Source organism: Bufo bufo, chromosome 2 (assembly GCF_905171765.1).
Source record: "Bufo bufo chromosome 2, aBufBuf1.1, whole genome shotgun sequence".
Classification (NCBI taxonomy): domain Eukaryota; kingdom Metazoa; phylum Chordata; class Amphibia; order Anura; family Bufonidae; genus Bufo; species Bufo bufo.
This window is the reverse complement of record NC_053390.1, coordinates 466,298,661-466,370,749: the sequence shown is the minus strand read 5'-3', so window position 1 is coordinate 466,370,749 and position 72,089 is coordinate 466,298,661. Positions and strand designations below refer to the sequence as shown.

At 43.5% G+C, this 72,089-nt stretch overlaps 1 protein-coding gene and 1 long non-coding RNA gene across 2 annotated transcripts; one reads left to right on the top strand and one right to left on the bottom strand.

The window, feature by feature from the left end:
- Positions 1–19,054: 19,054 nt before the first annotated feature.
- Positions 19,055–69,305, top strand: LOC120989518 (AP-1 complex subunit mu-1). The gene is made up of 12 exons (XM_040417667.1): positions 19,055–19,241; positions 44,254–44,410; positions 45,786–45,853; positions 48,466–48,596; positions 50,484–50,631; positions 53,175–53,301; positions 57,323–57,465; positions 57,556–57,627; positions 60,926–61,084; positions 61,293–61,418; positions 61,714–61,789; positions 68,489–69,305. The coding sequence occupies exons 1-12, from the start codon at positions 19,200–19,202 to the stop codon at positions 68,509–68,511; spliced, it is 1,272 nt and encodes a 423-aa protein (XP_040273601.1). The 5' UTR covers positions 19,055–19,199; the 3' UTR covers positions 68,512–69,305.
- LOC120989519 lies at positions 42,725–59,372 on the bottom strand. The gene is made up of 3 exons (XR_005776270.1): positions 58,809–59,372; positions 54,942–54,944; positions 42,725–42,735 (listed from the first exon to the last, which is right to left on the bottom strand). It is a non-coding gene; the product is annotated as an uncharacterized LOC120989519 (long non-coding RNA).
- Positions 69,306–72,089: the final 2,784 nt, after the last annotated feature.

Here is a 72,089-nt window from a genome sequence, read left to right as displayed (position 1 = left end):
CCTTTAGGTGTTGCACAAGAGTTATTGGCAAATGGGGAGGAAATTTGAGAATTTCATTTTTTTGTCTAAATTTTCATTTTAACCCATTTTTTCCACTAACAAATCAAGGGTTAACAGCCAAACAAGACTGTATCTTTATTGCCCTGACTCTGCCGTTTACAGAAACACCCAATATGTGGCCGTAAACTACTGTACGGCCACACAGCGGGGCGTAGAGAGAAAGGTGCGCCGTATGGTTTTTGGAGGGCTGATTTTTATGGACTGGTTTATTTACACCATGTCCCATTTGAAGCCCCCTGATGCACCCCTAGAGGAGAAACTCCCTAAAAGTGACCCCATCTAAGAAACTACACCCCTCAAGCTATTCAAAACTGATTTCACATACATCGTTAACCCTTTAGGTGTTGCACAGGAGTTATTGGCAAATGGCGATGAAATTTGAGAATTTCATTTTTTTGCCTAATTTTCCATTTTAACCCATTTTTTCCACTAACAAAGCAAGGGTTAACAGCCAAACAAGACTGTATCTTTATTGCCCTGACTCTGCTGTTTACAGAAACACCCCATATGTGGCCGTAAACTACTGTACGGGCACACAGCGGGGCGTAGAGTGAAAGGTGCGCCGTTTGGTTTTTGGAGGGCTGATTTTGCTGGACTGTTTTTTTGGCACCATGTCCCATTTGAAGCCCCCCTGATGCACCCCTGGAGTAGAAACTCCATAAAAGTGACCCCATCTAAGAAACTACACCCCTCAAGGTATTCAAAACTGATTTTACAAACTTTGTTAACCCTTTAGGTGTTGCACAAGATTTAATGGAAAATAGAGATACAATTTCAAAATTTCACTTTTTTGGCAGATTTTCCATTTTAATATTTTTTTTCCAGTTACAAAGCAAGGGTTAACAGCCAAACAAAACTCATTATTTATGGCCCTGATTCTGTAGTTTACAGAAACACCCCATATGTGGTCGTAAACTGCTGTACGGGCACACGGCAGGGCGCAGAAGGAAAGGAACGCCATACGGTTTTTGGAAGGCAGATTTTGCTGGACAGTTTTTTTTTACACCATGTCCCATTTGAAGCCCCCCTGATGCACCCCTAGAGTAGAAACTCCAAAAAAGTGACCCCATTTTAGAAACTACGGGATAGGGTGGCAGTTTTGTTGGTACTAGTTTAGGGTACATATGATTTTTGGTTGCTCTATATTACACTTTTTGTGCGGCAAGGTAACAAGAAATAGATTTTTTGGCACGTTTTTATTTTTTGTTATTGACAACATTCATCTGACAGGTTAGATCATGTGGTAATTTTATAGAGCAGGTTGTCACGGACGCGGCGATACCTAATATGTATACTATTTTTTTTATTTATGTAAGTTTTACACAATGATTTCATTTTTAAAACAAAAAAAATGTTTTAGTGTCTCCATAGTCTAAGAGCCATAGTTTTTTCAGTTTTTGGGCGATTATCTTAAGTAGGGTCTCATTTTTTGCGGGATGAAATGACGGTTTGATTGGCATCTATTTTGGGGTGCATATGACTTTTTGATTGCTTGCTATTACACTTTTTGTGACGTAAGATGACAAAAAATGGCTTTTTTTACACCGTTTTTATTTTAATTTTTTTACGGTGTTCATCTGAGGGGTTAGATCATGTGATATTTTTATAGAGCCGGTCGATACGGACGCGGCGATACCTAATATGTATACTTTTTTTTTTATTTATGTAAGTTTTACACAATGATTTCATTTTTGAAACAAAAAAAATCATGTTTTAGTGTTTCCATAGTCTAAGAGCCATAGTTTTTTCAGTTTTTGGGCGATTATCTTGGGTAGGGTATGATTTTTGCGGGATGAGATGACGGTTTGATTGGTACTATTTTGGCGTACATGCGACTTTTTTGATCACTTTTATTACCTTTTTTGGGAAGTAAGGTGGGCAAAATTTCAATTTCATCCTAGTTTTTTATTTTTTATTTTTATGGCGTTCACCGTTCGGGTAAAGTAACATAACCGTTTTATAGATCAGGTCGTTACGGACGCGGCGATACCAAACATGTGTAGGGAATTCTATTTTTTTCATTTTTAATCAGTGATAAATGTGTTTTTTGATTTTTACTTTTTTTTCACTTTTTTTAACTTTTTTTAACTTTTTTTTTGACCCAGACCCACTTGGTTCTTGAAGATCCAGTGGGTCTGATGTCTGTATAATACAGTACAGTACAATATATATTGTTCTGTACTGTATTTTACTTACACTGAACAGATCTATGCCTTTCAGCACAGATCTGTTCAGCACCATGGACAGCAGGACGCCTGAGAGGCGTCCTGTTGCCATGGGAACCTTCCCCGTCTGCTCAGAACTGCGCAGACGGGGAAGGGTAAGCACAGGGCTGAGGGGGGCTCTCTGGGGGCTCTCTCCCTCTCCCATCGGGGGGCTGCAAAGGCACAGCAGCCCCCCGATGGGAGAGGGAGGGAGCTCCCTGCGCTGTTAACCTTTTCCATACAGCGGTCCGTACGGACCGCTGTATGGAAAGGGTTAACGGCTGACATCGCATCGCAGATGTCAGCCGTTTATACCAGGGTGCCAGCAATGTGCTGGCACCCTGGTATCCCCACTAGAAACCAACGATTATACAAGGGGAGGCGGGCGGGGGATCGCGATCCCGCCTGCCGCACCGCCCGCCTCCCGCACCGCCCACACTGCCCGCAACCCTCCCCCTGCACCTCCCACCGGGCTAAAATCACTCGGGGGGTGCAGGGGGAGGGATACAGATCTATTTTAGGAATACTAAAGTTTCTGATCCCCGCGGTCAGGGACCGCAGGGATCAGAAACTGCAGAAATCGCAGCAAACCGCAGGTCTGAATTGACCTGCGGTTTGCCGCGATCGCCGACATGGGGGGGTCACGGGACCCCCCCGCGCATTTAGCCTAGGTGCCTGCTCGATGATTTGAGCAGGCACCGGGTTCCGATCACTGCCGGCCGGGCGGCAGTGATCGGAACAACACATGACGTACCGGTACGTCATGTGTCCTTAAGTACCAGGACATCATGACGTACCGGTACGTCATGTGTCCTTAAGAGGTTAAAGGATGTAAGCGTTTAGGTTGAATTTTCCTAAATCTGACTCAGAGAAGCTGATGTTATTTCAAACATCATTACTCTTAAAGACAGTTAGGGTACACAAACCAGGAGAAAGCTTTCTAAGGACCATTATACTCTTATCTGCCCCATAAATTCAGGGATTAGGGAAACTTCTAATACCGCCAGTCAGTCTGAGCAAAGTGTCAGAAAAAGACCCTCCTAATTGATTTAAGGTGGAAAAGATCAAAGTTTAAGTGGTGTAATAAAGCAATATATATGTGTTAATTCTTAAAATATTTAAAATTGTTATATGATACAACAGTGCCATCAAGTGGTAGATGGGCAGAAGTTTCTAAGGAATGCCAATTAAATGACATCATCCCCATGTTTAACATATGTCACACCCACCTTATCTAATTGGAAATCCCTAATCCAAGAGGGGATGGGCATAGATAAGGCTTAGAATATCTGATCCAGTTTTGGAGATGAGATCACTTCACAAAGATTCATTCATCAGCATCATTTCACACGTTAGGAACGTACCACAGGACGGGACAGATCTAAATCTTGGAAAGCTGGGTCCATTCTAAAAGCTCTTTATCCCAAAGCAAGGGGTAATGTATAATCTATTTCATTTGCAGTAATTATAAATCGCTCCAATTGGCATATAGTTGAGACCCCATTATTAGTGGGTCAATAGTGTTAAAACAATAATTTTATGGGAAATTTTAATGAACGTGCACATCATTAGAATTCCTGTAATATTGCTATCAGAGTGGGATCTCTGATCGGATTTTATTATCCGTAGTTAGGCCAACGGGCGTATTTATAAGGTGTCTCTTACTGCCATAAGCTTTGATTGAGCATAAGGGATTTTCCACAGATTCATTTCTATTGTTTTTGTTGTTACATTATAATATTTTGATAACCAGTACACTAATCGGTAATAATTTGATAAAAGAAAAGAGTAGTATTGTATTGTACTTGGTGTACTAAATTATGGCGTAAATGGTGGAGCACCATCTTGTGGTCAATTTTGATATTATCCTTGTATTCATTTGTATGCTATTTTTACTGCATGTATTTATAATAAATTATATTTTATATAATTAATTGCACCCTGTTTCATCAGCTGCACAAATTAACTTTAGATCTCATCAATGAAAGAACTGGCGTTTATATGTCCGCCAATTAAATTTTTTATTTTTCATATTTCATTAAAAAAATGAAATCATAATTTTTATGATTTCATATCTTATATGAAATAAATATTCGACAGAATGATTACTTTGTTTGCAGTAAAGGTCCAGATGGGTGTTACTAATGGGGGGAGGGGGGAATGTCCTACAAAGTCTGACACTGACAGCCCTGATTGCGCCTTCAGTGCATTCATAACATCTAGTAGAAATAATAAAGTAATGGCACAACATGCTCCAAAATTATTACATGGGAAATGCAAGTAGTTACTATAATAGGCATGTCCAGATAGGTTACAGGTCCTTTTTAAAGTGGTTGTCCGGGCTTTGCTATAGACAGCAGCGGTAAACAGGAAGGGAGACGGCACGTGCCATCTCCTCATACAGCTGATCGGCGGGGGTGCCGGGTGTTGGACACCCACCGATCTGATATTGACCAATCATGAGGCTAGGTCATCAATAGGGATGAGCGAATTTCATATTTTGAAATTCGTTTTCGGTTTGTGTTGTGATATTTACTGAATTGTGTTATGGATTCCGTTACCAGGGACCATAACACAATTCCATGACGGAATGCATAATGGAATGCCTTTAGAGGCATTCCAAGAAAATTTAGACTAGAACCTTCATAATCACAGGTGCATATCCATGAAGCAAACTTAATTACAAAAAACAAAATGGCTGCACACCGTTATATATACAAACAATAGAGCTAAGAAATGGGGGTCATTCTAGATAAGAGTGGTACAATACCTACTGTAAATGAATAATGGAAGCTCTTAGCGCACATACGCACATATGTGCGCTAAGAGCTTCTATTATTCATTTATAGTCGGTATTGTACCACTTTTATCTAGAATGACCCCTATTTCTTAGCTCTATTGTTTGTATATATAACGGTGTGCAGCCATTTTCTTTTTTGTATTTAGAGGCATTCCGTCATAATAGAAGTCTATGGCCTGCATAACAGATCCGTCCGGTTTCCGTTATGCAGGAGAGGACTCTACCATAATGGAAACCGGACGGATCCGTTATGAGGCTATAGACTTCTATTATGACAGAATCAATAACGGAATGCCTCTAAAGGCATTCCGTTATGGTCCGTGGTAACGGAATCCATAACGCAATTCAGTAAATACCACAACACGAACAAACAAAACAAATACCACAACACGAACAACAAAATATGAAATTCGCTCATCAATAGTAAAAGCCCGGACAACCCCCTTAAAGTATGGTGAGGAGAGGAAAATTTGAGAATGCAAACTGACCGAAAGAGTTAGTGTCCCTGACACAGTAACACCAGTACCTATATGGCTTACACACTTGTACAGTATAGGCACCATGGCAGTAGAACAGGGGTGGGGAACCTTTTTGCTACTGAGGGCCATTTGGATATTTGTAATATTGTTCGAGGACCATATAAAATTCTCAGCTGAACCCTTTCCTGAACAGCACCGTAATAGTATGGCGCTGGCCGGGTCTTTAAAGATGGCACCCGCTTTAAAGGTGGCACCCGCTCCTGAGTTCAATCCATGACCATCTGAGCGCGTGAAACACCGGAAGCACGAGCTTCCAGTGATGCTCCCCCGCGTGGCGTTTGGAGGAGCCGGAGCTTGTGTGCAGCAGCCGCTGTCTTTGTGAATGACAGGAGGCTGCGGCATAGTATTTCCTATGGAGCGCTTGCCTGTAATAGGGCTCCATACGAAAATAGTGCATTTGGGGTCTATGAGAATAGTAATGTAATGATTGCTTGTTATAGTTCCCTATGGTAACTATAAAAAAGTATAAAAAAAAAAAAAATATGGTGATGAAAAAATAAAACTAATTTTTCCCCCCACTTTTTTTTATTATTTTATCAAAACGCAAGAAAAACGATATATATAAGGTATCACCGGATTCGTACTGACCGGTAGAATAAAAGTAACTGGTCAGTTTTATCGCACACCGAACGTCGTAAAATAAAAACTGTGGTGGGATTGCTTTTTTTTTTTGCAATTTCACCCCATTTGGAATTTTTCTTTCCCGCTTCCCACTACATCTTATTCAATATTAAATGGTGGCGTTGGAAAGTACAACTTGTCCTGCAAAAACAAGCCCTCATATGGCTATATGAACAGACAAATACAAAGGTTATGGCTCTCAGAAGGCAGGGAGCGCAAAATGAAAACACAAAAAAATTAGGGTTAAAAATTAGACTGCTATATTTGGTCAAACATAAACACTAGTCACAAAAAGTTAGGGATACTTGGCTTGTGGGTGAAATTTCAAGATGAACCTAAAATGCACTCTAAGGCCTCTTGCACACAACCAGTATGGCTTTTTCAGTATTTTGCGGTCCGCAAAAAATACGGATGACGTCCGTGTGCATTCTGTTTTTTGCGGAACGGAACAGCTGGCCCCTGATAGAACAGTACTATCCTTGTCCGTTATGCGGACAATAATAGGACATTTTCTATCTTTGAACGGAAACGGAAGGCATACGGAGTACCTTCTGTTTTTTTTCGCGGATCCATTGAAATAAATGATTCCGTATACGGAACACAAAAAACTGAAGGTAAACGGGAAAAAAAACGGCCTAAGGCTACTCTCACACTAGCGTTTGCGCGATCAGCAAAAAGGCTTCCATTACTGATAATGCAACCATCTGCATCCGTTATGAACGGATCAGGTTGTATTATTTTTAACCCTTTCAGGACCAAGCCATTTTCACCTTAAGGACCAGGCCATTTTTAGCAAATCTGACCAGTGTCACTTTATGTGGTAATAACTTTAAAATGCTTTTACTTATCCAAGCCATTCTGAGATTGTTTTCTCGTCACATATTGTAATTCATGACAGTGTTAACCCCTTAAGGACTCGGCCCTATTTCACCTTAAGAACTTGGCCATTTTTTGCAAATCTGACCAGTTTCACTTTAAGTGCTGATAACTTTAAAATGCTTTTACTTACCCAGGCCGTTCTGAGATTGTTTTTTCGTCACATATTGTACTTCATGACACTGCTAAAATTGGGTCGAAAAAGTTTTCCATAAAAAAATACTAAATTTACCAAAAATTTGGAAAAATTTGCAAATTTCCAAGTTTCAATTTCTCTACTTCTATAATACATAGTAATACCTCCAAAAATAGTTATTACTTTACATTCCCCATATGTCTGCTTCATGTTTGGATCATTTTGGGAATGATATTTTATTTTTTGGGGATGTTACAAGACTTAAAAGTTTAGAAGCAAATCTTGAAATTTTTCAAAGATTTTCTAAAACCCAATTTTTAGGGACCAGTTCAGGTCTGAAGTCACTTTGCGAGGCTTACATAATAGAAACCACCCAAAAATGACCCCATTCTATAAACTACACCCCTCAAGGTATTCAAAACTGATTTTACAAACTTTGTTAACCCTTAAGGTGTTCCGCAAGAATTAATGGAAAATAGAGATACAATTTCAAAATTTCACTTTTTTGGCAGATTTTCCATTTTAATAATTTTTTCCAGTTACAAAGCAAGGGTTAACAGCCAAACCAAACTCAATATTTATGGCCCTGATTCTGTAGTTTACAGAAACACCCCATATGTGGTCGTAAACTACTGTACGGGCACACGGCAGGGCGCAGAAGGAAAGGAATGCCATACGGTTTTTGGAAGGCAGATTTTGCTGGACTGTTTTTTTGACACCATGTCCCATTTAAAGAACCCCTGATGCACCCCTAGAGTAGAAACTCCATAAAAGTGACCCCATCTAAGAAACTACACCCCTCAAGGTATTCAAAACTGATTTTACAAACGATGTTAACCCTTTAGGTGTTCCACAAGAATTAATGGAAAATAGAGATACAATTTCAAAATTTCACTTTTTTGGCAGATTTTCCATTTTAATAATTTTCTTCCAGTTACAAAGCAAGGGTTAACAGCCAAACCAAACTCATATTTATGGCCCTGATTCTGTAGTTTACAGAAACACCCCATATGTGGTCGTAAACTACTGTACGGGCACACAGCAAGGTGCAGAAGGAAAGGAATGCCATACGGTTTTTGGAAGGCAGATTTTGCTGGACTGTTTTTTTGACACCATGTCCCATTTGAAGCCCCCCTGATGCAACCCTAGAGTAGAAACTCCATAAAAGTGACCCCATATAAGAAACTACACCCCTCATGGTATTCAAAACAGATTTTACGAACGTCGTTAACCCTTTAGGTGTTCCACAAGAGTTATTGTCAAATAAAGATGAAATTTCAGAATTTCAATTTTTTGGCAAATTTTCAATTTTAATCCATTTTTCCTAGTAACAAAGCAAGGGATAAGAGCCAAACAAAACTCAATATTTATGGCCCTGATTCTGTAGTTTACAGAAACACCCCATATGTGGTCGTAAACAGCTGTACGGGCACACGGCAGGGCGCAGAAGGAAAGGAATGCCATACGGTTTTTGGAAGGCAGATTTTGCTGGACTGTTTTTTTTTACACCATGTCCCATTTGAAGCCCCCCTGATGCACCCCTAGAGTAGAAACTCCAAGAAAATTGCCCCATTTTAGAAACTACGGGATAGGGTGGCAGTATTGTTGGTACTAGTTTAGGGTACATATGATTTTTGGTTGCTCTATATTACACTTTTTGTGAGGCAAGATAACAAGAAATAGCTGTTTTGGCACAGTTTTTATTTTTTGTTATTTACAACATTCATCTGACAGGTTAGATCATGTGATCTTTTTATAGACCAGGTTGTCACGGATGCGGCGATACCTAATATGTATACTTTTTTTTATTTATGTAAGTTTTACACAATGATTTCTTTTTTGAAGCAAATAAAATCATGTTTTAGTGTTTCCATTGTCTGAGAGCCATAATTTTTTCAGTTTTTGCGGGATTACCTTGGGTAGGGTATGATTTCTGCGGGATGAGATGACGGTTTTATTGGCACTATTTTGGGGTGCGTGTGACTTTTTGATCGCTTGCTATTACACTTTTTGTGATGTAAGGTGACAAAAAATGGTTTATTTAGCACAGTTTTTATTTTTTACGGTGTTCATCTGAGGGGTTAGGTCATGTGATATTTTTATAGAGCCGGTCGATACGAACGCAGCGATACCAAATATGTATACTTTTTTTTTTATTTATGCAAGTTTTACACTAACAGCTTTTTTAAAACAAAAAAAATGATGTTTTAGTGTCTCCATATTCTGAGCCATAGTTTTTTTATTTTTTGGGCGATTGTCGGTTAGATTGGTACTATTTTGGTGGGCAAACGCCTTTTTGATCGCTTGCTGTTGTACTTTTTGTGATGTAAGGTGACAAAAAAATGGTTTATTTAGCACAGTTTTTATTTTTTTTACGGTGTTCATCTGAGGGGTTAGGTCATGTGATAGGTTTATAGAGCCGGTCGATACGGATGCGGCGATACCTAATATGTATACTTTACTTTTTTTCCCCTATTTTTTACTTTATTTGGGGAAAATGATGCTTTTGTTTATTTTTACTTGAAACTGTTAATTTTTTGGGGGGAAAACTTTATTTTTTCAAATTTTTTTTCACTTTATTTTTTGACTTTTGGGGGTCTAATCCTTTACAATGCATTCCAATACTTCTGTATTGGAATGCATTGGCTGTATGAGTAATACTGTGTGTATTACTCATACAGCTTCCGGCCTGTGAGTTCCAGGGGGCTGGATGTCACAGGCTCTTCACCGGAAGGCGGCGCGATGCCTTCCTTAGGCATCGCGCTGCCTTCCATGCCATTGGGTCCCCCCCACAGCCGACCACAGCCGCCGCACCAGGTAAAAGCCGCAAACCGCAGGTCTGAATTGACCTGCGGTTTGCGGCGATCGGCGACAAGGGGGGGGGGTTACAGGACCACCCAGCGCATTTAGCCGAGGTGCCTGCTCAATGATTTGAGCAGGCACCTTGTTCCGATCACCGCCGGTGATCGGAACAACACATGACGTACCGGTACGTCATGGTTCCTTAAGGACTCGGGAACCATGCCGTACCGATACGTCATGGGTCCCTAAGGGGTTAAGGAGTAAGCGGACCAGCAATACCGTAGTGCAGAACAAAATACTGCCCGAGCAGAACCAAATACCAAAGTGCAGTCCAAAATACTGACGCCCATGTCACAGTATGAAGCTGTATCCTGAGGACGGCAATATGATTTCAGAAGGACACTTGTGGCCACTGGCTAGGTGCATAAGTGTCTGATACTTCTACATTAATTAATGCTGAGTGCATCAGATCTTTATGTATCTTGATGACAGCCAAGAGAAGGGTTTGGAAAGCCCTCTGAGCATTGGCCTACTGGGAAATTTCCCTGAGGGTCTATGGCCAGTCCCCCCATGGCACACATAACATCATTGTTAGCCATACACAGGTTGAGACTGAATGGCGACCATGCTGGAGACCTGAACTGCACGCAGTCCTGGCTGCTGCTTCTCTCGCAGTCACTAGAGCAGTGATGGTGAACCTTTTAGAGACCGAGTGCCCAAACTGCAACCAAATACCCACTTATTTATCGCAAAGTGCCAACACTGCAATTTACCCTGAATACCAATATAGTATATCTTCCATGTACTTTATCATTTAGCTATAATAGCCTAATAACCTACATTCAGTGTGCTGCCTGTGCTGTTCATAGTGCGTCCTGTGCTGATGAATGGCAGGAAAAGTCTAAAGCATATTGGTACGCCATAGACTTTTTCCAAGGCGCGGGTGCCCACAGAGAGGGCTCTGAGTGCCGCCTCTGGCACCCGTGCCATAGGTTTGCCATCACTGCACTAGAGTGACATCCCGCTCTCTGAGTGGTTGAGTGTGATGACACAAGCTATGCACTTACCGCTGGATTGGCTCAGCAGAGAGTGAATAGCTTTTGCCAGAGTCATCACACTTCAGTCACATCATTGGAAGGCTGGCCGGCTCTAGTGACTGAGCGAGAGCCAGCTTCAGTCAGTGTGTGGCTGTGGCACTTGCTCGGCTCCATAGAAATGAATGGAAGCAGTTGCTTCACAAGTGTGATGCGCTCCTGTTCACTTCTGTGAGGAGAGCGCTTGGCGGTTGCCGGACCCCAGGGTCCTCCAGCCACCATTCTTCTCTCTAAAGTCAGTTTACAGACCCTTTTAAAATATACTTTATATTATTTATACATAAAATAAATGCCCCTTAGTGGTGGCTTGATGTCATACATAAAGTACAGGCCTCTAGCCGGCTACTCTTATTGTATGATAGCATCCGCCACAGTTATGACATACAGACAATACAAACTTATACAGTGTACAATAACACTTTTTGCAGTGTCTAGGTAGATGGTACAATCACCATATAAACATTATCCCATTCGTCGTCTCAAATAAGTATTGCAGACGTCATAATCAAAAATAGTACAACAGACCTTATCAGATGAGGGCTGGGTATCGCGCTAGCTCCTATTTTGATGATAGGTGCTGCTACCTGTAATCCAACATATATAGTAAAAAGCAAGTACTAGATGTAGATAGAGATGTATGCAGAGAGACCCTTAGTCGAGGTCTTACTCTTTACTTCAACATCCAGAGACATTCAAGTACACTTACAGTTTAGCTCCCAGCTCCTGACGTGACTGCCTCCTCCCAGGGTCGATATGGCAGTGGCATACATGGGAAATTCTGTTCTTTTAAAATCGGAGCTCCTCAGGCACTTCCGGCCCGTGGAACGCACGCCGCGGCCTTACTTCCGGTCTGGTGAAACGCAAACGTCACTTCCGGTTCTGCGATTCACCAGAACACCGGCCTCTGGCGATTGTTAGAGGTAGGAAGACACGATAGCACTCCTTTAACCACCTCAGCCCCCAGTGCTTAAACACCCTGAAAGACCAGGCCACTTTTTACACTTCTGACCTACACTACTTTCACCGTTTATTGCTCGGTCATGCAACTTACCACCCAAATGAATTTTACCTCCTTTTCTTCTCACTAATAGAGCTTTCATTTGGTGGTATTTCATTGCTGCTGACATTTTTACTTTTTTTGTTATTAATCGAAATTTAACGATTTTTTTGCAAAAAAATGACATTTTTCACTTTCAGTTGTAAAATTTTGCAAAAAAAACGACATCCATATAGAAATTTTGCTCTAAATTTATAGTTCTACATGTCTTTGATAAAAAAAAAATGTTTGGGTAAAAAAAAAATGGTTTGGGTAAAAGTTATAGCGTTTACAAACTATGGTACAAAAATGTGAATTTCCGCTTTTTGAAGCAGCTCTGACTTTCTGAGCACCTGTCATGTTTCCTGAGGTTCTACAATGCCCAGACAGTACAAACACCCCACAAATGACCCCATTTCTGAAAGTACACACCCTAAGGTATTCGCTGATGGGCATAGTGAGTTCATAGAACTTTTTATTTTTTGTCACAAGTTAGCGGAAAATGATGATTTTTTTTTTTTTTTTTTTTTTCCTTACAAAGTCTCATATTCCACTAACTTGTGACAAAAAATAAAAACTTCTATGAACTCACTATGCCCATCAGCGAATACCTTGGGGTCTCTTCTTTCCAAAATGGGGTCACTTGTGGGGTAGTTATACTGCCCTGGCATTCTAGGGGCCCAAATGTGTGGTAAGGAGTTTGAAATCAAATTCAGGAAAAAATGACCTGTGAAATCCGAAAGGTGCTCTTTGGAATATGGGCCCCTTTGCCCACCTAGGCTGCAAAAAAGTGTCACACATCTGGTATCTCCGTACTCAGGAGAAGGTGGGGAATGTGTTTTGGGGTGTCATTTTATATATACCCATGCTGGGTGAGAGAAATATCTTGGCAAAAGACAACTTTTCCCATTTTTTTATACAAAGTTGTCATTTGACCAAGATATTTATCTCACCCAGCATGGGTATATGTAAAAAGACACCCCAAAACACATTCCTCAACTTCTCCTGAGTACGGGGATACCAGATGTGTGACACTTTTTTGCAGCCTAGGTGGGCAAAGGGGCCCATATTCCAAAGAGCACCTTTCGGATTTCACTCCTCATTTTTTCCTGAATTTGATTTCAAACTCCTTACCACACATTTGGGCCCCTAGAATACCAGGGCAGTATAACTACCCCACAAGTGACCCCATTTTGGAAAGAAGACACCCCAAGGTATTCCGTGAGGGGCATGGCGAGTTCCTAGAATTTTTTATTTTTTGTCACAAGTTAGTGGAAAATGATGATTTTTTTTTTTTTTTTTTTTTTTTCATACAAAGTCTCATATTCCACAAACTTGTGACAAAAAATAAAAACTTCCATGAACTCACTATGCCCATCAGCGAATACCTTGGGGTCTCTTCTTTCCAAAATGGGGTCACTTGTGTGGTAGTTATACTGCCCTGGCATTCTAGGGGCCCAAATGTGTGGTAAGTAGGTAAATGACCTGTGAAATCCGAAAGGTGCTCTTTGGAATGTGGGCCCCTTTGCCCACCTAGGCTGCAAAAAAGTGTCACACATCTGGTATCTCTGTATTCAGGAGAAGTTGAGGAATGTGTTTTGGGGTGTCTTTTTACATATACCCATGCTGGGTGAGATAAATATCTTGGTCAAATGCCAACTTTGTATAAAAAAAATGGGAAAAGTTGTCTTTTGCCAAGATATTTCTCTCACCCAGCATGGGTATATGTAAAATGACACCCCAGAACACATTCCCCAACTTCTCCCGATTACGGAGATACCAGATGTGTGACACTTTTTTGCAGCCGAGGTGGGCAAAGGGGCCCATATTCAAAAGAGCACCTTTCGGATTTCACAGGTCATTTTTTACAGAATTTGATTTCAAACTCCTTACCACACATTTGGGCCCCTAGAATGCCAGGGCAGTATAACTACCCCACAAGTGACCCCATTTTGGAAAGAAGAGACCCCAAGGTATTCGCTGATGGGCAAAGTGAGTTCATGGAAGTTTTTATTTTTTGTCACAAGTTAGTGGAATATGAGACTTTGTATGAAAAAAAAAAAAAAAAAAAAAATAAGCATTTTCCACTAACTTGTGACAAAAAATAAAAAATTCTAGGAACTCGCCATGCCCCTCACAGAATACCTTGGGGTGTCTTCTTTCCAAAATGGGGTCACTTGTGGGGTAGTTATACTGCCCTGGCATTTTCCAGGGGCCCTAATGTGTGGTAAGTAGGTAAATGACCTGTGAAATCCTAAAGGTGCTCTTTGGAATATGGGCCCCTTTGCCCACCTAGGCTGCAAAAAAGTGTCACACATGTGGTATCGCCGTATTCAGGAGAAGTTGGGGAATGTGTTTTGGGGTGTCATTTTACATATACCCATGCTGGGTGAGAGAAATATCTTGGCAAAAGACAACTTTTCCCATTTTTTTATACAAAGTTGGCATTTGACCAAGATATTTCTCTCACCCAGCATGGGTATATGTAAAATGACACCCCAAAACACATTCCCCAACTTCTCCTGAGTACGGCGATACCAGATGTGTGACACTTTTTTGCAGCCTAGATGCGCAAAGGTGCCCAAATTCCTTTTAGGAGGGCATTTTTAGACATTTGGATACCAGACTTCTTCTCACGCTTTGGGGCCCCTAGAATGCCAGGGCAGTATAAATACCCCACATGTGACCCCATTTTGGAAAGAAGACACCCCAAGGTATTCAATGAGGGGCATGGCGAGTTCATAGAAATTTTTTTTTTTTGGCACAAGTTAGCGGAAATTGATATTTTTAATTTTTTTCTCACAAAGTCTCCCGTTCCGCTAACTTGGGACAAAAATTTCAATCTTTCATGGACTCAATATGCCCCTCACGGAATACCTGGGGGTGTCTTCTTTCCGAAATGGGGTCACATGTGGGGTATTTATACTGCCCTGGCATTCTAGGGGCCCTAAAGCGTGAGAAGAAGTCTGGAATATAAATGTCTAAAAAATTTTACGCATTTGGATTCCGTGAGGGGTATGGTGAGTTCATGTGAGATTTTATTTTTTGACACAAGTTAGTGGAATATGAGACTTTGTAAGAAAAAAAAAAAAAAATTCTGCTAACTTGGGCCAAAAAAATATCTGAATGGAGCCTTACAGAGGGGTGCTAAATGACAGGGGGGTGATAAATGACAGGGGGGTGATCAATGACAGGGGGGTGATCAATGACAGGGGGGTGATCAGGGAGTCTATATGGGGTGATAACCACAGTCATTGATCACGCCCGTGTAAGGCTTCATTCAGACGTCCGGATGCGTTTTGCGGATCCGATCCATCTATCAGTGCATCCGTAAAAATCATGCGGACATCTGAATGGAGCTTTACAGGGGGGTAATCAATGACAGGGGGGTGATCAATGACAGGGGGGTGATCAGGGAGTCTATATGGGGTGATCACCACAGTCATTGATCATGCCCCTGTAAGGCTTCATTCAGACGTCCGGATGCGTTTTGCGGATCGGATCCATCTATCAGTGCATCCGTAAAAATCATGCGGACATCTGAATGGAGCTTTACAGGGGGGTAATCAATGACAGGGGGGTGATCAATGACAGGGGGGTGATCAGGGAGTCTATATGGGGTGATCACCACAGTCATTGATCATGCCCCTGTAAGGCTTCATTCAGACGTCCGGATGCGTTTTGCGGATCGGATCCATCTATCAGTGCATCCGTAAAAATCATGCGGACATCTGAATGGAGCTTTACAGGGGGGTAATCAATGACAGGGGGGTGATCACCACAGTCATTGATCATGCCCCTGTAAGGCTTCATTCAGACGACCGGATGCGTTTTGCGGATCCGATCCATGTATCAGTGCATCCGTAAAAATCATGCGGACATCTGAATGGAGCTTTACAGGGGGGTGATCAGGGAGTCTATATGGGGTGATCACCACAGTCATTGATCATGCCCCTGTAAGGCTTCATTCAGACGTCCGGATGCGTTTTGCGGATCCGATCCATCTATCAGTGCATCCGTAAAAATCATGCGGACATCTGAATGGAGCTTTACAGGGGGGTAATCAATGACAGGGGGGTAATCAATGACAGGGGGGTGATCAGGGAGTCTATATGGGGTGATCACCACAGTCATTGATCATGCCCCTGTAAGGCTTCATTCAGACGTCCGGATGCGTTTTGCGGATCCGATCCATCTATCAGTGCATCCGTAAAAATCATGCGGACATCTGAATGGAGCTTTACAGGGGGGTAATCAATGACAGGGGGGTGATCACCACAGTCATTGATCATGCCCCTGTAAGGCTTCATTCAGACGACCGGATGCGTTTTGCGGATCCGATCCATGTATCAGTGCATCCGTAAAAATCATGCGGACATCTGAATGGAGCTTTACAGGGGGGTAATCAATGACAGGGGGGTAATCAATGACAGGGGGGTGATCAGGGAGTCTATATGGGGTGATCACCACAGTCATTGATCACGCCCCTGTAAGGCTTCATTCAGACGTCCGGATGCGTTTTGCGGATCCGATCCATCTATCAGTGGATCCGTAAAAATCATGCGGACGTCTGAATGGAGCTTTACAGGGGGTTGATCAATGACAGGGGGGTAATCAATGACAGGGGGGTGATCAGGGAGTCTATATGGGGTGATCAGGGGTGATTAGGGGTGATCAGGGGCTAATAAGGGGTTAATAAGTGATGGGGGGGGGGTGTAGTGTAGTGTAGTGGTGCTTGGTGCTACTTTACTGAGCTACCTGTGTCCTCTGGTGGTCGATCCAAACAAAGGGGACCACCAGAGGACCAGGTAGCAGGTATATTAGACGCTGTTATCAAAACAGCGTCTAATATACCTGTTAGGGGTTAAAAAAAACACATCTCCAGCCTGCCAGCGAACGATCGCCGCTGGCAGGCTGGAGATCAACTCTCTTACCTTCCGTTCCTGTGAGCGCGCGCGCCTGTGTGCGCGCGTTCACAGGAAATCTCGCGTCTCGCGAGATGACGCGTATATGCGTGACTGTGCGCAGCGCTGCCACCTCCGGAACGCGATCCTGCGTTAGGCGGTCCGGAGGTGGTTAAAGCCAAGCAGTGAACAGTTTAACCCCTAATATGCCTCCTACATGGGGGGAGCGTGCGTTCCCTGGGCCTGAAGTGCCTTAGGAGCGCCGATTTTAAAAGAACAGAATTTCCCATGTATGCCACTGCCATATCGACCCTGGGAGGAGGAAGTCACGTCAGGAGCTGGGAGCTAAACTGTAAGTGTACTTGGATGTTGAAGTAAAGAGCAAGACCTCGACTAAGGGTCTCTCTGCATACATCTCTATCTACATCTAGTACTTGTTTTTTACTATATATGTTGGATTACAGGTAGCAGCACCTACCATCAAAATAGGAGCTAGCGCGATACCCAGCCCTCATCTGATAAGGTCTGTTGTACTATTTTTGATTATGACGTCTGCAATACTTATTTGAGACGACGAATGGGATAATGTTTATATGGTGATTGTACCATCTACCTAGACACTGCAAAAAGTGTTATTGTATATATCTTGGGATAAACACTTTAACAGGTGTCATCATATTATCTGTATCATTGGAACTGAGACCCCCTGAGGAGCCCTTGAATGGGCATTGCTTTGTACAACAATTATCTATGTTGTGGCAGTATTGTATATATGTTATATGTTTACACTACACTATCACTGGTAGGGTGTTATAGGGAAAGGAGGGAAGGTACGCGGACAGGGAATCCCACCATCAGGGCCGACCCCTGGGCTAAGGTTAGATAGAGTGTATATTAGGGAAAGATTTCCTACACCAACCATCTACCTTCCAATTCACATTATACACTGTATAAGTTTGTATTGTCTGTATGTCATAACTGTGGCGGATGCTATCATACAATAAGAGTAGCCGGCTAGAGGCCTGTACTTTATGTATGACATCAAGCCACCACTAAGGGGCATTTAAGTATAAATAATATAAAGTATATTTTAAAAGGGTCTGTAAACTGACTTTAGAGAGGAGAATATTGATGAGAGGACCCACAATATCTCCAAACATAAGAAAAGAACGTCCTCCGGCCACCACCTTCCCCGCTCCGTTCTCAGTGTAGGTGCGAGTCCCAGAAGTAGGGTGACCAGAGGTCCGGTTTTAGGCCGGACACTCCGGTTTTCAGACTGCCTGTCCTCCATCTGGAGCAGGGCCTGGACGAACGCAGGGATGTAGACAGCAACACTGTACTGTCTGAATGTGAGCTGCAGGGGTAAACTCGCCCTCCCTCCAACCCGTACAGCTGACCAGCGGTTCATAAATCCCCGTTGGCTGCGGAGTGGGAGGGGCATGGTCTAAACAGAGCCGTGGGCAGGGTTTTACCATCCGTCTTTTGAGGGTGGCCCGAGCGGCCACCCTACCCAAAAGTGATATAGCGATATGCCCCCATTGTCTGAGATGGGAATACCTCTTGAAGTAATGCTGAGCATCAGATACTTATGTACCTGGCAACATCAGCCATGAGGAAGGTTCAGGCAGCCCACTGGGAAATTTCCCTGGAGGGTCTATGGCCGGTCTGCCCCTGTACATGTTCAGCTAGGTTCAGTGGATTCTACAGCCCATCTACCAGTCCTTATGCTTATATTTCACTATATTCATTCTGTTTCTGTAAAGCAGACAGACTCCTGTCCTGTATATTCCATTATCCCATCTGGTTTCTGGCCAGACAGCGTAGTTCAGAGACAGGCGTTTGGCGCCGCTTGTTCGCTTCCACCATGAACGGACATTATTTATCCAGTCCAGTGGCTCCTTCCACCGCACCGCAGCCATCTTGGTAGAGGACTGGCTTTATGACGAGCTCTGTCGTTTCGGCGCCGCCATCTTGGGAGTGGAGGGGCCCGTGACAGTGATGGCCGGAAGGGATGAGAGTGCGCTTCCTCTGAGTCTCGCAGACCGCTAGAGTGAGGTATAACGGGCATGAGCTGGGACTGACGTCTGCGGAGCGGTTTCTCAGGAAAGCTGACCGCAGCGGAGGAGGATGTCGGCGAGCGCGGTCTATGTGCTGGACCTGAAGGGCAAGGTGAGAGGCGCCCCGTGGCAGACGGTGGCACAGGCTGGCCTCACCCAGCTGGCAGCTTTAAAATCGCCAGTCATGGCGGGATCTGTGTCCTGGGCAGGCGGCAGTATAAACGTCCTATACTAGGGATATAGAGCGGACACGTATTTTTGTATGGCTAGCCGCAATTTAATAAGGTCACGTGACTTCAGGCTCCAGCTGCGTCCCATCAAGCCTGGTCAGTGTATTCTGGGAAACTGCTCGACCAGCAATTACCAAGGGGCTTCACAGCGCTAATGAGGAAAGATCAGTGCAGCAATTACCAAGGGGCTTCACAGCGCTAATGAGGAAAGATCAGTGCAGCCCCAAGTTTCTGCAAACTCAGCATCGCAAAGAGTTCCCATACTCCTGGAAGTTCTGGGGTTCTGGCAGCTTAGGAGTCGCCCACAGTGATCTTCTCAGGGTGCGCACTGTGAATCCGATCTTCAGAGTATGTACAGGAATTGTACTGTAGAACCCAAGATCTGGACTGAGGTAGAGGCCATACCTCGAAGCGGAACTACAGTTAGGCCTTCTAAGTAACCGCCGTCACACGGCCATTTTTCGCACCAGTGAAAGTCTATGGGGCTATTCACATGGCCGTTTTTTTTAACGGCCAGTGAGTAGCGTCCGTCCAAAAATAGGACATGTCCTATTTTTTCACAGTCAGACGGACTACATTGAAATCAATGGGACCGTTTTTAACGGCCGATAGACGGGTGCACTCCTGTCAATATCTGCCGTTAAAAACTGGTACACTTTACCCAGGCAATTTAGGGGTTAAAAAAACCCTCACCTCATCCACTTGCTCGCGAAGCGGCAGTCTCTTCTGTCTTCATTGAGCAGGACCTGCGATCTCTGTGGTGACGTAACCACGTGGGAGTGCGCAGTGACATTATCGCGCACCTTCGGCAGGTTCCGCTCTGTGAAGAGAGAAGAGACTGCTGCAGCGCGAGCAAGTGGATAAGGTGAGTGTTTTTATTTTTTGTAAAATCAACTAAAAAAAACTGCGGTGTGCCACTATGGGGGCATTATTGGGGGAAATTATTTAAGATGGGGACATTAAAAAAATCATTTATACACCATGGGGGACATTATTTAAGATGGGGGGCCTACATTGGGAGCATTATTAAAGCTGAAAGCGGTAAAAAAAAAAAATCATACACTATGGGGGACATTATTTTAGCTGGGGGCCTACCATCCTGTGGGTGTTCTCAGAAGGGTGGGTCTAGAAATAACTGCCAATCAAATTTATCCATTATTCATGTCCGTTTTTAACGGACATAAAAAAAGGGATGCAAAACGGCCAGAAAATGGATGCACACACTGATGCAAAATGGCCATGAAAAACTAACAGTGTGTCCGTTTTTAATGGATGTTTTTTTTTCACTGTCGTGTGCATGAGGCCTAAGTGTGGTCTCCAGTGGTCACACTTGTGTTTCCGCAGATTTGTGATACATAATAGGTTAGCATGCTTCAGTAATAAAAACCTGATACATGACGGAAAGCTATGAGCATCAATGGAGAAAAGGAACAGATCATAATGGATCCTGTGGAAATGATCAGTGATGAGCGAACTTGCGTTTTCAAGGTTCTGGTTATCTAAGAATTCCGTTATGGATAACTTATGGTCCGTGGTAGCAGAATCCATATCGGAATTCTTAGATAACCCAAACCTTGTACGCTGAACACTAGAAATGATATATCACACAGCAGCCAGATGCTCATTCACAATCAGTATTGTGTCTGAGAAGGGTCCGTTGTTGCTCCATATGCCCGTGTTTTGCCCTCCATGTGCCATCTATAATCCACCTGCACTGCCAGACTGGAGATAGGATTTACTACAACACCTGAGGGGATGGGGAATGAGCAAACCTTCCATGCGATACATACGATGAGGGATTTTCTATTGATGACACCTGGCACCCTGCTGCTGTTTGAGGAGGAGGCGGTGCTCCATGCGATACATACGATGTGGGCTGTGGAGGGGTTTTCTATTGATGGCACCCTGCTGCTGTTTGAGGAGGAGGCGGTGCTCCATGCGATACATACGATGTGGGCTGTGGAGGGGTTTTCTATTGATGGCACCCTGCTGCTGTTTGAGGAGGAGGCGGTGCTCCATGCGATACATACGATGTGGGCTGTGGAGGGGTTTTCTATTGATGGCACCCTGCTGCTGTTGGAGGAGGAGGAGGTGGTGGTGGTGGTGCTCCATGCGATACATACGATGTGGGCTGTGGAGGGGTTTTCTATTGATGGCACCTGGCACCCTGCTGCTGTTTGAGGAGGAGGTGGTGCTCTAGTGTAATTACAAGTGCTTGCCCAATTCAAGTGAATGGAGTGAGTACTATTCAGGGCTCCAGACTAAAAAAAATATGAAGGAGCCATTGGCTCCTAACCTGAAAAATTTAGGAGCCAAATGAAATTTTTAGTCGCCAAATTTAAAATATATATATATATAATATAGCTGGGATGCTTAGGAGCATATAAGACATCTAAGGCCTCATGCACACGAACGTGTATATTCTTTCCATGTCCATTCCATTCGTTTTTTTTGCGGGCCGTATACAGAACCATTCATTTCAATGGGTCCGCAAAATAAACGGAAGTTACTCCGTGTGCTTTCTGTTTCTGTATGTCCGTACTTCTGTTCCACAAAAAAATAGAACATGTCCTATTATTGTCCGCATTACGGACAAGGAGAGGATTGTTCTATTAGGGGCCCGGCTGATCCGTTCCGCAAAATACAGAATGCACACGGACGTCATCCGGATTTTATGCAGAACCATTTTTTGCAGACTGCGAAATGCATACGGTCGTGTGCAAGAGGCCGAAGTCTGAGTGTCTGGAGCTGGATAACCTATCACCACGTGACCTACGACTATAAGGTCTCTCAGCCCGAGAGCGACCATTGAACCTGTAGCCCTGTTCTTTGCCCTTAGAAAGATCCATTGATTCAGGATGATTTACTTTGCTGGATGGGTGAGGGGAGCCCATCCAGGGGAGAATGTTTGGAGAAGCTCCATTAGGGATCTCAGAGGGAATGTTAGGAGTCTGCACTTTTTCAGTGGAGACTCCTCTGGTTCTGTTTCTGAGGCAGAAGGGTCCATTGATGGGATAATGTGTCTGTTCTTGGGGGATCAGGTGGTGTGTCTGGAGGAAGGACACTATGGACTGGTCCCTGAAAAGGGGGGCCTTTGTGGATGGGGCTGGATTCAAAGGCACTTGAGGTGTTGGAAACCAAGGAACCAGGCAGCGAGGGGGTAAGCGGCAAAATTTGAGACTTGTTAGTCACATCAGTTCGTTGTGAGGGAAAACTGGAGTCCAAGGTCTGCTAGGAGCTTGACAGGATTTGCGATGTAGGAGTGCCGAATTCACACGACGTCTGTGAGATCCCGGCCCGGAGTCCTGCTGAGTGCAGGAGCGCACGGCGTCATTGGTTGCTATGACGCCGTGCGCTTCCTGCTGCCGCCGTAGTACAGTAATACACTGGTAACCAGTGTATCACTGTACTGCGGCGGCAGCAGGAAGCGCACGGCGTCATAGCGACCAATGACGCCGTGCGCTCCTGCACTCAGCAGGACTCTGGGCCGGGATCTCACAGACGTCATGTGAATTCAGAAGCAGACTGCTGGAAGCGGAAGCACAAGATGCGGGAACCCAAGCCACGCCCACCCTCTATGCCGAGTAGTGTGAGCGAGCGGATCTTCATCCAGCAGACTGCTGCAGCGTGTCTCTGCTGGATGAAAGCCTTTTTTTCTTAGAGGCAGAGCAGCGGAGGGTTTAGGCGCAAATGGCGACAAGACTACAAAGTCTTGTCGCCATTTTGCAATTCCAAGTCGCATTGGCGACCATTTTGGTCGCCATCTGGACCCCTGCTATTCCATTCGCCTCAGACGACACGCAGTGTAATGAAGAGGACGTAGCACTCGCACATCTCTATACAGGTGTTTTCTGGTCTGCGCAGCCCTCACATCACGTTTCCATGGAAATCTGAGTAGAGGATTAGAAGTTTTCCTAGGATTCCCTACAATGCTAGTGACCTAAAAGTTTCCGTAGATTAAGCAGGCTACTTAAGGAGAATTACGTGTTGGCGTTCCATACAGAAACAATCTTGGAGGTAAGATTTTAAAGGGAACCTGTCACCATGAAACTCTAGTGTCATTTGCAAGCAGCCTGTTATAAAGCAGGAGAAGCTGAACGGATTGATATTATTTTATGGGAAAAGATTCAGTATAACTTATAGAGGGAAGGCTGTCAATCACTGATAGGACCGCCTCTGACTTCAAAGACCAGAATGAGATGGAATTTAAATGTAGAAAATACAAGTTTTATTGAATCTTTTCCCACAAAACTATATATCAATCTGCTCAGCTCCTTCTGCTCTATAACATGGTGCCTGTAGCTCAGAAGCCATGTTCAATGTGGAAGGTTCCCTTAAAGCGGTTGGCCACTCTGTTGGCACTTAAAGGGAACCTGTCACCTCCAACAAACATCCCAAGCCGGCAGAAGTACCTGAGTAGCCAGCAGCATGTTTGTAACGATCATTTTCTTCCTGCAGGCAGTTGAAGAAGATGCTGTAAAAATGTTCTTTAATCCCCTGTCTGGGTCCTAAAGCACCCTGCTTGTATCAGAGGTGCTTTCCTTCTATACTGGCACTCCTGTCTGTGCAGGGCTGGCAGGGGCTTAGCAGGAAGATTCAAGCAGAAATAAAGAAACTTTTGCAGGAGGAGGGGAAGCTGTGATGGCTGATCTGACTGCAGGCTCTGCCCCCTCTGTTTCCCCTGTACTGAGAGGATCCTGCTAACATGTGAGGATGTAGCAGAGCCAGGAAGGTGGTGAGGACCACAAACTGTGAGCAATCCCAGTGTCTGTCCTGTTTATGGGCCCTCTGCACTGTGTTCTTATCACAGACATGATATTACAGCCAGACCAACAGTTCAGGAGCTTTAACCCCTTGTGAGGTCCGTGATATCAGCAGCAGTCACTGGTCTCACCATCTATAATTGTGTGCCCTCTCCTTACTGCACACTGTATATGGAGATATGTGACCCCCCATCACTGCATATAGAGATCCGTGACCCCCCTGTACACTGTATACGGTGATCCGTGAGCCCCTGTACATTGTATATAGAGATGTCTGACTATACTTGTTTCCCTTTTTCCCCAGGTGAAGGGCAGTCATATTTTCATAGATGACTTCTAGGCTGTCAGCTCGGAGTAAGTTGTGTGATGATAGACAGGACGCTCCTTTCTATGTGAGCAGATCGACTTGTACAAATTTATTCATCACAGTTCTTGTGCAACAAAGATCTGTCCCCCCACTCAAAAGATCCCTCTCCTCCGGCAGTCCGTGCACCTAAACAAGGTGCTCAGCTCAGAGCTGCCGAAGATTTCTGGCTTCATTTGAGTCAGAAAACTGGCTCCCTGCCATTGTCACACCCCTTTTCGCAGTTAAAAAGTTGCAAACACATAGGGCCAGATTTATCATTAGCTCAAGTCAGAATAATGGAGTGAAAAAGTCGCAAATTTTTGAGCAATAGCTAAAACTGCGCAAAAATTAGCAACTTTTTTTCTGCTCTGTGCTATGCTTGCCAGTTTTCTGAAAGTGGGCGTGTTCTTATGTAAATGAATTTCTAGACAGATTTACTATAGTTGCAAAAAAGTCGCAAAAAAATGCGCAATTTCACTCCAGTGAGGACCATGCTTATCTTATAAGACTTTTTAATAAAACATGCGACTTTTTCGTAAAGACGTGCGACTTTTGTAAAGCTGCTTACTGACGGATAAACTGCTCCCGTCAAACCACATTTATTACAGTCTTAAAGGGCCGATCATAAATCTGACTTGGTTAAAACTGACCTTAGCCATATGTGAAAGTGGAGTGAGCTGTCAGAGTAATGATAAATCTGGCCCATAGTTCGCAAGTTTTTAACGCCACTTTTCAGAAACAAGGAAAATGATAACTCTCCCTCTCAATGATAACTCCTCCCCCCCCGAAACATATGTGTGGGACGGGTAGTAAACTCTCTTTACTGCTTGGACTGGGGCGTTCCTTCTATTACTATGTCTGTACAGCAGTTATTTACTGATGACCTGAGTTTTTGATAATGTCTGAGGGGCTCTTGTCTCTATAGTCGTGGCCAAATGTTTTGAGAATTAGATAAATATTGGAAAAGTTGCTGCTTAAGTTTTTATAATAGCAATTTGCATATACTCCAGAATGTTATGAAGAATGATCAAATGAATTGCATAGTCCTTCTTTGCCATGAAAATTAACTTAATCCCAAAAAAACCTTTCCATTGCATTTCATTGCTGTCATTAAAGGACCTGCTGAGATATTTCAGTAATCGTCTTGTTAACTCAGGTGAGAATGTTGACAAGCACAAGGCTGGAGATCATTGTCAGGCTGATTGGGTTAAAATGGCATATCCGGACGAGGTCTCCACTATTACAACCACAGATCCCTTGACAAAGGCCAGATATATGGCCGAAACGTTGGGACACGTTATACAAGCCTAATTTGCTATCCGGATGTATCAATTATGTATATATACATGAAGTTGTGAAATGATGTAAAACATCAATGAATTAATTAAATTGCATCAAAATTACTCTAGTGTGCCACGAATTTCTTCACTTTGCTACGTGACGTTTCCACGTCCTTCGTGGGCACCCACCACCCTAACAGGGTGTGCGGATCTCATCATCCCCTACATTGGGTTAAAATGGCAGACTTGACATGTTAAAAGGAGGGTGATGCTTGAAATCATTGTTCTTCCATTGTTAACCATGGTGACCTGCAAAGAAACGTGTGCAGCCATCATTGCGTTGCATAAAAATGGCTTCACAGGCAAGGCTATTGTGGCTACTAAGATTGCACCTCAATCAACAATTTATAGGATCATCAAGAACTTCAAGGAAAGAGGTTCAATTCTTGTTAAGAAGGCTTCAGGGCGTCCAAGAAAGTCCAGCAAGCGCCAGGATAGTCTCCTAAAGAGGATTCAGCTGCGGGATCGGAGTGCCACCAGTGCAGAGCTTGCTCAGGAATGGCAGCAGGCAGGTGTGAGCGCATCTGCACGCACAGTGAGGCGAAGACTTTTGGAAGATGGCCTGGTGTCAAGAAGGGCAGCAAAGAAGCCACTTCTCTCCAGAAAAAAACATCAGAGACAGATTGATCTTCTGCAGAAAGTATGGTGAATGGACTGCTGAGGACTGGGGCAAAGTCATATTCTCCGATTGTTTGGGGCATCTGGAAAAGGGCTTGTCCGGAGAAGAAAAGGTGAGCGCTACCATCAGTCCTGTGTCATGCCAACAGTAAAGCATCCTGAGACCATTCATGTGTGGGGTTGCTTCTCATCCAAGGGAGTGGGCTCACTCACAAATTTGTCCAAAAACACAGCCATGAATAAAGAATGGTACCAAAAACAGCAACTTCTTCCAACAAACCAACAACAGTTTGGTGAAGAACAATGCATTTTCCAGCACGATGGAGCACCGTGCCATAAGGCAAAAGTGATAACTAAGTGGCTCGGGGACCAAAACGTTGACATTTTGGGTCCATGGCCTGGAAACTCCGCAGATCTTAATCCCTTTGAGAACTTGTGGTCAATCCTCAAGAGGCGGGTGGACAAACAAAAACCCACTAATTCTGACAAACTCTAAGAAGTGATTATGAAAGAATGGGTTGCTATCAGTCAGGAATTGGCCCAGAAGTTGATTGAGAGCATGCCCAGTCGAATTGCAGAGGTCCTGAAAAAGAAGGGCCAACACTGCAAATACTGACTCTTTGCATAAATGTCATGTAATTGTCGATAAAAGCCTTTGAAACGTATGAAGTGCGTGTAATTATATTTCACTACATCACAGAAACAACTGAAACAAAGATCTAAAAGCAGTTTAGCAGCAAACTTTGTGAAAACAACTAATATTTGTGTCATTCTCAAAACTTTTGGCCACGACTGTATGTGAAAACACAGGTGGACGGGGATGTCATGTGACTTCTCCTTTGAAGATGCTTGCTGCGGTGCATGCTGGGATATTTACTTTCACTTTACAGCTGCTCCGAACACACATCCGGTCAGAGGAGCTCCCCCTGGGAAGTATGTCATGGTGAACAGGTTCGAAAAATTATAAATAGACAGTACATTTAGCTTTAGATATTAATACTTCATGGTTTTGGCTATTGTCTAGGGAACTTTGGATTTTTGATACTTAGGGAGGCCAACCCCTTTAAGTAATAATGAGAAACACTTGTGGTCGGATAGGCTATCAGAAAGGTGAACCTAACCTATCTAACCCCTATCTACAACAAGCAGTAGAATTATGCCATGACTGCCGTGGTAGGGCAGCCTAAAGGGGCCAAAAAGAGCAGACCTTGTTTAGAGTAAATATATACGTACCGTTACGACACCCGATTTGGAACGGAAAAGACCCTTCACGATGGAGGTGCGGAATATACCGTATATATCAGTGACTTCCATCTATATTACCTCTTTGTCATGTGTACCGCCACATCGTTCTTGGAGATGGTTAATGCTGATGCAATTGAAAGAGTGTCTGGTAACCAGGAACGATTTACTCCTATGTTGACTAACATATGACCATATTACGAGAAGGTCTGAATCCTGAGAGCTGCAGAATGAAACAAACAATGGTGAATCTGTTGGAAGTGCCTAGATTTGCATCCCAAACCGCGGCCCCCCAGCTGCCGCAAAACCACAACGCCCTGCTGTAGGCTGATACCTGTAGGCTGTCCGGGCACCGTGGGAGCTGCAGCCCCGCAACAGCCGGAGGGCTGCAGCCCGAGACCCCCGGCCCAGATGAACCCCAACCATCTGCCAAGGGCCCTGATCGGGCACCAACTGTTCCTGGTGGCAAAATACTTTACCTCTACTTATTCCCCAGGCCACACTTCCTATTAAGGGCCCAAAAGTCAGAACATGGTGTCTGCCGTCTTACTGTAGTAGTAAATTAAGTGAAATGTGTAAACCCACCAGGCCTGGGGAACCATCCACAGGAATACATGGCTATTTCGATTAACGAGCTAATGTTGCCTGTAATAAGGACAGAACGTACACAATACCTGCAGTTGTGACAGAAAATGCTTAAGGTCGTGATAAACTATGTATGCTGCGCCTGTAGTCGTGATAGGACTTGTCGTGTCAGAAGACATGACAGACTTCGTAAACTGCGCCTTATTACCGTACCTCCTACTGGAAGATGGACCGATACCCAGGACTTAGGCCGGACACCAACACCCTCAGCCCGAGTTTGTAGATTAAGTAAGCATGCCTGGGAGAAGATGATGTCCGCAAAGGCAGGCTTGGGATGACTGCTTATAAAGAAAACAATGAAAACCCAACAACCTAGAAAATAAAAAGTCAGGGAAAACAATAACGTGAGTGAGACTCTAATGGCACAAGTCACACGTGCGAGCCACCACAAGAAAATTGTAATGCGAGCCACAGATGACTGAGCCATGCGAGCGGGTCTGAAGGCAGAAAAAGACATGGAACTTACTTGTTGTGGGACCACGCAGCTGGCCTCGACTGGCGTTGTGTGTAAAATTTAAACGGAGAAGCCATACGTGAGAGACTAATGGCGGAGCCATGCGTGAGAGACTCTAATGGCAGAGACATGTGTAAAACTAAAACGGAGAAGCCATGCGAGAGAGACTAATGGCGGAGTCATATGTAACACTAAAAGGGGTAAGCCATGCGTGAGAGACTCTAATGGCGGAGTCATATGTAACACTAAAAGGGAGAAGCCATACGTGAGAGACTCTAATGGCTAAGCCATGCGTGAGAGACTAATGGCGGAGTCATAAGTGTAAACCGAAAAACGGAGAAGCCATGCGTGAGAGGCTCTAATGACGGAGTCATGTGTGTAAAACTAAAACGGAGAAGCCATACGTGAGAGACTAATGCCAGAGTCATATGTGTAAACCTAAAAACGGTGAAGCCATGCGTGAGAGACTCTAATTTTTTATTTTTTATTTATAAACCACTTATGCAGCACCAGTATGACTTGGGGACTCGCATAACCATGACCCTCTCTGACAATAAACCTAGGACGCTAACCAGCCTACAACCATATTGTACCCCTAACGAACAACATGAAGAACGGTCATCGGGCCCCCGGAGCCATGAGGCCTCCTGAAGCCAAGAGATTGACCTGGATGACCTTGCAGTGACGATAAGTAATTAAAACGTGAGCCAGACCTAATGGCAAATGCATAGACATTAGTGATCCGAACCACTTGCATGAATGAAACATTAACCAACCGCGAAATTGAAACAGATGGGAGAAAAACAAGAGCCAGAGGCATTGCAGTTCGCTAAGAAAAGACCCTTGTCGTGACAAACGAATGAACAACTGTGAAAACATAGTAGGAACTTACTCCTTTTGGCCCACTGTCCGCTAGGGAGCTACTTGGTTAACTGGGGCGGGAGATCAATCTGCGTGAATGCGGACCAGAAGTAAAAGGAGACCAGTCTGAGTGAATGCAAACCAGGATTAAAGAACACCACCCATTTTTTTTTTATTCCCCTCTTCCACCCAAGTAAACAGAAAAAGGTAGGCCTAAGGAATGTAACAAACCACCGAGGAAAGAAACGTAAGCCTGAAAAGAAAGCAGCTATGTTTATCGGAAGAGCAGTATCAGAGCGGTGTGCTGATAGCCCTAGTAAGAATACAGAGTAACCATTATGTAGCAATGAAAAGAAATGCAGCTTTAAGTGGAAGCAGAGTATAACACATGATGTAAGAACAAGTGGGTGAATGCAGCTCTGGATGTGAGTGGTGCCTAAAAACATGGTATGGGCACAGCTCCGAGTGTGAGCATGAGGAGCATGGTATAAAGCAGCCGTATGAATGCAATCTGAAAGTGAGCAGAGTATTAATGTAATGCAACAGCGAACGCAGCTCTAGTAGTGAATGGCGTATAGGACAAAATGTAAATGCAGACACACGGATGTAGCTTTGAAGGTAACAATCCTAACCACGATCATTTGACCATGGAGCCCAACCCCCTTCGCCCCAGAGCGCTACAAGTCACGGACCATGTAACCAAGTCCGATCCTACCGTGAATGCCAGCACTCGCCTGGCACCTTCTGCCATTGCCCAGGCGCAACCGAACCTCCACATGATGCTGCAGGAGTTTTTTTTTTTAATCTACCATTGATCCACATTTACCATCACTTAAATAAACCCATCACGCGTAGCTTGAGCCAACTGCAGACACGCACCCCGCATGTAAACCAGGTATCAGAAAACATACCACCATGTCCACTCTAAGCACATGCTACCCCAATAACTGTATGCAATGGCCCCACCAGGCCTCTGAATAGCCAGACAAACAATACAAACAACCATGGTTCGACCATTAGTGCCCAAACTCTGCTTCATCCCAGAGCGCTACATGTCGCGGACCGCAGCATGGGTCCCATGCAAACAACTCCGATCCTACCATGAATACCAGCGCCCTCCTGAGACATTCTGCCGTCGCCCAGCCGTAAGGAGCCTCCACACCATGCTGCTGTATCCTAGAGCTGACTCAGAGGTAGTGAAATCAGCTGAATCATCGTCAGCCTGGGCCCACAGGTGCCTATAAATAGCCTAGTAATCAGCCAGCCTGGGCCCACAGGTGCGTATAATCAGCTTAGTAATCAGCCAGCCTGGGCCCACAGGTGCATATAATCAGCTTAGTAATCAGCCAGCCTGGGCCCACAGGTGCGTGTAATTAGCTTTGTAATCAGCCTCCCCTCCCACAAATGCAGCAATATATTTGCTTAATACTTGTTGAGGGGTGAAATTTAGGTGACTGTTGTAACTATCCCTTGGAGAGTTAGTTCCCCCCTGACCCGGACACAGGCCTCTCACCCAGTTAAGCCAGTGCTCTCTGCTCTGCACTGAGGGGCAATCACCCCGAAACAGCAGATGAGGTGCTGGCTTATTTAATATCCAAGTCATGTCTTAAGGCTTATTTTAACCACCTCAGCCCCCCTAGCTTAAACACCCTGAAAGACCAGGCCACTTTTTACACTTCTGCACTACACTACTTTCACCGTTTATTGCTCGGTCATGCAACTTACCACCCAAATGAATTTTACCTCTTTTTCTTCTCACTAATAGAGCTTTCATTTGGTGGTATTTCATTGCTGCTGACATTTTTACTTTTTTTGTTATTAATCGAAATTTAACGATTTTTTTGCAAAAAAATGACATTTTTCACTTTCAAAAAACAAGATCCATATAGAAATTTTGCTCTAAATTTATTGTTCTACATGTCTTTGATAAAAAAAAAAATGTTTGGGTAAAAAAAAAAATGGTTTGGGTAAAAGTTCTAGCGTTTACAAACTATGGTACAAAAATGTGAATTTCCACTTTTTGAAGCAGCTCTGACTTTCTGAGCACCTGTCATGTTTCCTGAGGTTCTACAATGCCCAGACAGTACAAACACCCCACAAATGACCCCATTTCGGAAAGTACACACCCTAAGGTATTCGCTGATGGGCATAGTGAGTTCATAGAACTTTTTATTTTTTGTCACAAGTTAGTGGAAAATGATGATTTTTTTTTTTTTTTTTTTTTTTTCTTACAAAGTCTCATATTCCACTAACTTGTGACAAAAAATAAAAACTTCCATGAACTCACTATGTCCATCAGCGAATACCTTGGGGTCTCTTCTTTCCAAAATGGGGTCACTTGTGGGGTAGTTATACTGCCCTGGCATTCTAGGGGCCCAAATGTGTGGTAAGGAGTTTGAAATCAAATTCTGTAAAAAATGACCTGTGAAATCCGAAAGGTGCTCTTTGGAATATGGGTCCCTTTGCCCACCTAGGCTGCAAAAAAGTGTCACACATCTGGTATCTCTGTATTCAGGAGAAGTTGAGGAATGTGTTTTGGGGTGTCATTTTACATATACCCATGCTGGGTGAGAGAAATATCTTGGCAAAAGACAACTTTTCCCATTTTTTTTTTTATACAAAGTTGGCATTTGACCAAGATATTTATCTCACCCAGCATGGGTATATGTAAAAAGACACCCCAAAACACATTCCTCAACTTCTCCTGAATACAGAGATACCAGATGTGTGACACTTTTTTGCAGCCTAGGTGGGCAAAGGGGCCCATATTCCAAAGAGCACCTTTCGGATTTCACAGGTCATTTTTTACAGAATTTGATTTCAAACTCCTTACCACACATTTGGGCCCCTAGAATGCCAGGGCAGTATAACTACCCCACAAGTGACCCCATTTTGGAAAGAAGAGACCCCAAGGTATTCGCTGATGGGCATAGTGAGTTCATGGAAGTTTTTATTTTTTGTCACAAGTTAGTGGAATATGAGACTTTGTATGAAAAAAAAAATCATCATTTTCCACTAACTTGTGACAAAAAATAAAAAATTCTAGGAACTTGCCATGCCCCTCACGGAATACCTTGGGGTGTCTTCTTTCCAAAATGGGGTCACTTGTGGGGTAGTTATACTGCCCTGGCATTTTCCAGGGGCCCTAATGTGTGGTAAGTAGGTAAATGACCTGTGAAATCCGAAAGGTGCTCTTTGGAATGTGGTCCCCTTTGCCCACCTAGGCTGCAAAAAAGTGTCACACATGTGGTATCGCCGTATTCAGGAGAAGTTGGGGAATGTGTTTTGTGGTGTCATTTTACATATACCCATGCTGGGTGAGAGAAATATCTTGGCAAAAGACAACTTTTCCCATTTTTTTTATACAAAGTTGGCATTTGACCAAGATATTTATCTCACCCAGCATGGGTATATGTAAAATGACACCCCAAAACACATTCCCCAACTTCTCCTGAATACGGAGATACCACATGTGTGACACTTTTTTGCAGCCTAGGTGGGCAAAGGTGCCCAAATTCCTTTTAGGAGGGCATTTTTAGACATTTGGATACCAGACTTCTTCTCACGCTTTGGGGCCCCTAAAATGCCAGGGCAGTATAAATACCCCACATGTGACCCCATTTTGGAAAGAAGACACCCCAAGGTATTCCGTGAGGGGCATGGCAAGTTCCTAGAATTTTTTATTTTTTGTCACAAGTTAGTGGAAAATGATTTTTTTTTTTTTCATACAAAGTCTCATATTCCACTAACTTGTGACAAAAAATAAAAACTTCCATGAACTCACTATGCCCATCAGCGAATACCTTGGGGTGTCTTCTTTCCAAAATGGTGTTATTTGTGGGGTGTTTGTACTGCCCTGGCATTTGAGGGTCTCCGCAATCATTACATGTATGCCCAGCATTAGGAGTTTCTGCTATTCTCCTTATATTGAGCATACAGGTAATGAGATTTTTTTTTTCCGTTCAGCCTCTGGGCTGAAAGAAAAAAATGAACGGCACAGATTTCTTCATTCGCATCGATCAATGTGGATGAAAAAATCTCTGCCAAAAAAAGAAAATGGAGGGGAAAGGCGTCTGCCAGGACATAGGAGCTCCGCCCAACATCCATACCCACTTAGCTCGTATGCCCTGGCAAACCCGATTTCTCCATTCACATCAATCGATGTGGATGAATAAATCATTGCCGGGATTTTTTTTTTTTAGATATACAAAGTGTTTGCCAAAGTATATGAACACCGCCATCTCCTCAGCTCATATGCCTCGGCAAACGTATCTTTTACTGCAGAGGAGAAATCTCGTCTTGCAGCGCCGCATACACCGACTTGCGTGTAATCTGACAGCAGCGCAATGCTTCTGTCCGAATGCACATCAGTCCTGCAGCTAGTCGATCGATTGGTCCACCTGGAAGGTAAAAAAAACAAAACAAAAAAGAAAAAACCAGGCCGCAAAGCAATAACTTTATTAACTTTAGAACAGAACATATTAACTTTTTTTTTACTTTTTTTACTTTTTTACTTACCGGTAATTTTTTTTTTGTTTAGTTTTTTTTACCTTTATAGAACAAACCTCTCCTTCCCCATGGGACAATGTGCAAAGCGCAAATCGCCCAAAGATGTGGCAAAGTACGTTATGCACTTTATCCCAGGTGAAAGGAGAGGTTTGCAGCAGCTGTGAGTAAAAGGGCCCTAATAGCCCTGTGTGCCTGTCCTGTGAGATGCAATCCCTATGCTAGGTGTACCTGTGTGTGGTACTTCCGGAAACACTCTCCTAAGCATAGGGCAGGGTGGTCAGGGCAGTCAGGACAGAAATAGCGGGTGTCACGCCTTATTCCACTCCTGCTACAGACATGACATTTTTTTTGGGGTGGCGGTTGGGTTGAGGTACCAGCAACGACACTGGGGAAATGTCGCTCGTGTAGACAGCTAACTACACTGGTGGATGGGGCCACGGAACCTCCTGGGTAAAGGAGGTTCTCGATGATCTCTTCCTGCAATTTGAGGAAGGATCCTGTTCTCCCAGCCTTACTGTAGAGAACAAAACTATTATACAGCGCCAATTGAATTAAATATACAGACACCTTCTTATACCAGCGTCTGGTTCTGCGGGAAACTAAATAGGGAGCCAACATCTGGTCATTGAAGTCCACCCCTCCCATGAGCGCATTATAGTCGTGGACTGAGAGGGGCTTTACAATGACACGGGTTGCCCTTTCAATTTGGATTGTCGTGACTGCGTGAATGGAGGAGAGCATGTAAACGTCACGCTTGTCTCTCCATTTCACCGCGAGCAGTTCTTCGTTACACAAGGCAGCCCTCTCCCCCTTGCAAGACGGGTGGTTACAAGCCGTTGGGGGAAGCCCACGCGACTAGTTCGCGCGGTGCCACAGGCGCAAATCCGTTCTAGAAACAAATGCCTAAAGAGGGCCACACTTGTGTAAAAATTGTCCACATAAAGATGGTACCCCTTGCCGAATAAGGGTGACACCAAGTCCCAGACTGTCTTCCCACTGCTCCCCAGGTAGTCAGGGCAACCGACCGGCTCCAGGGTCTGATCTTTTCCCTCATAGATCCGAAATTTGTGGGTATAGCCTGTGGCCCTTTCACAGAGCTTATACAATTTGACCCCATACCGGGCACGCTTGCTTGGGATGTATTGTTTGAAGCCAAGGCGCCCGGTAAAATGTATTAGGGACTCGTCTACGCAGATGTTTTGCTCAGGGGTATACAAATCTGCAAATTTCTGGTTGAAATGGTCTATGAGGGGCTGAATTTTGTGGAGCCGGTCAAAAGCTGGGTGGCCTCTGGGACGGGAGGTCGTGTTGTCGCTAAAATGCAGAAAACGCAGGATGGCCTCAAATCGTGTCCTGGACATAGCAGCAGAGAACATGGGCATGTGATGAATCGGGTTCGTGGACCAATATGACCGCAATTCATGCTTTTTTGTCAGGCCCATGTTGAGGAGAAGGCCCAGAAAAATTTTAAGTTCGGAAACTTGGACTGGTTTCCACCGGAAAGGCTGGGCATAATAGCTTCCCGCGTTTGCGTTTATAAATTGTGTGGCATACCGGTTTGTCTCTGCCACGACTAAGTCCAAGAGCTCCGCAGTCAAGAACAGCTCAAAAAATCCCAGGGCCGAACCGATTTGAGCCGTCTCAACCCGAACTCCAGACTGGGCGGTGAAAGGGGGAACTACAGGTGCGGCTGAAGTTGGTGACTGCCAATCAGGGTTTGCCAGCACCTCAGGGATTCTAGGGGCTCTACGGGCCTGTCTGCGCGGTGGCTGCGACGGGGTAACTACTGCACGTGCCACCGTGCCAGCTTCAACTGCCCTTCTGGTGCTCGCTACTTCACCAGGTTGTACGGCAGTGCTGGTACTAGGTCCAGGAAGGGCTGCGCTGCTGGTGTATGTCTCACCACGTGATCCGGCAGCGACAGCCCCACTCTGCTGCTCTTGAAGCGGATCCTGCGTAACCTGTGGTCTAGCGACACGGGGCCGGGTACGCCTGGTGCTGCCAGGGACCTCAACCTCCTCGTCCGAACTTTGGGTCAGAGAGCCACTGCTTTCTACAGGTTCATATTCTGACCCGCTAGATTTGTCAGATGAGGGTTCCCATTCCTCATCCGACTGGGTTAGAATCCTGTAGGCCTCTTCAGAAGAATACCCCCTGTTTGACATTTTGGACTACTAAATTTAGGGGTATTCCCTGAGACTACCCAAGAAAAAAAGCAAACCTGTTTTACAAAGGGGAGGCTAGCGAAGTACCGGAGGCCGCTGCGGTTGATAAAAAATATCAAAACTGATTTTTTTATCGCCGCAGTGCGTGTAAAGTGAATGTGCAGTGATCAAAAAAAAAAAATTTTTTGTCACTGCGGTGGGGCGGGCGTGGGTGAACGCACGTGTGGGCGACCGATCAGGCCTGATCGGGCAAACACTGCGTTTTGGGTGGAGGGCGAGCTAAGGTGACACTAATACTATTATAGATCTGACTGTGATCAGTTTTGATCACTTACAGATACTATAAAAGTACAAATGCTGATTAGCGATACGCTAATCAACGAATAAAAGTGACTGCGGTGCGGTGGGGTGGGCGCTAACTGACGCTAACTACCTAACCAAGGGGCCTAAACTTTCCCTAAAACCTAACAGCCAATACTAGTGAAAAAAAAAAGTGACAGTTTACACTGATCACTTTTTGTCTTTCACTAGTGATTGACAGGGGCGATCAAAGGGGTGATCAAAGGGTTAATTGGGGTGCAGGGGGGTGATCTGGGGCTAAGGTGTAGTGTTGGTGCTACTCACAGTTCAGTCTGCTCCTGTGCTGGATCCAACCGACGAAAAGGACCAGCACAGGAGCAGAGAAGCCATATAACAGATCATATTTACTAATATGATCTGTTATATGGCTTGTGATTCGATTTTTTAAAAATCAGCAACCTGCCAGCGACGATCATTGGCTGGCAGGTTGCTGATGCAATTCTCCTCGAACTTTTGCCGGCCCGCGATGCGCATGCGCGGGCCGGCTGTGACCGAAATCTCGCGAGAGGACGCGCCGGCGCGTCCACTCGGAATGAAACAACCACCTCCAGGACGCGTCTGTGCGTACAGCGGTCCGGAGGTGGTTAAGAGCTGAACATTGACTTATAGGATAGCTGCCTTACATCTGGGGGCATTAGAGGCAGAGCTTGTTAAGAGCTCATTTGCATCCCATCTCTTCCTGTTACAACTACAGTTGTTGCGATACCAAATTTTTGATTTGATTTCGATACCATAAAAAAGTATTGCGATACTCGATACCACGCAAAAAAAAAAAAAAAGCCACGTGCACTCCGTATTTTAAAAAATGGCGAATCGCACATTTTATTTTTTTTCTGTTCCGGCTTATTAAATATTTTAATAGTTTGGACTTTTCGGACGTGGCGATATGTGATTGTTTGTTTATTTTTATTTTTTTATATATTTTATATGTGAAATTGGGAAAGGGGGTGATTTATACTTAAAGGGGTTCTGCACTTTGTTTTAACTGATCTATCCTCTGGATAGATCATCAGCATCTGATCGGCGGGGGTCCGACACCCGGGACCTCCGCCGATCAGCTGTTTGAGAAGGCAGCGGCACTCCAGCAGCGCCGTGGCCTTCTCACCGTTTACCGCCGGCCCAGTGACGTTACGACTAGTATCAACTAGCGTGGTCGGGGCTAAGCTCCATTCAAGTGAAAAAAGCTTAGCCCCGCCCACGCTAGTTGACACTAGTTGTGGCGTCACTGGGCCGGCGGTAAACAGTGAGAAGGCCGCGGCGCTGCTGCCTTCTCAAAAAGCTGATCGGCGGGGGTCCCGGGTGTCGGATCCCTGCCGATCAGAAGCTGATGATCTATCCAGAGGATAGATCATCAGTTAAAACAAAGTGCAGAACCCCTTTTAATATATAATATATATATTTTTTTAACACTCTTTTTATTTAATAACTATTTCCCCCCTTAGGGGTCAGAACCTGGGATCTTTTCATCCCTTGTCTTATTCACCCTGATAGATCTCTCAGGGTGAATAGGATCTCGCACATTTCCCTGCTGCCCTGTGCTTTGTGCACACAGCAGCAGGGAGCTGTCTATGGCAGCCAGGACTTCAGTAGTGTCCTGGCTGCCATGGTAACTGATCAGAGCACCAGGCTTACACTGCTGGGGCTCCGATCAGAAGCTGCCACTGCCACCAATGAAGAGGAGGTGAGGGGCTGTGGCCACTGCCACCAATGAAGAGGTGGTGAGGGGGGGGGGGGAGGGCGCACTGCAGGAGGCAATACAGGACCCTTAATACAGGAGGCAGGTACTGGCAGCAGATCAGAGGCAGTTAACCCCTCAGGTGCCGCTCCTCCCCATTGCTCCGATAGCATATGGAGCAGGAGGCAGTAATGGGGCACAGCGGGCGAACGGAGCGGCTCCCAGGAATAATAGTAAGTGCAGGGACATCTCTGGGCGCCGCTCTGTGTAGCCTGCTACTTAAAGTCCGGACCCATGAAAAGTGCTATCATTGGTTGCGCAGTGCGCCCGCCCCTCTCTCCTCATTGGTGGCAGGGCAGCAGCAGCACAGGGGGGAAGGAGAGAATGCTTTCTTCTCCCCCTCTGCTGCTGAGGGAACATGAGCGCCCTGACAGCAGCGGGCTCATGTTCTTTGATACTAGACTACGCAGCAGCGCAGCCCAGCATCGAAAAAATGGAAATCCCGGTATCAATACCGGAACAAAAGTATCGATTGGGTATCTCTGCGGGCCAGCGGGAGACCAAGGATTTTTATTGTGTCGAATTACTCGATTTAATCGAGTACTCGTTGCAGCCCTATTTTTCTTTTTTCCATAGCGGAAACAGGCTGCAGGAACCTGTGAGAAGTTACTTATTCCCAGACAACCCTTTCATTGCAGTCACTGAATATAGCAGATACACTTCATAAATGCTTCTTTTATTCCTATTTAGACTTGCAAATGATTCTCTGCATTTCCAGTACTTCCATATAGAGCTTTTCTAACTTTTTCTGAGGACAAATTCATAGATTTCTTAGTCTACTTTCACACTGGCATTTTGGCTTTCCGTTTGTGAGATCCGTTCAGGGCTCTCACAAGAGGTCCATAACGGATCAGTTTGCATTCTAATGCATTCTGAATGGAAAAGGATCCGCTCAGAATACATCAGTTCAGTCTCCATTCCGCTCTGGAGACGGACACCAAAACGCTGCTTGCAGAGTCTGATGAAACTGAGCCAAACGGATCTGTTCTGACACACAATGTAAGTCAATGGGGACGGATCCGTTTTCTCTGGCACAATGGAAAACGGATCTGTCCTCCATTGACTTTCAATGGAGTTCATGACTGATCCATCCTGGCTATGTTACAGATAATACAAACGGATCCGTTCTGAACATCCATGACTGATCCGCACCAAACACAAGTGTGAAAGTAGCCTTAGAATTAAGTATATAACTGTATTTTCCAGTTACTAAATGCACAGTGCATTGTATTGCATTTACTTAAAAGAATTTAGAAAATGTTAGGAATTTTAGAAATTGTATTCCAATAAACATAGTGTAAGTTCTATCTAAGTTGCCTTATTACTTACATGATAGTGAGAAAAAGCCCAATGTTACCATTTTACTACAGGAAAGCTATTATCATCAAAGGGAACCTGTCAACTCCCATAACCATCCCAAGCCGCTAGCAGTACCTGAGAGCAGCCAGCAGCGTGTTTCCGATGATGGTTTTCTTCCTGAAGGCAGATGCAGCAAAAGCCCAGAAAACGTTCTTTTATCCCCTGCCCGCGTGATTTTCTAGTCATGCTTCAAGTCACGGTCACCACGCCCCCTTCCCTGCCCCTTCGCTGTGACTGACAGCCAGCTGTTCGGCAAAGCCAGCTGAACTCTCGTGCACAAGCGCTGTCAGTCACAGCGTAGGGCAGGGAACAGGGCGTGGTTACCGTGACTTGAAGCAAGGAGGCCGCTGTCTCCGTGACTTCAAGCATGTGTGGAGAAGCGTGCCCGGCAGGGGATAAAACAACGTTTTCAGTACTTTTGCTGCATCTGCCTTCAGAAAGAAAACCATTGTCGGAAACCCGCTGCTGGCTACTCTCAGGTACTGCTGGCGGCTTAGGATGGTTTTTGGAGATGACAGGTTCCCTTTAAATTCTTTATGAGGGAGTTGGGGTCGAAGTGTGATAAAATGCAGGGGTCGGACTCAACTTTGGCTTACCGACTTCACTGCCTTCATCATTGACACTTTGTGTGCACAGTATAAAACGTGTATGTAGATATTCTGTAACTTTTGAATTATTGATTGAAGTCATTTATTACATTAAATCTTGATTTTGGGTATATACCTGACACAGATGCACTATTGCTTGATAAATGCTTGTGGGAGCTGAAATGTTGCATGGGTTAATTAAAGGATCATCTTTTTGCAAGGGAAAAAAGAATATTTTGAACCATATTTGGCTCAGTGAGCAAGCGTCTACCCTGTCCATTTAGCGTTTCCAAATGGTAATGGCACATACAACACAGTGGACAATATGACTTTGTGGACCTTAATGCCCAAGCCCTCATTCTAAGAGCTATAACAATATTTTTTATCTTTCTGTCACATAACTCATTATACTGTCATTGTCTTTTCACTTTGTATAAAGAAATAACATTGATAACATTGTTCTCTCTTCATCAGTATCTGATTGGTGGGGATCTAACACCCAGAACCCCTGCCAATCATCTGTTAAAAGAGGCCAGGCTCTACGTGAGCGGCGCTGCCTCCTCCCATGCCATGTGATGTCGCCATATATCAGTCGCATGGTCTATTTGCAGTTCAGCCTATTCAAGTCATTGGTTCTGATTTCAATACTTTACAGTTGAAACTTCCAAAAAGTGACCCCATTTTGGAAACTACGGGATAAGGTGACAGTTTTGTTGGTATTATTTTGGGATACATATGATTTTTTTTAATCGCTCTATATTACGTTTTTTGTGAGGCAAGGTAACCAAAAAATGGCTGCTCTGGCACAGTTTTCAATCTTTGTTTTTTTTACAATGTTCATCTGACAGGCTGGATCATGTGCTATTTTTATAGAGCAGGTTGTTACGGACGCAATGATATGCAATATGTCTACTTTCTTTGTTTCAGTTTTACATAATAAACATTTTTGAAAAAATACAATGTTTCTGTCTCCATTTTCTGAACGTCATATTTTTGATATTTTTCTGCCGGTCATCTTGTGCAGGGGCTAGTTTTTTTGCAGAAAGAGTTGACGTTTTTATTAGTACAATTTTTGGGTACATATGGTATTTTGAACATTCATTATTACACTTTATGGGGCAAGGTGACCCAAAAATTGGTTGTTTTGGCACAGTTTTTATTTATTTATTTTTACAGTGTTCACTTGAGGGGTTAGGTAATGTGATATTTTTATAGAGCTGGTTGTTACGGACGCGGCGATACCTAATATGTCTACTATTTATTTATTTAACTTTAACACAATAATAGCATTTTTGAAACAAAGAATTATATTTTAGTGTCTGCATAGTCTGAGATATATATATATATATATATATATATATATATATATATATATTATATATATATATATAGCGATTGTCCTGTGTAGGGCTCGTTTTTTCGGATAAGGTGACTGTTTGTTTTATTGGTACAATTTTGGGGGGCATATGCCTTTTTGATCACTTGGTGTTGCACTTTTTGTGATGTAAGGTGACAAAAATGGCTTTTTTTTTTTTTTTTACGGTGTTTATCCGACAGGGTGGATCATGCGATATATTTATAGAGCCGGTCGTTGTGGATGCGATGATACCTAATAGGTGTGGTTTTGATTTGTTTTGTTTTTCTATATTTTACTATTAAATCAGGGGAAAGGGGCTTTTTTTTTTTTTTTTTACTTTAAACTTTATTTATTTTTTTGATTAAAAAAAAAAACTTCTTTTTTACTCTTTCTTTTTTTTAAAACTTTATTTCTGTCCCACTATGGAACTTAACTTTTGGGGGTCTGATCCCCTCTGCACTGCATCACAATACATCTGTATTGTAATGCATTGCCTGTTAGTGTATTACTCTCTGTAATACACTAACAGGTTGCCTAGTAAACCCAGCCTGGGGCTGGATCTCCTCGGCCCCCTTAGAAGGCAGGTCCCAATGCTTTGCCCGATGGGCTTCCTCACCTGCCGCAAATACTCTCTATGCTGCAGTCAGCGCTGACCGCGGCATAGAAGGGGTTTATCCGCCGGCATTGGCTTTTACAGTAATGCTGGCGGATACAGCAGGGGCCCGGCGATCAGAGACTGCCGGACCCTTGCAAGTGATCGGGCGTGCACCGCTCCAGTGCCCGCCTGATCACCATGACGTATTAGTACATCAAAATGCAGCAAGTGATCTGCTGCCATGACTTAGTTACGTCATGTGTCGGGAAGGGGTTAAAGTGGTTGTCATGTCAGCAAATGGCATTTATCATGTAGAGAAAGTTAATACAAGGCACTTACTAATGTATTGTTGTTGTCCATATTGCTTCCTTTGCTGGCTAGAATGGTTTTTCCTTCACAGTATACACTGTTCATATCCATGGTTATGTCTACTCTTCAGTCTAGCAGCAGCGATCATGTGTGCACAATATAGGAAAAAGCACAGGGACCGCAGGAGCACATATTGTGCAGCACTTTTTTCTATAGTGTGCAATCAGGGCCACCGCTGCTGGATTGCAGGATGGTCATAACCATGGAAACGAGCAGTGTATAATTTGATGGAAAAATTTATCTAGCCAGCAAGGGAGGCAATATGGGCAATCACAGTACATTAGTAAGTGCCTCATATTAACTTTCTTTCTTTGACAAATGCTATTTGCTGAAGTGAGACAAGTCCTTTAATTTGCAAATGTATTTATTTTATGCACTTATATAGCGCTACTATATTCCGCAGCGCTTCACAGACATTAGCATCATGTTGTCCCCAATGGGGCTCACAATCGAAGATCCTTTTCAGTATGTCTTTGGAGTGTGGCAGGAAACCTACACAAACATGAGGAGAACATACAGATGTCAGCCGTTTATACCAGAGTGTCAGCAATGTGCTGACACTCTGGTATAACCACTGGCCACCAATGAATTTTCAAGAGGAGGCGGGCGGGGGATCGTGATCCTGCCCCCCGCACCACCCGCAACCCCCTCCCCCCTGCACCACCTGCCGCCATAAAATCACTCGGGTGCAGGGGGGGGGGGGGTGTGAAAAATATATATTTTGGGCATTTTAACGTTTCTGACCCCCCCCCCCCCCCCCCGGCATTTCAGCCGGCATCCTGTTCGGATTAATCCCCGCGGCGCCGCAATTGCGATTTAAACTTAGGACGTACCGGTACGCCTTGAGTCCTTAAGGATTCGGGAAATAGGGCGTACCGGTACACCCTAAGTCCTTAAGGGGTTAATAGTCCCACAAAAGGACTTTGACATCTGGTCCTCTGCTTACATAATACACTATGCTATACTCTACATTGTATTCTTCTGATCTGGGCCCTTTAGAGCATGAGCCCATCTGTCATGTGAGAGCCAAGCTCCTGCTCATCTATACTTGGAAGAGCCACGCAGCACTTAGACTAGGCTGCCGTTAAGGCTGGGTTCACACTTGAGCGTTTTACAGCGCGTTCAAACGCGCTGTAAAACGCTCATCACATGAAAACCAATGCTTCCCTATGGCCCTGGTTCTCACTTGAGCGTTTTACAGCGCTGAAAAACGCGCTGTAAAACGCCCTACGCTCAAACAAGTACTTGAGCTTCTTTGGGGCGTTTTGACGCGCGTTTGTGGCCATAGGACATTGCAGTCAATCACACAAACGCGCGTTTACTATTGCAAAAAACGCTCGTCAAAAACGCGCGTCAAAAACGCGCGTTAAACGCGCATATCAAAGACGCTCAGATCTGAACCCAGCCTAAAAGGTCACAGCCTAGCTGAAGTACCAATCATGACTGCTGTAAAAAGTGGTCACTAATGGTTTAAATTATGTTTGTCGGTTGACATTCCTATCAATGTATTTGCCTAAGAAGCAGAGTTTCACATTGGAAACTATTTACTTAGGTTATACTTTAGACATTGCCTTTTTTTATTCTTTCAGGTTCTCATTTGTCGTAATTACCGCGGAGATGTGGACATGTCTGAAGTTGAACACTTTATGCCGATTTTAATGGAAAAGGAAGAGGAAGGGGCGCTTTCACCAATTTTGGCTCATGGAGGAGTCCGCTTCATGTGGATCAAACACAATAATTTATATTGTATCCTTATTCTATGTTCAGAGTATATACTTGTGGCCAAATTAAAGGGGTTCTCTGGGAATTAAGAAAATGAAAATTCTTAAATATTATTATAAATATATTCCCAAATACCTTTCACTAGTTATAATGACTCATTTTGTCTAGGGAGCGATCATCAGGGGAAATAAAATGGCCACCGTCCTAGTAATACACACAGAACCTGTCCTGATCACACAGGAGGACAAGTTACTTCAGAGCACTGAGCTAAAGAGTTGGCTCATTCTCCTCTGATCTGCTTGTCAGGGATGATCTTGAATACAGCTGATAAGATCTTGAGCTGAATCTCTGTAGAAATGGAGTTCATGAGGAGTCATAAAGTACAGAGAGGACAGACTGTGGTAATAGAGACTGCATACAAGTGCTGTTGCTCATTAGCCACATCCCCACCTCCTCTCTGTACTTCGTTTCCACATGAGCTACATTCCGTTAAAGATTACAAATCTGTGTTCAGGATCATAGATCCTGACCAGCAGATCAGAAAGGAGGATGAGGCAGTGTTAGCGGAGTGTTCTGAAGTAACTTGTCCTGCTGTGTGATTAGGAAAGGTTTTGTGTGTACTAATGGGACGACGGCCATTTTATTTTCCCTGATAATTGCTTCCCAGATGAGCCCATTATAACTAAGGAAATGTATTTGGGAATATTTTTATAATAAAGTAATATTTAAGTATTTTCAGTAGCTTCTTAATTTCCGGAGAGCCCTATTAAAGTATTGTTTAAAAATCTAATTAATAATTTTAAACTATTTTAATTAATAATAAGGCAGTAAGTTGATGAGACTTCTGAGACAGACTAGTTGATGAGACTTCTACCTTATGACACTATTGAAAAAGTTGGAGTTGGTAGGCAGCGTAATTGAAGCAACCAGTCTTCCTCAAATGACTTGGCACTGTGCTGGCAGCAGAGGAGGATAAGCGGAGCTAGTCAGCAGTCATGTTATGCCATGCCCCATCTCAGACTGTAATTCTTTTTGCAGAGATAGCAGTGATGGCCTCTTTTTTGTGTGGTACCAGGAAACGTACCAACCAGCCAAGTGGTGGCATCATCTGCCCATGTCTCTGCATCTTTGTCAGGAAAGTGACAAAAACAGAACTGGATCAGGATTGTGGCTCCTTTTGAGCTTCATTAGTTAGTACTGGTGGTTTTTAGCAAATCCATCATGTCTACAATAGCAGTGACACTACTAAGATAGGATACTTTTTATTTTAGATTTTCTGTGTTTTGACATGTTTCTGTTATATTTCACTTTTTTCTTTTTTTTAATCTACTTGTTTTGACTGCTGTGGCATGTGTTTTGTAAACCTTTTACTTTCCAGTTAACCTTAGCAGTACTTTAGTGGTTGCAACATCCAAAAAGAATGCTTGTGTGTCCTTGGTATTCTCCTTCCTTTACAAGGTGATTCAGGTGAGGATAGTTGCTGTTTCTTCTTGTGGACATTACTTTTGCTATTTCAAGACTGTTCTGTTCTTGATGGGTGGGGAGAAATGACAAATGATTTCGGGCAGTCATGTACTGTAGATTAGATGTAATTAAGCACATGATAAACTATAGACCTGCATCTTGATTTCGGGGTATGTTTATACATGGCAGACACAGTGAATTTTCAATTGCGGAATTGTCTGTGGAAAACTTGCAGCCTATTACAGTCCCATCAAAGTTTGTGAAATATCCACATCTTAAGATCCCTTTAGATGGGACAATTCAGCATGCTTCCTTCCTGGCAATTGCTTGCTCGTCAGTAGAGGTGCCCGCTGCTTTTACATGTAGCGATCTCAACCATAGTATGGGCAGGATCCATCGCTAATGCGATCGCTCATCCTCATACAGACTCATTGTTTGCTGGCAGCAGAAATTATTTAATCGGCACGATCTCCTGCCGCCAAACGACTATTTAAGTGCCCGCTCAAACCATCCAGTTACCCAACGAACGAGTGTTTCCAACAAACGCAAGTTAGTGATTATCTGGCGGATTCTTGGCCCTTTGTAAAGGGACATTTAACATGTCATTGTTCAGTCTGTAGTGAGCCAAAACTGGGAGTGGAGCCTCCCCAGAGATGAGGGATAATGAAAAGGTTTACGCTTGTTCAAGGTTTTTGACACCTGGTTTTGGCTCACAGTTCGCATCAGTGACCAAACACTGACGCGTGAGCTAGGCCTTTGTCCTGTAGTCAAGTGAATAGCCATGTAAACTTCATCTTTATAAGCCTTTTTTTTTTTTTTTCTATGTTGCTGTTTTTTTTTTACATTTTTATTTATTTTTTACATTTTTTTTTTTAAAGCTTTTTGTTACCTATAAAGAAGCCTATCTGAAATACTTAGCGCATGCTGTGACCCATAAAAGACTGCAATAAATGCACTACTCTAGTCTGTTTCATAATTCCCTATTGCCTGACAGCTAATGTAGCAGCGGCGTTTTTCGCTGAAATGTGGCACAAAAGTCAGGAGAAATGTTGCAAAAAGCACAGCGATTTTATTAATAATTTTCCTTAAACGCTATGTGAGGCACCACCCTAGAGTAGCAGAAATGTATCTCCTGAATCCCTCAGAGAGAGATTTGCTACATGTAAGGCCTCTTGCACACGAACGGGCACAGACTGTGAGCCAGCCGCATGCGGATCATGGACCCATTCACTTGAACGGGATCCGCGATCAGTCGGTTCCGCAAAAAGATAGAACAAGTTCTATCTTTTTGCGGAGCGGAACACCAGGGAAGCACTCCGTAGTGCTTCCTTTCCGGTAAATCGCAATAAGGTCATTGCTGTGGGGGACTTCAACTACCCAGATATAGATTGGGAAACTGAAAGCTGTAGATCTCCTAAAGGTTCTTAGGCTACTTTCACACTAGCGTTCGGGGCTCCGCTTGTGAGCTCCGTTTGAAGGCTCTCACAAGCGGCCCCGAACGGATCCGTCCAGTCCTAATGCATTCTGAGTGGAGGCGGATCCGCTCAGAATGCATCAGTCTGGCACCGTTTGTCCACCGCTCAGCAGGCGGACACCTGAACGCTGCTTGCAGCGTTCGGGTGTCCGCCTGGCCGTGCGGAGGCAAACGGATCCGTCCAGACTTACAATGTAAGTCAATGGGGACGGATCCGTTTGAAGTTGACACAATATGGCTCAATTTTCAAACGGATCCGTCCCCCATTGACTTTCAATGTAAAGTCAAAACGGATCCGTTTGCATTATCATGAACATTTTTTTTTTTGTTCATGGTAATGCAGACGGATCCGTTCTGAACGGATCTAAGCGTTTGCATTATAGGAGCGGATCCGTCTGGGCAGATACCAGACGGACCCGCTCTGAACGCAAGTGTGAAAGTAGCCTTAGCTATAACCAATTACCTTTCCCAACTGGTGCAAGACATCTAGAGGGGTAACACTTTTTGACTTGCAGGGGTTATCCTGGAACTTGGTACTGATAACCTATCCACAGAAGCGCCGCTTAGTGCTGCGATCTCTTCACAGCTTTTATATATAAGACTGCTATAGGTGGATCTGGATAGATTGGAGGCTTGGGCAGATAAGTGGCAGACGAGGTTTAACACTGACAAATGTAAGGTTATGCACATGGGACGGAATAACACAAGTCACCAGTACATACTAAATGATAAAACACTGGGTAACACTGACACGGAAATGGACTTAGGAGTTTTAGCGGACAGAAAACTTACCGGAACTGTAGAAACCAGTGTCAGGCAGCTGCTGCCAGGGCCAATAAAATAATTGGTTGCATCAGAAGGGGCATAAATGCCCGTGATGAGAACATAGTCCTGCCACTTTACAAATAACTAGTCAGACCACACATGGAGTACTGTGTACAGTTTTGGGCTCCTGTTAAAAGGCAGACATAGCGGAGCTCAAGAGGGTCCAGAGGAGGGCAACTAAAGTAATAACTGGAATGGGTGGCCTACAGTATTCCGGAGAGATTGAATTGAAAAAGAAATAATAACAAGCCACAATGTTTTTGTGTACATTTGTTCTTAGAGTTTGCAGTTAATTGGTGCATTCATGTTGCTACAGGTATTTTCTGAATATTTCAAAGAATTAGAAGAAGAAAGTATCCGGGATAATTTTGTCATAATATATGAGTTACTAGATGAATTAATGGATTTTGGCTATCCGCAAACCACTGATAGCAAAATTTTGCAAGAGTGAGTATTAATAGATGGACCTTGTAAGATGCTTGGAGGTTTGTAAAGTGAATATGAATTTAACATCTAATTAAAGGGATTGTCAGAGTTAAAAAAAATAAATAAAAATTGGGCAGACCCTGTATTCTGCTAAAATAATAAAGAAATACTCCTTTTCGCACCGCTTCTTCCAGTCCTCCCCGCCACCAAGGTTATCTGGATGCAGCAGCAATGTTTCATGCCCACAGGTCACTGTGCTGCCAATCACTGGCCTCAGCAGTGGAAGGGACATCACTGCTGAGGCCAGTGATTAGCTGCAGCCGTTACCTGTGTGCACACAATGTCACCAATGCAGGCGGGAAAACAAACAGTAGTGGGGAGGACCACAGCTCATTGCTGAAAGCATCACTGTAGAAGAGGGGTCAGTATCTATCTATTCTTTTGTTGTTTTAGCACATTTACATGGGCTGCCCAAGTTCTTATTGAACTAAGACAACTCATGTACATATCTTAAATCTCGAAAAGCATATGCCTTTCATTAACTGGATTCCTGATTTTGCATAACTCAAGCTTAATGAAGTATTCCCATCCTAAACCTTTATGGAATATCCTCTGGCTACAACCCACAACTATCTGGAGAACAAGGACCCTATGACACTCGTTTACAGATTCATGTTATAAGATCACAAATTTTTTGCTCAGACCAGCAGTGATTTTAAGAAAAAAAAAAATGTGTAAACTTCTGTCTGGAGAGTGCCCAACGCCCCTTTGGCTCTGAGATTTCATTGTCTGAGCGCCACTGATGTGAATGGCAGGCCATTTAGTATGTACTACAATTTGTGGCAACCCAAGATCAGACTGCCCAGATTTAAAATTCTGTGGCATGTCAGGAGATCACTTTTCAGTGATTTTCCCTCTTAGAATCTTTACAATTCTTTTATTCCGCAGTGCGAATATCATGTATTGTCCATGAACTATTACAGTACTTAAAGGGCTTCTGTCACCCCACTAAAGTGATATTTTTTTTTTGGGGCTAGTTAAATTAGTTATATAGCAATATATTAAAATATAATAGTGTTCCTTACTTTGATCCAGCAGTTTAGTCAAAAAACAAAGTTTTATCATATGCAAATTCGGTCTCTACCAGCAAGTAGGGCGTCTACTTGCTGGTAGCTGCTGCAGAAATCCGCCCCCTCCTCTTGTTGATTGACAGGGCCAGCCGGGATCTCCTCCTCCGGCCAGCCCTGTCGGCATTTCAAAAATCGCGCGCCCGTGTTGAATCTGCGCAGGCGCTCTGAGATGAGGAGGCTCGTCTCCTCAGAGCTCCCTCAGTGCGCCTGCGCCGATGACGTCTTCTATTTCGATGATGTCATCGGCGCAGGCGCACTGAGGGAGCTCTGAGGAGACGAGCCTCCTCATCTCAGAGCGCCTGCGCAGATTCAACACGGGCGCGCGATTTTTGAAATGCCGACAGGGCTGGCCGGAGGAGAAGATCCCGGCTGGCCCTGTCAATCAACAAGAGGAGGGGGCGGATTTCTGCAGCAGCTACCAGCAAGTAGACGCCCTACTTGCTGGTAGAGACCGAATTTGCATATGATAAAACTTTGTTTTTTGACTAAACTGCTGGATCAAAGTAAGGAACACTATTATATTTTAATATATCGCTATATAACTAATTTAACTAGCCCAAAAAAAAAAAATCACTTTAGTGGGGTGACAGAAACCCTTTAAGAAGAAATGATGATGCCTATAGTGTGTAGATACGTGCAGTTTGCTTTCACCCTTGATTCTTCCAAGGAGCAATGATTCAATAAGAAACACAAACTTGATCTGACAAAGATGTTTGTATTAATGTTTGCAATGTACTTGCATCTCTTATATTTTTTGTATACTGTTACGTATTCATAGGTATATCACTCAAGAGGGACACAAGCTAGAAACTGGAGCTCCTCGTCCTCCTGCCACTGTCACCAATGCTGTGTCTTGGAGATCAGAGGGAATTAAATATAGAAAGAATGAAGTTTTTCTGGACGTGATTGAGTCTGTGAATCTACTTGTAAGCAAAGACAGTATTTAATGATATCCTGGTCATAAAATAGCAGTTGAAACACTTAAAGCGGCTCTGTCACCACGATCAACCCTATACAACAAGGAATATAGCCTGGGAGAGTTGATGAAGCTGAGTAAATCGATATCCTTCTTTTCATGGTCATTGCTAGCGTTCAGGAGAAATTAACACTTTAATTTCTATGCAAATGAGCTGTAGGAGCACCAGGAGGTGGGCTTATGCAGTTTGAGCACCGCTTCAGCGACTCACCCCTGGTGCTCCATACTGACACCTCCCCTTAGATTGACAGTGCTAGAAGTGAGTCTAGGACTGATCTTTTGCGCCTGCACACTGGTTTCCTAGCATGGTACCAGCCCGCTACGTCTTCTGTTGCTTGCCGAGCAGCGAAAATGATTAGTGCACATGCACCGTGATTTCACTTAACCCAAATTGGAGGCACAACCGGCTTCATCTGCAGTTGCCGCCACCTCTGGTTTGGTGAAGTCACTGCGCGTGCGAACTAGTCATCTTCTGTGCTCGGCAAGCAGCAGATGATGTGGTGCGCAGGTGCCATGCTAGGAAACCAGTGCGCAGGCGAGAGAGATCAGCGCTAGACTCGCGTCTAAGGGGATAAAGGCATCAGTATATAGAGCACCAGAGGTTAAACCGCATAAGCCCGCCTGCTGGTGCTCCAATAACTTATTTGCATAAAAATAAGAGTTAATTTCTCCAGAACAGATATCGATTTACTTAGCTTCATCAACCCTACCGGGCTATATGCCTGGTTGTATAGGGTTGATCCTGGGGACACAGCCGCTTTAACCTAGAAACAAATGATAAATATGACTCCATGCACATGACTATATTTTTCTGCATCTGGTCTACATTATTTGTGGCTCCAAAAAAAGTAGAACGTGTCCTATAGTTGTCTATTTTGCGGACAAAGTATAGGACATTTCTACAGAAGAAAATATATAATGGGAGCAGAAAAAGAGTAATTGATGGTATTTAATTTTCCTAAAGTGGGGGCAGGATCTCTGGAGTCATGTATCATATCTCAGCAGTTCAGAAATAGATTATGTGAAGCAGGTTGTAACTGCTGTTTCTAAAGAATCATGCAGAGTATGTTACATGATTGTCTTTAGAGTTGATCGGGTATGTTCACACGAAGGAATACTGCAGCATATAATGGGTTAATCCTCTGTTTTCAGAGATGCCTGCCCGATCAGGGTGCCGTACGTTAAAGATGAAGGGCTACTGGTGTTGTGGAAGTCCAGCAATTTGTGACCTCTAAGAGTGGACTTTCACTTTAATGTAGATGTAGGCCAGTCAGGCTGCAGCGTGAGTAGAGTTGGGAATTTTTGATATTTTCTTTATTTATACACACTGATTCACACAACGGGGGACAGCCTGGGAAATGCAGTCCATGTGTCGCCTGCATCTCCTTAACCTAACACAAACGGACTGTGTGAGGAACTTTCATCGGTCCAAACATTGTGAACTAAGTATACAGACATATACAGCGGCGCCCAGGGATCTCACTGCACTTACTATTATACCTGGGTGCTGCTCCGTTCTCCCGTTATGTCCTCCAGTATGTTTGGGGACTTGGTTATAGTAGGCGGAGACTTAGGGGACTTGGTTATAGTAGGCGGAGTCTGCCCTTGTTCTGCTGGGCGTCTCCTTCTCCTAGGCTGTAGCGCTGGCCAATCGCAGCACAGAGCTCACAGCCTGGGAGTTTTTTTCTCCCAGGCTGTGAGCTCTGCGCTGCGATTGGCCAGCGCTACAGCCTAGGAGAAGGAGACACCTAGCAGAACAAGGGCAGACTCCGCCTACTATAACCAAGTCCCCGAAGATACCGGAGGACATAACGCTAGAACGGAGCGGCGCCCAGGTATAATAAGTGCAGTGAGATCCCTGGGCGCCTCTGTATATGTCATGATACTTAGTTCACAATGTTTGGACCGATGAAAGGTCCTCTTTAAGGATACAGTCTCAATCTGATTGCTGGGCTATTGCTGCGTGCTGATATGACCACAGTACAATAAATCCGTGATCTGATAGGGACTAACTGCAGCATAAATGACTGTTACCGTCTATTTGGGTCAGAGGAGCTACGGTTGGCCCGGGAGATGCGGCTGACGCGCACACCCCATGTTTCCCGTGTGAATCAGCCCTAAAGAGAATCTGTCACCAGATTTATGGTGTCCTAACAAGGGAAGCATAAATTAGTGAACAGTCCCTGCTGGATCGCTTTCTTTAATTGACCTAGCCATTTTTCCAATACTTTGTATTGAATAGCTCTAGTGCATGTTGATAAGTCGTCACATTCGAGAGATCCCGTCTCTCCCTGCCCACCTGTAGCTGATTTCCGTTGGAAAAAACGTCAATGGCAGGGATGTGGGCACTAATCAGCAAAGTGAAGTTCTGTAGATATGCTTGTAGTTCCCTTCAGTTAAATGAATTGTCTAATAGGCTTTTGTTTGTCAAAAACATTTCTTTTTTTGGGGGTATTGCTAGTAATAAATCTGTGCTTATTTCCCCCCTCTTAGGTCAGTGCCAATGGAAATGTCCTAAGAAGTGAGATTGTTGGGTCCATTAAAATGAGAGTCTTTCTGTCTGGAATGCCAGAACTGCGCTTGGGGTTAAATGACAAAGTTCTCTTTGAAAATACAGGACGTAAGTTTTATTCCTTTTGTTAGTTTCACAGCTTTTACAAAAAAAATGGAAATGTTCTAGTCAACGTACCTAGTATTTTAAACTTGTAAACAGTCGAGTCACATTATTATGACCACCCGAGTAACCACTTTATACAGCATGGACAGCATCTACACAGGCTGTGTGTGACTAAGGTCTGGTAGGTTGTCACAGGTATCTGGAGCCATGCTGACTGCAGTGCATCCCACAGATGCTGGAGGGAGGATCCATAGAGCAAACTCAATAATTAACATAGTACATAAGGCCGAAAAAAGACATTTGTCCATCCAGTTCGGCCTGTCATCCTGCAAGTTGGTCCAGAGGAAGGCAAAAAAAACCTGTGAGGTAGAAGACAATTTTCCCCACTTTAGGGGAATAAAAAAATTCCTTCCCGAATGAATATATATATTATAGTACAGACCAAAAGTTTGGACACACCTTCTCATTCAAAGAGTTTTCTTTATTTTCATGACTATGAAAATTGTAGATTCACACTGAAGGCATCAAAACTATGAATTAACACATGTGGAATTATATACATAACAAACAAGTGTGAAACAACTGAAAATGTGTCATATTCTAGGTTCTTCAAAGTAGCCACCTTTTGCTTTGATTACTGCTTTGCACAATCAGGCAATCAGACTAACTCCCTGGATCAACGACCCCTCTCTAGTAGCTATAGCCTGTAATATTATTACGCTCTAGAAATACATCCAGGCCCCTCTTGAATTCCTTTATTGTACTCACCATCACCACATCCTCAGGCAGAGAGTTCCATAGTCTCACTGCTCTTACCGTAAAGAATCCTTTTCTATGTTTGTGTACAAACCTTCTTTCCTCCAGACGCAGAGGATGTCCCCGTGTCACAGTCACAGTCCTGGGGATAAATAGCTGATGGGATAGATCTCTGTACTGACACCTGATATATTTATACATATTAATTAGATCTCCCCTCAGTCATCTTTTTTCTAAAGTGAATAACCCTAATTTTGATCTTTCAGGGTACTGTAGTTGCCCCATTCCAGTTATTACTTTAGTTGCCCTCCTCTGGACCCTCTCCAGCTCTGCTATGTCTGCCTTGTTTACAGGAGCCCAGAACTGTACACAGTACTCCATGTGTGGTCTGACTAGTGATTTGTAAAGTGGTAGGACTATGTTCTTATCACGGGCATCTATGCCCCTTCTGATGCAACCCATTATCTTGTTGGCCTTGGCAGCAGCTGCCTGACACTGGTTTTTACTGCTTAGTTTGCTGTTTATTAAAATTCCTAGATCCTTTTCCATGTCAGTGTTACCGAGTGTTTTACCATTTAGTATGTACGGGTGACTTGCATTATTCCTTCCCATGTGCATAACTTTACATTTGTCAGTGTTGAACCTCATCTGCCACTTATCTGCCCAAGCCTCCAATCTATCCAGATCCCTCTGTAGCAGTATACTGTCCTCTTCAGTGTTAATTACTTTACACAGTTTAGTGTCATCTGCGAGAATTGATACTTTACTATGCAAGCCTTCTACAAGATCATTAATAAATATATTGAAGAGAATAGGGCCCAATACTGACCCCTGAGGTACCCCACTAGTGACAGTGACCCAATCTGAGTGTGTACCGTTAATAACACCCTCTGTTTTCTATCACTCAGCCAGTTACTTACCCACTTACAGACATTTTCTCCCAGTCGAGCATTCTCATTTCATATGCTAACCTTTTATGTGGTACAGTGTCAAATGCTTTGCAGAAGTCCAGATATACGACATCCATTGATTCTCCGCTGTCAAGTCTAGAACTTACTTCCTCATAGAAAATGATTAAATTAGTTTGGCATGACCGATCCCTCACGAAGTAGTCCCACTGATGCTCAATTGGGTTTAAGTCTGCGGAATTAGGGGGCTAGGGTAGTTCTGTCAGTTATGTCTACCCGTGTGAAGGACTAGCTTTCCCATTGAAGCTTCTTGTAATAACACCTGCTCACCGCTTCGATCAGATAAACATTGAAGGGAGCCTTTTGCGCTGGCATGGCACACGGCCTTCTCTTTAATCAAGGGGTAGGGGTGTCGGACCCCGCCGGTCTGATATTGATTACTTATCCTGAGGATAGGTCATCAATACAAAATATCCTGGAAAACTCCAGACATGTCAGGAGAGGTTACAGGTCCTCTTTAAAGGGGTTCTGCACTTTGTTTTAACTGATGATCTATCCTCTGATCTATCCTCTGATCTATCCCCGACACCCGGGACCCCCGCCGATCAGCTGTTTGAGAAGGCAGCGGCGCTCCAGTAGCGCCGCGGCCTTCTCACTGTTTACCGTCGGCCCACTGACGTCACGACTAGTATCAACTAGCGTGGGCGGGGCTAAGCTCTGTTTACTTACAACTGAAAATTTTTCCAGGTTCCCACTACATTGTGTGCAATACTAAATGGTGACATTAGAATTTAGTGACGTGAGACATTCGTGCAACTTGTCCCGCAAAAAAAAAGCCCTTATGTAGCTATGTGAACAGAAAAATAAAAGGGAAGGCAGGGAGTAAAAAAAACAGATTTTTAAAAGTACTAAAACTTAGAAATATTCTGCCACAAGAAATGACACCTATAAATAAAGGGTTTTGTAGGGGATGACTATCCGATTGATCGGGGTCTAACCATCAGAACCCTTAGCAATTCCAAGAGAACAGGGTAACATGAGCCGCATTCTCAGAATCGGGGTGGAGTCCTAGCTATTGGTCCCACTATCCTGTGGATGGCAGATAACTTTTAAACTTGTTGCAACTCCTTTTATAGTGGGATGAAAATAATAATAAATGACTCCATGGAGATGATCAAGCTGTGCTTGTGATACAAATTTGATTACAGCCATCCAAAGTGTTAGCAGTGTTTTCTCAGATGATCATCTGAATAAGCTAGTTAAGGCTCAGGCACTAGAGCAATGCCATTGCTATCTACTCCAAAAATGTGTAATTTGGGCATATGTTTGTGTGCCAGACATCAGGCGTACCTTGCTTTTTGGGACAACAGTACGGAATTGTGTAATCCTTTCAAGACTGGGTGATTTTTAGTTTTTTTTTTGCCATAACTTTTTATTTTTTCATTCACATAGCCATATGAGGACTTGTTTTTTGCGGGGCAAGATGTACTTTCTAATGGCACCATTTACGGTTGCATACAATGTGGTCGGAAGCAGGACAAGAAATTCCAAATGGGGTGGAATTCTAAAAAAAAACCACTCTGCCACAGTTTTATGGGTTTTTTTTTAAACACCATTTCCTATGCGGTAAAACTGTTACTTCTATTCTCCTGGTCATTACGATTACAACGATACACCACATATATAGTTTTTCTTGCGTTTTAGCATTGCCATATTCTGACCCCCATAACTTTTTTTTTTTTTTTTTTTTTTTAATATGTACTGAGCTGTGTTACGGCTAATATTTTTGCGGGACAATACTTTTCATTGATACTATTCTGGGGTGTGTGACTTTTTGATCACTTTTTATTATTTTTTTTTGTGGGAGGTGAAGCGACCATTTTGACTTTTGCCCATTTTTGCTACGTACATTCTGTAGGTAGCACTTCCTGTTTCTGTATCTAACCATATCCATGATGCACTTTTTTCTCTGCCACAGCTCCAGCACCGCCACTAACACCCAGCTAGCTTGTAGCTCCTCCCACCCAGATAGTTACGTATCACTTGCCCCTATTGCTGATTTGACACGGACATAGGCATAACATCACAGGAAATAAGAAAAAGCTGCATGAACATGGTCATGTGACCACAACCCCGAATGGAAAATAAGCGCAATAAAGTTAAAAGAAATAAAATAGAAAATCACAGCTACATTCAGAAATTTATTATTTTGAAGGATGGAATCCGGAAAACCCCTTTTGGACAAAAAAAAAATTGGTCGCCTGAACAATATTTGATTAGCATCCAACAAATCGTTTTGTATACCAAATATGCAGTTTGTTTGCACACATTGATGACTTACATGATGTATGTCCTTATAGGTGGTAAGAGCAAGTCTGTGGAGCTGGAAGATGTCAAGTTTCACCAGTGTGTTCGTCTATCAAGATTTGAAAATGACAGGACTATATCTTTCATTCCTCCAGATGGGGAGTTTGAGCTCATGTCTTATCGCCTGAATACTCATGCAAGTGTGCTCATATCTTAGGGAAATTGCCTGTAGTTGAACGCTCTGGTTCAGTTGCACATTCTAAGTGCTTATTTTTCACTCTCTTAGGTGAAGCCACTCATCTGGATTGAATCTGTAATAGAAAAACATTCCCACAGTCGAATTGAATATATGATCAAGGTTGGTACATTTATCTTTAGATATCTCCAGAACTCCCATAGAAATGGAGTGGCTGAGCACATGCCTGAAGGGCCTCTCCATTTATTTTGGGCGTCTTCACAGGGTACAGGGCCCTAGTTTTTTGTGATTGTTGGGGGTCCCAGCCCAGCGCTGATCTAATAGTTATCCTCTATCCTTTGGATAAAAAAAACGCAGCAAAAAGTGTTATGTACCTAAACATAAAAACTGCAAGTCGTCCCGCAAAAATGAAGGCTTCTGTCGGAAGAAAACTAAAAATAATTATGGGTCTTGGAATGTTGGAATGCAAAACATTTTAATTTTAGGCTTATGTTATTTGTTCCAAAAAATGAAAAAAAATTCTCCCAATTTGACCGCCTGAACTGGCCCGATATATTCTCCACTCACTACTTTTGGCTTGAAAGGTCCCTCTTTTTCACTACACAGGTCTTATACTCCAGTCTCACAGTATCCATTAAAATACCCCATGTCTACTCTGACCCTATTCACATTCGTAATGGTACGCTCCAGGGGTGCCCCCTCTCACCTCTATTTTTCATACTATGTATAGAATCTTTGACAGCTGCAATTAGGGACAATCCTGACATCTTAGGGATCGAGAATTTAAAGGGGTTTTCCCATCTCAGACAATGGGGGCATATCTCTAGGATATGCCCCCATTGTCTGATAGGTGCGGGTCCCACCGCTGGGACCCGTACGTACAATGAGAATGGAGCCGGGAAATGAACGGAGGGTGCACTGCGCGTGCGCAGCTGCCCTCCATTCATTTCTATGGGGCCGTCGAAAATAGCCGAGCGCTGGCACGACTATTGCCGTCTGCCCCATAGAAATGATTGGGAGCATGGGCAGCGCTTGGTGGTGGACGGACCCCAGGAAATCTGGGGTCCTCCAGCCACAGCGATCCCCGCTTCGTTCTCGTTGTAGGTGCGGGTCCCAGCACCTATCAGACAATGGGGGCATATCCTAGCGATATGCCCTCATTGTCGGAGATGGGAATACCCCTTTTTGCTGGTGATTTTCTACTTACTTTGTCTAGCCCTCATATTGCTCTGCCCAATGTATTTACTCTGCTAGACTTTTTTTTTTTTTTTTTTAAGCTGTTTATCTTGTTATACAATTAACGCTACCAAAACTGAAGCTCTTCTACTTAATATATCTTGTACTCTTCAGTCCCTCCTCCAAGTGAATTACAAATTCCATTGGTGTACTAATAAATAAAATATTTAGGGATATATCTGACTCCCTCTTATAATACAGTATATGCCCATAACTTCCCTCCTTTATTTAGAGAACTTTGTCGTTTATTAACAAATTGGGCCACCCTACTGCTTTTGTTATTTGGTCGTATAGCCTTATTTAAAATTACTCTTCTACCTAAGGAATTATATCTGTTTGAAACGTTACCTGTCCCACTAAAAGATTTCTGTGCCTCAAAGTCCTCCTTTTTCCATTTCATTTGGGGTGAGAAACGCAGGATACCTAACAGTGTCCTCATGTCACCTAAGCATAGGGGAGGTTTGCAGTTCCGGATGTGGTATTGGATTATTGGGCTACACACTTGTGAAGGCTTCCTGCTTGGTCTAATGTTTATGCATATTTCAAATGGATGGAAATAGAGAAGCTTTGACTAGCTCCAATACATCCTAATTCCCTTCTTTGGTCAAAGGACAACCCCATGTCTTACCACCCCATGTCTTTCATATGTGATATTTGATATGTTTTCTTTAAGAAATTTTCTCTATCTGCTTCATGTTCCTCCATGATCTATTTTTGTTCACCCCTCCCTTCCCAGACAGTCTTACTTCAAGTTTTTCCAAACCATGGTTTACCAATCAATTTTTTAGATTTGCAGATATATTGGATTATAGAACATTAACTATTCTTCCATTTAACTGTCTTTAGATCTACTTTTAATTTCCCAACTGCTGCACATTATCAATATAGACAGATACAGCATTTTCTTTTAATCCCTCTTTGGTAAAAATGAAATCCCCCCCCCCCCCCCTCCCATGCATTTATTCCATTTTATCCTCTCCCCATCCTGCTGTACTTCTTAGACATCCATATATGACCAAGGGCTCATTCACACGACCGTATGAATGGTTCTGCAATTTTGCAGAGTGGGTGCGGACCCATTCATTTCAGGGAGGCCACAAAAGATGCGGGCATCACAGAGTTCCGTTCCGTGGCCCCATGAAAAAGATAGAGCATGTCTTATTCTTGGACAAGAATAGGCATTTCTATAATGGGCCGTCTGTTCCGCAAATTGGGTAGCATCCGTGTTTTGTGGATCCGCAATTTGCGGACAGCAACACGGCACGGTCATCTGAATGCACCCTAAATGGGAAGCTTTTCTAGATCGCCCGTTCTTGGCGGATATTTGGCAGAAAATATGGAAAAGAGCAGCAGTGACTTCTGTATGCACTGCTTAGAAAGAAAATCAATCTAAACTATTCATGTTTTGGTACCACACTTCTCCCCTACCACATCAGATTAACCCATCTCTTCTGGCTGTTTGATAGCAATGCCAGTCTGAAGTGGGATCTCTTCCTCATATTTTTTGGTCCTGTGTGACAATATGCCTCTTTTGGCAATTAGTACAAGATCTTATATATCAGGTGATTCGTATTAAATTTCCTTTAGGCCCCTTAGGCTGCTGGCACACAGGGCAGTTCTGACATGCATTCAGGATGCAGTTTTGCATTTAGCCAGTTTAGAAGCCTCATTAACCCCTGGTGTTCTGCATAGTGGGAATGATTTAATTATTTTCAGCTAGCTACAATAAAAAAAAACTGCATCCTGAATGCATGTCAGAACTGCATTGTGTGCATTCGGCCTTACTCTACTTATTTAATGAGTGACGGTTAGCCCCGGAGAAAATCTTTCAGACTAGTCATCCATATTCTAACAGCAGCTAGATGCCTTAGGCTATGTTCACATCATGTTCTTCCTATCTGTTTAATGTATACGCTAAATGGATGCCTCAGACTGATTCCATACAGTGGCATCGGTTCACCATAGAGTTCCATTGTAAAAAAAAAAGTATACGTTTTAGCACTGTAAAAAAAAAGGTATAGTTATTTTTTACCAAACAGTGCAGGATATAAGAACGTGGTGTTCGGACTGTAAAATCCATACGGTCGTGTGCATGAGCCCTTAGTCTGCAAAGTGAATGCTCACCAGATGATTGATCAAGCCCCAACCATCTTGTGTCTGTGTATGGCCACCTGAAGTCACGCAAAGGTTTTGCTTAACTTGGATTCCTTCCTCTTTATCACAGGCTAAAAGTCAATTCAAGCGCAGGTCTACAGCCAACAATGTGGAAATTCACATTCCAGTTCCAAATGATGCTGATTCTCCCAAATTCAAAACCACAGTTGGGAGTGTGAAATGGGTGCCAGAAAATAGCGAGATTGTGTGGTCTATAAAGTCTTTCCCGGTAAGATTAATTTCATTTGTCTTATGGAAGTACCAGGATTGTTTGTTGCTTTCTTTCACCAAGGATTTTTTTTTATTTTTATTTGTGCTTCTTTTTCTGCTCCTGTAGTTGGGATTGGGTATTTATTATTTTGTCTTTTTTGACCACATCCATATTGCTGTGGTGATAAAAATCAGTGCATCTTTTCTTTTATTTTGTGCTGTTGCAGGGTGGAAAGGAATACCTTATGAGAGCTCATTTTGGCCTCCCAAGTGTTGAAGCTGAGGACAAAGAAGGAAAGCCCCCTATAAGTGTGAAGTTTGAGATCCCTTATTTTACCACCTCTGGAATTCAGGTTTGACACTACATGAATGGCATTACTTATAGGTAGTATACTTATACTATAGCATAGCTATTTTTTGTCAAAGTACATGGTCCCATTGAAGGCAAGTTACCCAGAATATAGATTTTCTTTAACACAGTAATGTAGCATTTATGGAAAGGAAAATGGGCAAGAAAGGTATTTGTGTGTTTACATGATTGTAAATGTAAGAGAGATTAATTCACCTTCCGTTTTTTCCCCCCACTGTTTGTCAACAAATTACTTTATTCAGGAAAGGAACTTATCGAAGTTTTATATTCTTCTACAGGTCCGCTATCTGAAAATAATAGAGAAGAGTGGATACCAGGCATTGCCATGGGTGCGATACATCACTCAAAATGGAGGTAGGTGCAGGGTTAGCTCAGCAATGATGAATATTCCTCTGCAAAGGATGACTGCTGTATGTCATTAGAGATTGTTCTGCGGATCAATAAAACAAAAACGCAGAATGGTTTAAAATTTTAAACAAGTCTAACCATACTAATCCACTGCTGCTCCCATTCTTAAGGTTCCCAGTCCCCACTGGTCTCTATTCCCTGGTCCCTCTCGACATGCAGAAAATTACCACTTAGCTGATCACTGGCTGCAATGAATTTAAGCTGTTCTGAGCGTGTTAGAAAAAAAAAAATGTTAATCTGTCACATAAATAACTGTTTGTGACCTTAAAGGATAACTGTCACATTTAGACCCTAATTTCAATTTTCATATATGTAGTTACTAATAACATGATGTTCAGAATCAGTTACTATTAGACTGACTTACCCCATATGCAAACACATACAGACAACAAAATCCTTTGCGTTCAGTTACAGGCAAACAGTACTCCATCTCACATTTCATTAACTGCAGGTCTAAAGGAGTAATATACCGCATCCAGTGTGAATGTGGGATGAGTACATAGGTAAAACCATATGTGAACTCAGGAGGAGGGTAGGTGAACACCTGGGGGACATCTCACACAAACGAGACACCCCAGTGTCCAAACATGTACATACAGTCCATAATGGCAGAGCCCAATTGATGTTTATGGGCATTGATCTTGTCAAACCCCCATTTAGGGGAGGAGATTGGGACAGGAGTCTTCTCCAGCGCGAATCACGCTGGATATTTTGCTTAAAGGCTTCTGCCCCCCTGGGCCTCAACGAGAGGCTTGATTATGGCTGCTTTATCTAAATACCCCCTTAGGTGCCCCCTTTTGGGGGGATGGAACACTAATCTCTCAATTTGTATCATATTCAGATGGTACGTGGCCTCATGTATTCAGTCCTCTCCTATATGAGCCCTGTTCTTTGTTTTCTTGCAAAAAAATGCTAGTATTACCTTGCTGCGATTTTGGTTTGCAGCGTAACTAAGGACGCGCTAGATTCAGAGCGCTCTGCATGGTTGCCTGTTTATCGGTCTCCAGGCAACCTCCATAGCCGCCTCCCCACAACTGAGATAGGCCGCCTATATCACGTGGTATCAGCGCCAGGGTCTGACGTCGTGCGCAGTGCATGCGTGTGACGTCAGAGCAGATGATCGCAGGGCGGTCCCTCTAGGAAAGGCGCGCTTGGGTTCTATTTATATCCCGCATAGGTATGTATCATTGCGGCTGGTAGATGGTTATTGTATTCCCCAAAACTATAGGGACACTACCTTAATGAGGATCACCATACCCTCATACACCGACCAGCAGAGGAACATCATTCCCTCTGCAGAACTGCATCCCAATATCGGGAGGTCTGAAGGAACTTTTATTCTCAGCACAAGGGATCAGGTCCTAGATAGGGACAGGTATCCAGACGGGGTCGCCCTTTTTGGGGCGGGTGCTCTGTGTACATAGGCAGAATGGAAACAGTCCCCTTCCCCCTTTCTTAGGGTCAGATAGGGCACAGCTCCAAAACTGCCTCTACAGACCCCACGCCGCCACGGGACGACATCCTGGCCGGCATCACCCAAGTCAAGCAGACTACTCCTCCGTATTGATCCTAGTAGTCTGGTAAGATTGCTTGCACCCTCACAGGTGTAGCAGATTTCCTTTATCTAACTACCAGCATTGGGGTACCAGGCTTGGACCCCTCCTTTATATTTGTCATGTTGATGCATCTTTGTGCTGTATTTTAACAAGCATATTCCTCCCCTTCTCAGTGGGCCCTTTGGTGTTGAATCTTGGAATATTAGTGAGGCACCTATAATTCTGAGCCTCCTCTGTATTACCCCATATTTAATAAGCTTCAGCCCTTAGGAACCAGTCTGCATAAAACTGCAATTTCACTATTCAGTTAAGATGGCCTCCACTGCCCTCACCCTGAGGCTAATCCCGCCTGCCCTCTCTAGCCAGTAACAATAGCCCCCCAAAAGTGTCAGTAACCAGAGCCCTCCCCCCTAAAGGGTTAATCTCCTGCAGCACAAAGGGGTCCTCTTACCACATGTTGCTTTCATTTATACACTGAGCAGATGGCAGATCTCCTTTCCCTGGTGTGCGCTGCTTCGACTCTGCATTGTCCCAGTCTGCCAATGAGTGAGGGAGCGTCTGCCAAGCGCAGGGACAGGGAGAAGTGCACACAGCCCAGGCACTGTTATCAGCTGCTGGGGAGGACCTGGCTTTAATCATTTACTTATAGTCCCTGGCTGTCAGTAATCTGACCTTGCACGCAGTGTGCTCAGTCCTTCAACAGATAGACGGACCATGCCTAGCAACCCTGTTTTAAGCACAGGTAAAAGTAGGCAGTACAGGGGACAAAAATGTGGAATTAAGGGGTAATTGAATACACAGTGAAAAGTTGAAATAGGGCCACCAAGGAGATATTAATCGCCACAATCCAATACTCCCAAAAAAAAAAAGACAGCTATCCTTTAATTAACTGCTATTAATGCAGTACTACTACATTAGTACTGTTGATACTGACTTTAGATATCTACACTCCCCTTTTCTCCCACTGTGCCGCCTCAAAGCTCCAGTGTAAATACATTGAGAAGGCTCCTCAAAAGGTCCTCTGCATTATGGGGGTAATTTACGAACAGATATAAGCCACTTTTGAGGCATCTATCTGGCGCACATTCTGTTGCCCGCCATGTTGCAGGAGAATCTGCGACTTCTTCCGTTCACGCCAGGGCTAAAACACAGGGAGTAGTGTGGCGCTGAAGGGGACAAGCTGGCATTTGGAGAACTATGTCGTTTATTAACAATATGGGCCACACTACCGCTTTCGTTATTTGGTCTAAAATGACTGTCTTAATAAATGTGCCCCCTATGAGCGTAAGTCTACTTTCACTCTCACGTTTTGGCTTTCCATTTGTGAGATCCATTCCATGAATGGAAAAGGATCCGCTCAGAATGAATCAGTTCAGTCTCCATTCCGCTTTGGAGACTGACACCAAAACGCTGCTTGCAGCGTTTTGGTGTCCGTCTGATGAAACTGAGCCAAAGGGATCCGTCCTGGCACACAATGTAAGTCAATGGGGACGGATCAGTTTTCTCTGACACAATAGAAAACGGATCCGTCCTCCATTGACTTTCAATGGTGTTCAAGACGGATCCGTCTTGACTATGTTAAAGATAATACAAACGGATCCGTTCTGAACGGATGCAGACGGTTGTACTATCTGAACGGATCCGTCCATGACGGATCCGCACAAAACGCTAGTGTGAAAGTAGCCTAAGCTGATAAGTCCTGGCAGTGTATTACATCAGAGCTTTACAACGTAAGCCTAGGATAGAGGGAAAGTATAGACATCTAAAGTACCAATTGGAGGTCAGCATCAGCAGTAGTACTGCAGTTAATAATGGTTAATTGGGGGTCACAGATTCCTTTTAAGACTATCTAAAGTCCACTAATGCTATTATACCTTAAAACCAATCTGAAAATCTCCTGAATGATGAACCCTGTAATCAAACACAATGGTGGAGATTCATTATTAGTATTTGACAGCACAGAACTAGACCAGGCAGGCAGAAGATGTGCCAAAGTTATCAGACTAAGGCGACTTTCACACTTGCGTTGTTAATTCCGGTATTGAGGTCCGGCAGGGGAACTCAATACCGGAATTAAACAGAACCTTTTTGATTTGGCACATCAGGATGCATCTGTTCCGTTAGGATGCAGTTGTGTGAAATCAAAACGGATCTGTCACTAAACATATTAAGAGTCGATGGGTGATGGGTCCGTTTTTTTTGGCTCCTAAATAAACGGATCAGACACCATTGACTTACATTTTTTTCAGTTCCGGATCTGTTATTTTTCAGTTTTTATGACCAGACACAAAACCTCAGCTTGCAGTGGTTATGTGTCCAGTCACAAAACGGTATGTTGCCAAAATGGAAGAGATCCTGATGCATCCTGAATGGATCTCTTTCCATTCAGAATTCATGAGTACAAAACGGAACACTGCAAGTGTAAAAGTAGCCTAAGGGCTCATTCAGATGGCCGTATGTTGCTTTGTGCATCTGATCCACAATTCCGTGGATTAGATGCAGACCCATTCACAACGGTGGTGCCCCAAAAGATGTGGACAGCACATCTTGAAAATCAGGACGTGGCCCCATTGAGGTTTATGGGTCTTCAAAAATGTGGAATGCAGTGTGTTTTTTGAGGACATGCTGAACTGTCTGCAAGAAAATGCGGATATCAAATAACATACGACCGTCTGAATGAGCCCCAAGGGTGCATTCACACGACTGTATGTATTTTGTAGTCTGCAAAAAATACGAAAGCCATGTGTGTGATGTCTGTGATCTCACAGGCTGGAAGCTGTATGAGTAATACACACAGTATTACTCATACAGCCAATGCATTCCAATACAGAAGTATTGGAATGCATTGTAAAGGGGATTAGACCCCCAAAAGTTCAAGTCCCAAAGTGGGACAAAAAAATTAAGTTTCAAGTAAAAACAAACAAAAACGTCATTTTCCCCAAATAAAGTTAAAAAAAAAATTGGGGGAGGGGAGAGAGAAAGTATACATATTAGGTATCGCCGTGTCCATATTGACCGGCTCTATAAACATATTACATATCCTAACCCCTCAGATGAACACTGTAAAAAAATTTAACTGTGCTAAATAATTTTTTTGTCACCTTACATCACAAAAAGTACAACCGCAAGCGATCAAAAAGGCGTTTGCCCACCAAAATAGTACCAATCTAACCGTCCCCTCATCCCGCAAAAAATGAGCCCCTGAGATAATCGCCCGAAAACACTATGGCTCTCAGAATATGGAGACACTAAGACATGATTTATTTATTAATTTTTTCAAAAATATTATTGTCTAAAACTTGCATAAATAAAAAAAAGTATACATATTGGGTATCGCCGCGTCCGTGACAACCTGGTCTATAAAAATATTACATGATCTAACCTGTCAGATGAATGTTGTAAATAACAAAAAATAAAAACTGTGCCAAAACAGCTATTTCTTGTTATCTTGCCTCACAAAAAGTGTAATATAGAGCAACCAAAAATCATATGTACCCTAAACTAGTACCAACAATACTGCCACCCTATCCCGTAGTTTCTAAAATGGGGCCACTTTTTGGAGTTTCTACTCTAGGGGTGCATCAGGGGAGCTTCAAATGGGACATGGTGTCAAAAAAAAACCAGTCCAGCAAAATCTGCCTTCCAAAAACCGGATGGCATTCCTTTCCTTCTGCGCCCTGCCGTGTGCCCGTACAGCTGTTCACGACCACATATGGGGTGTTTCTGTAAACTACAGAATCAGGGCCATAAATATTGAGTTTGGTTTGGCTGTCAACCCTTGCTTTGTTACTGGGAAAAATGGATTAAAATGGAACATTTGCCAAAAAATTTAAATTCTGAAATTTCATCTCCATTTGCCAATAACTCTTGTGGAACACCTAAAGGGTTAATGACTTTTGTAAAATCAGTTTTGAATACCTTGAGGGGTGTAGTTTCATTTTTGGGTGGTTTCTATTATGCAAGCCTTGCAAAGTGACTTCAGACCTGAACTGGTCCCTAAAAATTGGGTTTTTGAAAATTTCTGAAAAATTTCAAGATTTGCTTCTAAACTTCTAAGCCTTGTAACATCTCCAAAAAATATCATTCCCAAAAGGATCCAAACATGAAGTAGACATATGGGGAATGTAAAGTAATAACTATTACTTTAGACAGAAGAGATGCCGGGCTGCATGAACAAGTGGATGATTGGAGTTGAATTATTTTATTTTTTAACCCCTCCATCCCTATTTTACTAAGCATTCTGTATTCAGAATGCTATTATTTTCCCTTTATAACCATGTTATAAGGGAAAAAAATAATGATTGGGTCCCCATCCCGATCATCTCCTAGCAACCATGTGTGAAAATCGCACCGCATCCGCACTTGCTTGCGGATGCTTGCGATTTTCACGCAGCCCCATTTACTTCTATGGGGCCTGCGTTGCATGAAAAACGCACAATATAGAGCATGCTGCGATTTTCATGCAACGCACAAGCGATGCGTGAAAATCACCGCTCATGGGCACAGCCTCATAGAAATGAATGGGTCCGGATTCAGTGCGGGTGCAATGCGTTCACCTCACTCATTGCGCCCGTGTGAAAGATGCCTTAGGGTGCGTTCACATGCGGCAAACTCCATTAGGTGAATGAAACTGATTTTCACTCGCTGAATTTTCTGCCACAAAATCTGCTGTGTGTGAAGGCACCCTTTATAGGCGTAAATAAAGTGAAAACTCGATTTTATGAAATCCTTGACCTTATGTTGATTATGATAAACACATTATACTGACTGAAGCAGTCATTAGTATTTAAAGCCAGAGATTTCATGTACAAGTCATTTTAATTGAGAAAGCAGTCCAGATGACTTGTTAAATGAAAAAATGCAAGCCTAGTTGCCTTACATTGGACCTAGTATTTCAAAAGCGATTTATTCAAGGAGTTACAGTACTTCCTTTGCTTCTTGTTGTTTCTTGCTTTGAAGATCTGATTTGGTTCTCTACATGCATACATTTGAGGATAATTACACAAATTGTAATAGCAAATTGCATTGTAGAATCACCTCAATTCTATTGCAGTGAACTGATACTTTTATTCTTCCCTCTCTCCAATAGACTATCAGCTTCGAACACAGTAAAGAAGTGTCAACCTATGGCTCACGTAATATTTAGTAGAAACCAGAATTATATATATGAAGGTTCAATTAGATAGGTGCATTGTGGAACATGGAAGAAATCTGCTGTAATTGATGGTTACAAGACCCTGTATACAAGCTGCTACACAGTTGTCCATATTTACAGAAAAAAAGACTTATCTAGATGGTGTTGACTGACATCCTGGAAAGCATTTTCTGTGTCTGCATGGTAATTTTTTTGTTCTGGATTTTCCAGGGTAACCCCACTATAATCTGTTACACACGTCATTTGTATAAAAAAAAATTTTTAAGCATATTTGCAATGTGCCTGTATTGAAGTGCCATCATCTTAAATGCATTTTGACCTGAAGATGAATCCTGGATTGATGGGACATAGTGTTTTGCAGCGTCAGACAACCACCCCTTTTTAATGTTGGATTTCTGTTACAAAAGTGAGAGCTTACCTCAGTAGAGACCATTTTTGAGCTTTACGGATGCCTCGGGTCATGAGGACCTATTTCAGTATTTTTTTTTTTTTCTATGCTATTAAGAAGTATTCAGAAGACATATTGTTGGATACTTTATAAGCTAATAGATGTAATGACTTCCTTTTGATTGGAAATATTTCTCCTATAGACCAAGAGACCAATACAGTTTGTTCAATTTTCACAAGAAAGCAAAAGTAAATTAAATCTGTAGGACACTTTCCTTCGTCACTAGATGCCATTTTTATCTGTGCAGATGTTATGTTGGCTTTACTGTGTTTTTGATGCATTAAAATGCAAATTCAATGTTAAGTTTTCAGTTTTTACACATTTATACACCCTTTCTATCCCCAGTCCTTTTAAAAACCAAGGAACATAACATCTTAATAAGCTTTTTTTTTTTATATATATATTTATTTATTCATAAATATAAATATTTTTCCTTTACTGGGATGAAAATTTTAGTGTATGGTGTCATAGGCTCAAAGAAAACCAATTACCGGTAATCTAAATTTTCCCCCTTCACCTATGACAGAAACCATGGAGAGTAAGCAAGAAAACTTACTAGGGCGGGACAGCAGCCCTAGCCTGCTTTACAGATTTGCTCTATGGAAGCGAAATCACTCTCTGCCCAAGAAGTAGCAACTGACCTAGTAGAGTGGGCCCCGAAGGTGGATACACAAATGAGATTGCCTGACTAATCCATCTAGCTTTGGTCTGGGACCAGGCAGCAGATCCCTTCTTAAGGACCTTGATATTGTAACAGCCAGAAGAAGACTTCTATGGCTGTGTAGCCTGCAGGTATTGAATGATGCATCTTCTAACATCCGAGGAATGGAATTTTGATTCCTTACTGTTCTTAGTAGAAGAGCAAAACCACTTTCTGGGTGCAATGAAAACTGGAAGAGACCTTAGGTAAGAAGGATCAGGAGAAATAATCACCCAATCCTCCAAAACTAGCAGGTACGGATTGTCGGTAGAAAAACGGCTATTTCACTAACCCTTCTGCCAGAGGTAATGGCCAAAAGAAAAGCCAGCTTAAGGCAGAATGCACGCGGTCTGTGGTATCCCAGCCTGGCATCCTGCTGACAGCAGGAGCGCACGGCGTCATTGGTTACTATGACGCTGTGCGCTTCATGCCGCCGCTGCACTACAGTAGTACTCAAATGATCTATACGAGTGTATTACTGTAGTGCAGCGGCGGCATAGCAATTAATGACACCGTGCGCTCCTGCTGTCAGCAGGATGCCAGGCCGGGATACTACGGACCGCTCACTGCCGTGTGCCTTCGGCCTAAGAGAGATCAACTCCAGGGAGAATTTATTGATATGGTTCTTTCAGGCCTCACTTCAGAGCCTGTTTGGAACCCAAATCTTACTAACTGGGGAAAACTTGGAAACTGCTGTAATAAATCTTTTAACCTGAGGATGCTCTGCTAATCTGAATACAAAGAGAGCACTTGAGGCCAAGATATGTACCTTCAGGGTGCTGGGTATAACGCTCCTGCAAAAAATCTAAAACAAGTGGTATATCAGGAACTGCTAACACATCCACCGGTCTATTGGCAAATCTACAAAAATCTATCCAAATTCTCAAATAAATAGACTTGACCCTCTTACGACTAGCTAACAGCATTGCAATAACATTCTCAGATAATCCCCTCTTCCTTAAAATCTGCCTTTCAACAGCCAGGCAGTCAAATGAAGATTAAAAAAATATATATTATCATCTCTGGGTAAAAAATTGGACCTAGACTTAATAGATCATGGGACTCTGGTAGAACCTAAAGAGGGGCAATCGACATCCTGTGGAACCATGAGATTCAAACCCTCCTTGGCCAAAAGGGGGCAATAACCATCACTGTAACCCTTTCTTTCCTGATCTTAAGAACCCTTGGAAATAACTTTAGGGGGGGGAGGCATAAAGTAGACCCTGCATCCAGGATTAAACAAAGGCATCTATTCGCATGCGCCTCTGGGGAAAGGGAAAATAATGCTTTTACCTTCCTGTTCAACCTGGTACAAAGAGGTCCATTTCTACTGTATAGGAGCGATCCGTACCATTGAAATGAATGGGACGGCTTGGGTGTATTGCACCTGCTCACTGCTGCAGATGCAACGGCTAGAAGGTAAACAGTGAAAGGGAGGCAGCGCTGACTCGACAATAAGAAGTCGTCCAGCTAGGGCACTATGACCGATTCCCTTTCACTCACATGGGCCATCATCTCTGCCACAATCTTGGTAAAAACTTTTGGGGCCTGTGCTAACCCGAAGGGAAGGGCATGAAACTGAAGGTGGAGAAACTTTTCCTTTAACTAAGGGAGGCTCAAGCTGTGGCCCTCCAGCTGTTGCAGAACTACAACTCCCAGCATACCAAGAGAACCTACAGCTATCATCTTTACTGCAGGGCATGGTGGGAGTTTGTTTTACAACAGCTGGAGGGCCGCAGATTGGGCATTCCTGCTTTAACTGAACTGACCCTGGAAAGAGATTGTTTAGTGTAGACCTGATGGTTTCCACCTGAGATTTCTTGTACACCAGATACTGATTTAAACATTTCAAGTCTATTGGCTTTTTTTTTTTTACAAGAAAGTGTTGAATAAAACCCTTTGGTCACCTCCTGCTCCAGAACTTCAACTCATACATTCTTTTCTAATAGGGACAATACCTCTGACACAATGACTTTGTTTTGGGTGATCTGTATCATCTGGCATAGCCATGGCAGATAAGCTTAATGAATCCGAGGCATCAGTCAAAAAAAACAAGGCATTATTGGTTGTAGGGAAAGAAGAAAGCAACTGCTCTCTAGGGGTGCCTCCCTTAATGTGAGCTTCTAATTGACCCATCCATAGCTTTCTGCGCTTCGTCCCTCTGCCCAACCTGGGAAGTGTTGTCACCCACCTGCAAGAAACACCGGACAATGCTAGCAGATGGACGTACAGAACACGGCCCACCGATCCTCAAATACCCAAAAAGGCTGACCACGACCTGCCCAGGCCGGTAAGGAGATTTTATTGGGGTAAGAAGAAAAAGGAGCCCAGACTTAAAGCAGCGGCTTCTAGAGGAGGCTTACTCAGCACAGGGGAACATGGAGGGG

What these genes read in the sequence shown, in the direction of transcription:
- LOC120989518 (XM_040417667.1), top strand. Translation starts at nt 19,200, where the DNA reads ATGTCGGCGAGCGCGGTCTATGTGCTGGACCTGAAGGGCAAG. An exon ending in TCTCTTTGAAAATACAGGAC is followed by an intron (nt 53,302 to 57,322) that starts GTAAGTTTTATT and finishes ATGTCCTTATAG; the next exon opens with GTGGTAAGAGCAAGTCTGTG. An exon ending in ATACATCACTCAAAATGGAG is followed by an intron (nt 61,790 to 68,488) that starts GTAGGTGCAGGG and finishes TCTCTCCAATAG; the next exon opens with ACTATCAGCTTCGAACACAG.